The sequence below is a fragment of the Panthera tigris genome, chromosome B3 (genome assembly GCF_018350195.1).
Source record: "Panthera tigris isolate Pti1 chromosome B3, P.tigris_Pti1_mat1.1, whole genome shotgun sequence".
Taxonomy (NCBI): domain Eukaryota; kingdom Metazoa; phylum Chordata; class Mammalia; order Carnivora; family Felidae; genus Panthera; species Panthera tigris.
In genome coordinates, this window is record NC_056665.1 from 83,352,949 (window position 1) to 83,425,037 (window position 72,089).

The following is a 72,089-nucleotide window of genomic DNA, read 5'->3' on the forward strand; positions in this document are numbered from 1 at the left end:
TATGTATTATAAAGTGTTTCAGAGTTTCACTTCTAGAGGAAATGATGTCATTTCAATCGTCTGTTCACTGGCCCATCTATTCAATTTTCTTTTTTTTTTCTTGTTTCTTTCTTTTCTTTTACTTGAATACAGAAAGAAAAAAATTTATTTTTATTTTCAATTTTTATTAAAAATATTTTTCTTTAATTTTTTCTACTATATTTTTACTTTTTTGTAAATTTTTTAAATTCTATTTTGCTTCCTTCATTTCATTTTATTCTATTTCATTGTATTCATTTTTTCAAATTTTCAAACATTTTCCTTTTTTTTTTCTTTTTTTTCCCCATTTTTCTCTAATCTATCAAGCCCCTTTCAACACCCAGACCAAAACACACCTAGGATCTAGCATCATTTATATGATCTTTGTGTGTGCGTGTTGTTTTTAAGTTTTTAATTTTTTAATTTTAATTTAAAAAAAATTTTTTTACCTCATTAACTCCTTTTCTTCCTTCAAAATCATGAAACAAAGGAATTCACCCCAAAGAGCAGGGAGAAACGACAGCCAGGGACTTAACCAACACAGATACAAGCAAGATGTCTGAACCAGGATTTAGAATCATGATAAGAAGAATACTAGCTGCAGTCGGAAATAGATTAGAATTCCTTTCTGCAGAGATAAAAGAAGTAAAAACTAGTCAGGATGAAATAAAAAATGCTGTAACTGAGCTGCAATCTGGAATGATTGCCACAGCAGCAAGACGGATGAGGCAGAGCAGCAAATCAGTGATATAGAGGACAAACTTATGGAGAATAAGGAAGCAGGAAAAAAGAGGGAGACTAAGGCAAAAGAGCACAATTGAAGAATTAGAGAAATCAGTGACTCATTAAAAAGGATAAACATCAGGGGCGCCTGGGTGGCTCAGACAGTTGAGCGTCCGACTTTGGCTCAGGTCATGATCTTGCTGTCTGTGAGTTTGAGACCCGCATTGGGCTCTGTGCTGACAGCTCAGAGTCTGGAGCCTGCTTCAGATTCTGTGCCTCCCTCTCTCTCTGCCCCTCCCCTGCTCATGCTCTATCTCTCTCTCTCTGTGTCAAAAATAAAAATAAACATTAAAAATAATAAAAAAATAATAAAAAAGGAACAACATCAGAATCATAGTGGTCCCAGAAGATGAAGAGAGAGAAATAGGGGTAGAAGAGGTATGGTGAGAAAATCATAGCGGAAAACGTTCCTAACCTGGGGAAAGACACAGACATCAAAATCCAGGAAGCACAGAGGACTCCCATTAGATTCAACAAAAGCCAACCATCAACAAGGCATATCATAGTCAAATTCACAAAATACTCAGGCAGGGAGAGAATCATGAAAGCAGCAAGGGAAAAAAAAAATCCTTAACTTACAAGGGAAAACAGATCAGGTTTGCAGCAGACCTATCCACAGAAACTTGGCAGGCCAGAAAGGAGTGGCAGGATATATTCAGTGTGCTGTATGATAAAAATATGCAGTCAAGAATTCTTTATCCAGCAAGGCTGTCATTCAAAATAGAAAGAGAGATAAAAAGTTTCCCAAACAGAAATTAAAGGAATTGTGACCACTAAACCAGCCCTGTAAGAAATTTTAAGGGGGACTCTCTGAGGGGAGAAAAGAATGAATGAATGAATGAATGAATGAATACCAAAAGCAACAAAGACTAGAAAGGACCAGAGAATACCACCAGAAACTCCAACTCTACAAGAAATATAATGGCAATAAATTCATATCTTTCAGTACTCACTCTAAAGTCAATGGACTAAATGCTCCAATCAAAAGACATACAGGAACAGAATGGATAAGAAAACAAGATCCATCTATATGCTGTTTACAAGAGACCCACTTTAGACCTAAAGACACCTTCAGATTGAAAGTAAGGGGATGGAGAACCATCTATCATGCTAATGGTTGACAAAAGAAAGCCAGAGTAGCCATACTTATATCAGACGATCTAGACTTTAAAATAAAGACTGTAACAAAAGATGAAGAAAGACATTATATCATAAATAAGAGGTCTATCCACAAAGAAGACCTAACAATTGTAAACATTTATGCTCTAAATGTGTGAGCACCCAAATACATAAATCAATTAATCCCAAACATAAAGAAATTCATTCATAATAATACCATAATAATAGGGGACTTTAACAACCCACTTACAACAATGGACAGATCATCTAATCAGAAAATCAACAAGGAAACAATTGCTTTGAATGACACACTGGATCAGATGAACATAACAGATATATTCAGTACATTTCATCCAAAAGCAGTGGGATCTATATTCTTCTCCAGTGCACATGAATGGTCTCCAGAATAGATCACATCTTGGGACACAAATCAGCTCTCAGCAAGTACAAAAAGATCGAGATCATACCATGCATATTTTCAGAACACAATGTCATGAAACTCGAAATCAACCACAACAAAAAATTTGGAAAGGTAACAAATACTTGGAAACTAAAGAAAATCCTACTAAAGAATGAATGGGCTAACCAAGAAGTTAAAGAGGAAATTAAAAAGTACAAGGAAGCCAATCAAAATGGTAACACCACAGCCCAAAACTTCTGGGATGCAGCAAAGGTGGTAATAAGAGGAAAGTATATAGCAATCCAGGCCTTCCTAAAGAAGAAAGGTCTCAGATACACAACCTAACTTTACACCATAAAGAGCTGGAAAAAGAACACAAATAAAACCCAAAGCCAGCAGAAGACAGGAAATAATAAAGATTAGAGCAAAAATCCATCCTATCGAAACCAAAAAAATAGTAGAACAGAACAATGAACCAGAAACTGGTTGTTTGAAGAATAAACAAAATTAATAAACCCCTAGTCAGTTTGATTAAAAAGAAAAAGGAAAGGACCCAAATAACAAAATCAAGAATGAAAGAGGAGAGATCACAACCAACACAGCAGAAATAAAAACAATAATAAGAGAATAAAATGAGCAATAATATGCCAATAAAATGGGCAATATGGAAGAAATGGACAAATTCCTAGAAATATATAAACTACCAAACTGAAACAGGAAGAAATAGAAAATTTGAACAGACCCATAACCAGTAAAGAAATCAAATTAGTAACCAAAAATCTCCAGGGCCAGAGGGCTTTCCAGGGGAATTCTACCAAACATAAGAGTTAACATCTATTCACTTGAAGCTGTTCCAAAAAATAGAAATGGAAGGAAAACTTCCAAACTCTTTCTATGAAGCCAGCATTACCTTGATTCCAAAACCAGACAAAGCCCCACTAAAAAGGAGAACTATAGACCAATTTCCCTGATGACCATGGGTGCAAAAATCTTCAACAAGATATTAGCCAACTGGATTCAACAATACATTAAAAAAAATTATTCACCACAACCAAGTGGGATTTATACCTGGGATGCAGGGCTGGTTCAATATCCGCAAAACAATCAATGTGATTCATCACATCAGTAAAAGAAAGGACAAGAACCATATGATCCTCTCAATAGATGCAGAGAAAGCATTTGACAAAACACAGCATCCTTTCTTGATAAAAACCCTCAAGAAAATAGAAACAGAAGGATCATACCTCGAGATCATAAAAGCCATGTATGAAAGACCCAACACCAATATCATCCTCAATGGGGAATAACTGAGAGCTTTCCCCCTAAGGTCAGAAACAAGACAGGGACGACTACTCTTGCCACTGTTATTCAACATGGTATTCGAAGTCTTAGCCTCAGCAATCAGACAACACAAAGAAATAAAAGGCATCCAAATCAGCCAGGAGGAAGTCAAACTTTCACTCTTTGCAGATGACATGACACTCTCTATGGAAAACCCAAAAGATTCCACCAAAAAACTGCTAGAACTTATCCATGAATTCAGCAAAAGTGCAGGATATAAAATCAATGCACAGAAATCAGTTGCATTCCTATACACCAACAATGAAGCAACAGAAAGAGAAATCAAGGAATCGATCCCATTTGCAGTTGCATCAAAAGCCATAAAACACCTAGGAATAAATCTAACCAAAGAGGTGAAATATCTATATGCTGAAAACTATAGAAAGTTTATGAAAGAAATTGAAGAAAACAAAAAAAATGGAAATATTCCATGCTTCTGGATAGGAAGAACAAATTTTGTTAAAATGTCGATACTACCCAAAGCAATCTACATATTCAATGCAATACCTATCAAAACAACACCGGCATTCTTCACAGAGCTAGAACGAACAATCTTAAAATTTGTATGGCACCAGAAAAGACCCCAAATAGCCAAAGAAATCATGAAAAAGAAAACCAAAGCAGGAGGCATCACAATCCCGGACTTCAAGCTGTATTACAAAGTTGTAATCATCAAGACGATATGGTAATGGCACAAGAACAGACATAGAGAACCTGGAAATGGGCACACAAATGTATCGCCAACTAATTTTTGACAAAGCAGGAAAGAATATCCAATGGAATAAAGACAGTCTCTTCAGCAAATGTTGCTGGGAAAACTGGACAGCAAACGTGCAGAAAAATGAACCTGGACCACTTTCTTACACCATACACAAAAAGGAACTCAAAATGGATGAAAGACCTAAATGTAGGACAGGAAGCCATCTACATCCTCGAAGAGAAAGCAGGCAAAAACCTCTTTGACCTTGGCCACAGCAACTTCTTACTCAACACATATCCAGAGGCAAGAGAAACAAAAGCAAAAATGAACTACTGGGACCTCATCAAAATAAAAAGCTTCTGCACAGTGAAGGAAACAATCAGCAAAACTAAAAGGCAACCGACAGAATGGGAGAAGATATTTGCAAACGACATATCAGATGAAGGGCTAGTATCCAAAATCTATGAAGAACTTATTAAGGTCACACCCAAAAAACAAATAATCCAGTGAAGGAATGAATAGACACAAATAGACACTTGTCCGAAGAAGACATCCAGATGGGCAACGGACACATGAAAAAATGCTCATTCATCATCATTCATCATCAGGGAAATACAAATCAAGACCACAATGAGATACCACCTCACACCTGTCAGAATGGCTAACTTTAACAACTCAGGCAACAACAGATGTTGGCGAAGATGTCGAGAAAGAGGATCTCTTTTGCACTGCTGTTGGGAATGCAAACTGGTGTAGCCACTCTGAAAAACAGGATGGAAGTTCCTCAAAAAATTAAAAATAGAACTACCCTATGACCCAGCAATTGCACTACTATGTATTTATCCAAGAGATACAGGTATGCTGTTTCAAAGGGGCACATGCACCCCCATGTTTATAGCAGCACCATCGACAATATCCAAAGTATGGGAAGAGCCCAAATGTCCATCGATGGATGAATGGATAAAGAATATGTGGTATATATATATATACATATATATATATATGTGTGTGTGTGTGTGTGTGTATATATACATATATATATATATATATATATATATATATATATATATATATATACAATGGAGTATTACTCAGCAATCAAAAAGAATGAAATCTTGCCATTTGCAACTATGTGGATGGAACTAGAGGGTATTATGGTAAGTGAAATTAGTCAGAGAAAGGCAAATATCATATGACTTCACTCATATGTGGACTTTAAGGTACAAAACAGATAAACACAAGGGAAGGGAAGCAAAAATAATATATAAACAGGGAGGGGGACAAAACATAAGAGACTCTTAAATATGGAGAACAAACAGAGGGTACTGGAGGGGATGAAGGAGGGGGGATGGGCTAAATGGGTAAAGGGCATTAAGGCATCTACTCCTGAAATCATTGTTGTGCTATATGCTAACTAACTTGGATGTAAATTTTAAAAAAGTAAAGTAAAATAACTAATAAAAGGATAAATTAAACAATAGAAAAATTTTTTAACTTTACACCTAAAGGAACTAGAAAAAGAAGAATAAAATCAAAAATGAAAGAGAAGTTATGATACCACAGAAACACAAAGGATCACAAGAGATTACTATGAACAATTATATGCCAACAAACTGGACTTTCTAGAAAAAAATGATAAATTTCTAGAAATTCAAAACCACACCGAGATATCACCTTACCCCTGTCAGAATGGCTGTAATCAAAAAGACAAGAAATATCAAGGATTGGTAAGGATCTGGAGAAAAAGGGAACTTTTGTATACTATGGGTAGAAATGGTATAGCCATTATGGAAAACAGCATGAAGATTCCTCAAAAATTTAAAATAGAGCTACCAGATGATCCAGCAATTCCACTACTGAGTATTTATGCAAAGAAAATAAAAACACTAATTTAAAAAGATACATGCATCCCTATGTTTCTTGCAGCATCATTTACCATAGCCAAGATATAGAAACAATCTAAGTGTCCATCAATGGATGAATGTATAAAGTAGACACACATATATACATACACACAAAGTAGAATACTACGCAGCCCTAAAAAATAATGAAATCCTGCCATTTGCCACAACATGGATGGAACTCCAGGGTATCATGCTAAATGAAATAAGTCAGACAGAGAAAGACAAATACCACATGATTTCACTTATATGTGGAATTTAAAAGACAAAACAAAACCCAGACTCATAGGTATAGAGAACAGATAGTGGTTGCCAAAGGGTAGGAGGGTTGGGGGGGGCAGGGAGGGGTCCTAAAATGGACAAAGGGGAGCAAAAGGTACAAACTTCCAGTTATAAAATAAATGTCATGAGGATGCAATGTACAACATGGGGAATACAATCAATCATACTGTATGAACTTTATAAGGTGACAGATGGTAACTAGACTTATCGTGGTGACGATTTTACAATGTGTAGAATGTTGAATCACTATGTTGTACACAAGTCTATATAGTTTTGTATGTCAACTATACCTTAATAATGTAAATGAAAAATAAAAGGGCCTGGATCTAAAAGAAGGAACAACACAAAAAACAGACTAATCTATTCACTCTAGTGGTAGCCAGTCTCCCCAATGAGGCACCACTTCCTTGTAAAGCCCTCTCACACCAATCATGGGAAGTAATGCTAGTAATGCTAATCTTTCATCTTTTACCTCTGAATGCTCACTCTTAAGATGCATCCTCTCAGAACACAGTGTCTATGCTTTGAGAAGCCCCAGTTGTCCATGGAGAGGCCATGTGAAGTTGCTTCAATGGGACAACCCCATCTGAATCCTCAGCCAGCAGCCAGCATCAACTGCCAATCATGTGAGCAAAACCCTTTAAGTCTTTAGATGACTACAGGCATACCCAACGTCTGACAGCAACTGCATGAGAAACTAGGTGAAAACTGCCCACCTATACCCAGTTAACCCGAAGACTTATGAAAGATAATAATTATGTTCTAAACCACTAAGGTTTAGGTGGCTGTTATACAGCAATAGATACTTGGGGCAATTCCTTTACACAGAATGGGACCCACAGGGAAATCCTAAAAATCTCTAGTAAGGCACCATTTTCCATTCTATTTTTATTTAAGTCTTTATTTATTTAAGATCTCTCCACCCAATGTAGGGCTCTAACTCTTAACCTGGAGATCAAGAGTCTCATGCTCTACAAACTGAGTCAGCCCCTTCAGGCATCATTTTTTAAATAAGGACTTCCATGAGGTTTAAAAAAAAAAAAATAGCACAACCGGAAAGAGAGGTATGAATTTTTGTGGAGTAAATGCTGGCAAACTGGGAGGTTTACAAGAGGAAGTAACCAAAAGAATCAAACATCAAGGACGCTAAGGGGAAACAGAAACTGTTCAAACTTAAACTTAATGAACGCCCAAGGGTATTCATTATGCACGTCACCCCAGCAATAAATACTTCAGAAGTAAATCAAATGGAGGACGGTGCAGAAGAGAGAAGAAATGCAAAGAGTAATCAAGGGGAAGAAAGAGGCATATGCTCTGCTTGGTACAAAACCATCTGGAACACACCAGAGGAGGGTGAGGCAGCATGGGATGAACAGAATATCATGCTTTGGAGACTATAAGAGATTGCCCAAGCCATTCAGAGGAATAACAAGCAAAGTTAAGAGGGATAATGAGAAATATTTCAAATGTGCATGGAGAGACAGGTCAGAGCAGGAGACGAGAGGTCTGGGAGTGACACGGAAGGGGTTTTGTGAACAACAGCAGCAACATGAGCTAATGGAGCGATTATCACACGATAATCGGCTTCAGTGCTAAATGTTAATAGTCACTGCCCAGCTTGGGCCTCAGAGTAATTCAGCCAGTTACAAGATCTTAGCAGAAATTGTCAAGATCTCTCACTGGGTCCCAAAGTTCACAAAGGTCGCTGCTGGCGACCTGGTTAAAAAGAAGCTTTGGATTTTATTCTTTCCTTCAATGATCACAAAGACTGAGGAGCAAGTGCTTGAGTCAGACTCACTTGCTCCGGGAGGAGACATTTGATGGAAATCAAGATTGGCTGAGAATGGGGGTTCTAATGACCTCAGGGAGCAAGGACCTCACTATGGAGCAGGGACATTGCTTTGGAGGCTATTACAAGCTGTGTGTCCCTGCACTGTCATAATGCAGTCTAGTATTACCTCTTCATTTAAGTTTTCTGCCAAGCCTCTAACATAACAAGGTAAATCAGATGGAGGTTATTCATCATATGTTAAAACAGAATACCCTTAAGAGCGCTTCTACGATAATACCAGAAATTGGGCTAGAAGTTTTACATACATTAGGTAATTCCAAGAACCATATGAGATTGGTATAACTACTTTGGTTTTATGGGTGGAGAAACTCAGGCTTAGAGTATTTAACTTACTAGCCCAAGACAACAGAGTTAGTAATGGCAAGAATAATAATAATAGTTCAACTTGTTTTGAGTCAGGCTCCACCCAAATGCTTTCACATGTACTAACTCATTTTACACTCACAACAACACTATGAAGGAAGCACTATTACTAACCCACTTGGTAATTTTAAATTTTAAATTTATTTTTTTAATGTTTTTAATGTTTATTTATTTATTTTGACACAGAGGTTGAAAGAACACGAGCAGGGGGAAGGCAGAGAGACAGAGAGAGAGAGACAGAGAGAGACAGAGAGACGGTCCCAGGCTGTCAACGCAGAGTCTGAAGTGGGGCTCGATCTCACAGACCATGAGATCATATTTTGCATGGAAATCAAGAGTGGGACACTCAACCGAATGAGCCACCCATGTGCCCCTACTAACCCATTTTAGATACCCAGTAAATAGTGCAACTGGGATTCATTCTCACCCCAACCACCTCACCATACAGTCTCCCAAGCTGGAAGTCCATGTCTAGATGTTTCCAAAAGCCTGTATTCTCTCTCTCTCTCTCTCTCTCTCTCTCTCTCTCTCTCTTTTTTTTTTTTTTTTTTTTTTTTTTTTTTTGCATCTCACCTCCCCCATGACTTCTTTGGTAAGTTTCCAATATATCAGAATCCAAAATTAAATCTCCAGAACTTGTTAAGTTCCAAAAAATCATCCTGAATACCATCCAGGGCCCTACAATTAGCTGAATAGATTATGGTGCAGGAAGATGAAGCCTTCTGCCCAGGCAGATCCTAAACTGATGCTCAATGTCCTTGCTATTGGTCCCCTAAAGGGAAAAGGGATGCTGACTAAGGCCAATTGTTAGAATTTAGAGTTACCTATGAAAGCCAGAACTGAGAACAGCTCATTGAATTATGGGTGAGGGGAACAGGGAACAGCTCACTGACAAAGTCTATATCCTGATACAAGATACACCTTCAAGATTAGAAAGGCAAGTAATATTTTATTGCAAAACAAGAAAGCACAGACAAAGTGGAGAGAGGGAGGGCCAAGGAACAAACACAGGCACAAATGATCAGCTGCTAAAGAGAACAGAGAGAGACTCGGGTTCCAAACAGAAACTCATCTGCTTGGTTCTCACTGAGGAAAAAAGCAGAAGGGGAAAGAATCCAGGTCAGAGTGAGATGTGCCTCTCCTGCTCAAAGAGCTTTTCCTCCCCTTCAAAAGTGCATGCTGCCTGTGGTGCCTGGGTGGCTCCTTCAGTTAAGTGCCCAACAATTGGTTTCAGCTGAGGTTATGATCTCAAAGTTTTGTCAGTTCAAGCCCCACATTGGGCTCTGTGCTGACAGCATGGAGCCTGCTTAGGATTCTCTTCCTTGCTCTCTCTGTCCCTCTCCCCTTTGTGCTGTCTTTGTCTCTTTCAAAATAAATAAATAAACTTTTTAAAAATGTGCATGCTGCCTGGAAGCTAACAGTCTTCAAATTTTTTTTAAGAATTTCTTTTTTTCTAGGGGCTCCTGGGTGGCTCAGTTGGTTAAGTGTCTGACTTTGCTCAGGTCATGATCTCAGGGTTCATGGGGTTGAGTCCCACATTAGGCTCTGTGCTGACAGCTCAGAGCCTGAAGCCTGCTTCCCACTCTTTCTCTGCCCCTCCACTGCTCATGCTCTGTCTCTTAAAAATAAATAAACGTTAAAAAAATTTTTTTAAATAATTCCTTTTTTTCTTAAGTTAATTTTTGGGCAGTAAGAGTCACACAATTAAGGGTTGTTCCTGAGGTTTTTCTTTTTCCAACAACAAGAGAAACAACTTAGCTCCTGAGTTAGTGGAAGCAAACACCCTAATACCAAAGGTAAATTTCAAGGACCAGAGCCCAGCGGCCCTAAATTTTATGTAACTTTCTCACCTCGTGGTCCCTACCCTAATAGCCAGGTCCAGGTCCAGGGCAACAGGAGAGCACAAAGCTGAGAATCCTAAACAAGTAACATTTAGCTCCTCCCCACACACTTTGCTCCACACGTGGAGCCCATTTCCCAGGCAGGCCTCACTTCCTACCTGCTCAGGAGTGTGTTTTCAACACACACAATGCAGAAGGCTCAGCACAAAAACAATTTTCCAGTTCTCCAAACACTATTTAAGAGTCAGAACAAATCTTGGTAAAATCTACAAAGAGGAATATCTCTGGGAATCAACCAGAAGAAGGGATCAAAAACTGAAGAGGTATCAAAACTAAAGTAGGGTTCACAGTCACCCGGGTGTGCAGAGGGCACAGCAAAGAGGCCCCCTGAGGGAGGGCACAAGGGAACAATACCAATTCACATACCTACCTACACACACTACACATGTAGGTATCTGCACACATAAACACACACACCAATCTCAGACTGCCCCATCCCTCCCCAGAAGTACACTCTGTGAGGACCTTTAGGCTGAGGGGTGACCATACCGTAAATTGACTGTAAGCGAGCACTTAAGCAGGAATCCTACCCTCACCGGCTAATGTGCTGGACTAGCTATCAAGGCCTCCTGTGGCATGTGGGGTGGGACCCAGGATGCATAGGCTTTTGTCTTTGTTATCCACAGCAGTGCAACAGATTACCCCAAGATTTACCTGCCACAAACAACAAGCACTTATTACTACATATAATTTTTGAGGGTCAGGAATCCAGGGACAACTGGGTGGTTCTGGCTCACAACCTGTCCTGAGGTTACAGTCAAGATGCTGGCTGAGGCTTGACTAGGGCTGACAAATCTGCTTCCAGGAGGGCTCATTCAATAGCTGTTGGCTAGAGGCCTAGGTTCTTTGCCACTTAGACCTCTATATCAGTGTGTTTGAGTGTCCTCACAACATGGCAGCTGAGTAAGTGATCAAGAAAGAGCACAGCAGGGGGCGCCTGGGTGGCTTGGGTCATGATCTGACAGTTCGTGAGATCTAGGCCCAGATCAGGCTCTGCACTGATACTGTGGAACCTGCTTGGGATTCTCTCTCTCCCTCTCTTCTCTACCCTGCTCTCTCTTGCTCGCTCTCTCTCTCTCAAAAGAAATAAAATAAACTATAAAAAAAAGAAAAGAGCAGAGCAGAAAAGTCATAATATCCTCTATGACCTAGTCTCAGAAGTCACACACATCATTTCCACGGTATCTTGTTGGTTCACACAGGTCTGCCCTATTCCATGTGGGAGGGAAATACACAAAAGCATGAATTTCAGGAGGCCAGTATCATCAGGGGCCCTTCTAGAACTCTGGCTCCTGGAGCTTTACAACTGCACTTCTGTCTGGTTCCTAGCACCCCACCAGCCTTTGCTGCTGGTTCCTTGGCTGGCATCTTAGTTCTTCTGCTTGGTAGACCCCAAACTAAACAGTGATCACTTGTGACTTTAGATGCTTTTATATTGTTTGAAACATTTACAGTAAGAATATATATAACTTAAAATGTTTTCAAAATGAGATACTGACTTGATCAAGTTGCCCAAATAATTTTCCGGATCTTTCCATTGTTTATTGTTATTATGCAACTTAAGACTATAATTTTCTGAATTTCTTACCAACTAAAAAAAGATTTGTGATACATATTCCATTTTTCATACTCCTTAAATGTCTCCATTTTAATTGAGTGTGATTAATTAATCACTTGGTGATTACAACTACAGTTATCTTTGCATGAATGTACTTTAAGAATATGGTTACTATTTCTAAGTCTCACCAACTTATAAAGGGGTCATATTTTTTAAAATTTATTTATTTATTTTTGAGAGAGAGACAGAGAGTTAGAGGGGAAGGGGCAGAGAGAGAGGGAGAGAGAGAATACCAAGCACGCTCCACACTGTCAGCATGGAGCCGAATGTGTGGCTCACACTCACAAACCAAGAGATCATGACCTGAGCCAAAACCAAGAGTCAGATGCTTAACCTACTGAGCCACCCGGGCACCCCTAAAGAGGTCATATTAAATACTTAAGAGTATTCTGTTGGCTACAAGCATTAGAAGACCCAATGAAAGTGGCTTAGGCAATAAGGTGATTTTATTTTCTCACAGCTCATGAAGTTCTACATCTGTTCTAGATCTGTGTGATTCAGTAGCTCTGTGATGCTGTCAAGGATTCAAGTTCTTTCCATATTCTGCTCTGTCACCCTTAGTAGGGTGACAACTCCCTCTCACAGTTGCAAAATGGGCTATGTCTACATCACATCCTCACAGCTACATCCAAAGCAGGGAAAGAATCTCTGCACCTTGTGCTTTGCGTATTTAACAACAAGGAAAGCTTTCCCACCGGTGATCCAGAAACTTTCCTTTGTTCCTTGTTGGCCAAAACTGTATCCCATGCCCATTTTGTTTCATCAGCAAGAGGGGTGGAATTACTTTGACGGACTCAGACTAACCGAAATCCACCCCTCGCCCTGGGGCTGAGGAGGGACCGAGCCTCCCCTGAAGGTGGTCACACAATACCTGAGCCAATCATGGAAGGTGTTGGCTATAAGATAGACCATCAAAAGCTCTGAGTCGATGGTTTGAGTCCCCATCTGTATATTGCCAGACATCAGCCTCCTCCTTCCCAACCCCTAGTGTCACTCACATATTTCTGAGAGATCCCCGGATGCTGCTCAGGAATGCTCAAAAAGAAGCAATGACAAGATCACCTTCCCACAAAAGAACTGTTCTTGGGCTTTCCTGCTCTCCACAGGGCTCACAACCAACCTCCACAGCGAAATGAAATAGCTGAGGAAGTTTCCTGTTCACCTTAGTCTAAAGTGTGCTTATTGAATCTTCTTTTCCTATCCCAGAATTGCCTTCTTCCCATGGTTGACTGAGAGAAAATCCACTTCCTTCTAGGGAAATCTCACCTGTACCCATCTACATGGCATGGAGTGAAGTCTGGGTCCTGTGGCCCTCATAACACAATCACATCAGGAAATAATCGTTTAATATTAGTAAAGTCAGGGTTATTCAGCCTGGCATAACATCACGTGCAGGACGTCAAAAGCACAGCCAGTATTGACGAGGGAGCACAAGGCAGGCTGAAGGCAAAGTACGTGCACGCTCACACACACACACCGCCCCAGGTGGGACATGTATGATATTCCTTGGACACTCCCAGCTACCCCAAAAAATGGGAAAGGACAAAAAAATGCTTAATCTGGTCAGAGACTTCACCAGTTTACAAGAAAAAGGCAATCCCATCAATAGCCTAAAGTCCAGGAACCCCCTACTGTCTTAATGTTAATGCTTTGAAAGCAGTAAAAACAATAGCTTGACAATAGCTAGTCCTCCAGTAATCTGTGAGTCTTTAGCATATGATAAACCCTTTAGGAACTCCCTCTTGACTTTATCTCCCCAACTCTATAAACCAGTCACCTCCCACACTTACAGTGCAACTCTTCCTGCCTGAGGGTCCTGTCCCCTTGCTTTAATATAATCACCTTTTTGCACAAAAGACATCGTCAAGAATTCTTTCTTGGCCATTGGCTCCAAAGCCCCCCACCATCACCCCCAAACCCATCAGTATGACTTATGCCAAGCCAAACTCAGGTCATTTTCTAAGTCTGTTCACAAGCACAACATGACGTTCAGGCCTACACATCTTTCTGTCATTTTGTGACTCTAGTTTCAATGTGAGCAACTGTTTAAGTAAGAGCATACATATAAGAACAAGCATTAATAGAAGGTACATGATGGCAAACTTTTTCCAGTAAAAGGTTAGATGGTAAATATTTCAGTTTTTTTTTATTTTTACATTTATTTACTTTTGAGAGACAGAGCACGAGTAGGGGAGGGGTAGAGAGAGAAGGAGGCTCCGAGAATCCAGGCTCCGAGCTGTCAGCACAGAGTCCGACGTGGGGTTCAAACTCACAAACCATGAGATCATGACCTGAGCCGAAGTCAGAGGCTGAACTGACTGGGCCTCCCAGGCGCCCCTAAATATTTTAGTTTTGAGACCATACAGTCTCTGTCACAACTACCTATTCTTATAGTAGGAAGGCAGCTGTAGACAATATTCAAATTAAAGAGCATGACTCTGTTCCAATAAAACTTTATTTATAAGACAGGCAGCAGGCCAGATTTACACCATATGCCATAGTTGGCCAACCCCTGATATAAGGCATTGGGCAGTTTTGGCTTTTTTTTTTAAGATTTTATTTTTAAGTAATCTCTACTCCCAATGTGGGGCTCAAATTCATGACCCCGAGATCAAGAGTCACACACTCTACTAACTGAACCAGCCAGGTACACCAAGACATAGGGCAGTTTAAATCCAAGTAGAGACAATTTTTCCCAACAAAAAAGTAAAGAGGTCTAGACATCTTTACTTTGCTAAAATATACACATAATTTACATTAATAATATTTCAATATTTACTGTCAGGAAAATCTTGAGTTCACAGTTTACCCCCCAAAATGGGTAGATACTTAAGATTTTTTTACAGAACAAAAGTCCCAAATCCAGATTTAAGCTTTTGCCTCTTAGGAGACAGACACCGTTTTACATTTTAAGTGACAATCTTCCCAGCTTCTGAAAATAAATCATCAAGTTTGGGAAAAAGTTAGGTTTCATGTTTCAGCCAAGACACCACATTGCATCAGTACTGCTCACCGTTGGAGAGCAAACTACACTCTAGAGTAATGGGCCCATTCAAAGTCCTATGCCAACCTCCACCCAACATCCGCTTCTACCATATACATTGTAGAATACAGAAGCGTGACAAGGCCCAAGAATGATGCAGGAAGAGATAAAGTTGCATCCCTTCCAATCTGCAGCCATTTGCTGTCCATAATCATCTTCTTCCACTTAGGATACTACAAACACGTATTTTATCAGAGAATTGAGTTCCAAACTGAAGAGATTTCTAAACTGCTTATTTTACTACATGAGTTTACTCCAAAGGCACAGATGCTCTTCTCACTACCTCCCTGGAGAAAACAATAACTCATCCTCTGCCACCAGTGCAGTGCTAGCAGGAGGATTAAGTCCAGGAAATTTTAATCTCCTTTAAAATAATGCCCATTGATTGTACATAGTAAGCACTTACTGTCCTGATCCACTCTTGTGTGTACTTACTGAAATTTATTTACTCTCTCCCATCATCAATCATGGAATCCCTGCTCAGAAAGGCACTTAGGCAGTATCAGCAAGCTCGCTGTTCAAAAGCTTGGAAAAGCCTTGACTTTATTTGGGGCCAGGACTTCGGCAGGTATGTTCTCCCAGATGTGGAGCAGGTGCCAAACATCCCAAAACATGTAGACAAGATAAAAACTAGCAATCAGTAGCAACTGATTGAAGCTAAATGCCAAGAAGATGGGTGAGTGGGTGAATGGTTTTCCTTTTAATCATTGAACTATGTAAATATATATATATATATATATATATATATATATATATATATATTGAATTTAACAACTGCCTCATATTGTTGTAAGAATAAGGCAAGTAACAGCTTTCAGCCTCAATCTAGGTACAGACATACACCTTCTGAAACGTGCTGTGATTGCCACTATTTTATCATAAGGGCATGTCAAGCAGCCACAGGGGAGATAAGGTAAGTTGTGACAAACAGAGACCTGGCTCACTTGATACCAAACTATCAGTGTGTGAATCTAGCCTTCTTCAGCTTTCAAGAACATTGACATCAGATTCTTTCCTATCTGTCTTGACCTGCAGCCTCTCTCATGTGATTCTTTTTTTGTTCCAACTTCTTCAATACAGGCATCCTAAACAGTTTTTTCAATCCTCCATGGTCAGGTGTTGAACAAAGTGATTTCTCACACTTTCCCCTCTCCCGTTTCTTACTCCCTGTTTCCTGTTTCCTGATATGGGTGGTAAGGAACCCACTAGTTGGGTGGCATGGCAACCCAAGATAGAAACACATCTTCCCGCCCCTCTTTTTCCTGAACATGTCTGATTTAAGCACATTCAACAATGGCCCAGGCAAAGACTTGACCCTACCCGACTCCCTCTAATCATGACCCCAGGGCAGTGTTCTCAAATGTTAGTGTACACCAAAATCATCTGAAGGCTGTGTTAAAACTCAGATTGATGGGCCCCACCCCCAGAGTTTCTAATTTTGCATTTCTAACCAGTTCCCAGGTGATGCTGACACCACTGGTCTGGGCACCACATTTTGAGAACCTAGGGAATTTCGCTGGGGCATTAGACCATCCTATGGACTAATAGAATCACCTAGGAACTTTGTGAAGCAAATCCTGTGAAGACAACCCAGCACGTCTGCCTCTACCTCAGGCAGAGAAGCGGGATTCACCAGCTACCAGACCCAGGGTTTGGAAGCAGGGTAAGGTGAGTCAGATAAGGCCAGGCCTGGGAATGTAAGTAGATCCGAAAGCTCAAAAACTATGGGAGGTAATGAGGCTTGTGATCACAGCCCAAAGCTGGAACCAGATGACCTGTGTTTGAATTCCTGCCCAGCCCTCATAGTTTGACCATGGACAAGGCCCCTCATGTCATTAAAATACAGTTCCTTCCTCTAGTTGGTCATCCTAGCTAGAACCTCAGGGAGTTGAAGTAATCCATGCAAACCATGCAAAGTAGTGTCTGGAGGATTCCAAATAGGTTGGCTGTAAATGCCCAGTAAATTCCTAGCATGGGAATAAGGCCAAGACTTGTGCCTGATCAGACTAAAAGGTGGATCTACAAAGATCTGGCTACAAAAGGTTCATCCACACCAAGAAAAAGAAGATGAAGTACAAATAACATACAGAAGTAAAAGTAAGTCTGTGGTACAGATTTTCTGCCCAGATGTTGGGAAAATAAGTAAAGTTATGCACCATAAGATGGCCAACAGTACTAACATAAGCTCTAGTTCCTAGCTTAGAGACTCCTCTTCCGGGTTCTTCTTCCTGCTCTGCTTGTTGTGGGTGCCAAATTACTACTAATGCAGAATGTGGAAGTGACAGGTGATAAATAATCCCCCATGTTTGTGCTCAGGACTCAGATCTCTGGAGAAGGATCTCCTCTGAACCCACCAGTGTAAAATAAAACTTTGATCCACCAAGATCTCCAAGTGCCGCTTGGTTTTTCTGCCAGAGATCCAGCCTGGTTCCATGGCACAGCTAAGAACAAAGTAACTCTAAGTGGTGTGGACATTTACTAGGTGGTTGGCATTTAGGAGATCAAGCTTCCAAACAGTAGGGGGAGACTGGAGCTCAGGGCAAGGCATCCAGTTATTGGAAATCAAGGTAAAAGAATCCAGACAGTGCTTGGGTGGCTCAGTCTGTCAAGCATCTGACTCTTGATCTCAGCTCAGGTCTTGGTCTCAGGGTCATGAGTTCAAGCCCTGAGGTGGGCTCCACCATGGGCATGAAGCCTACTTTAAAAAAAAATTTTTTTTGGAAAAAAAAAAAAAAGAATCCAGTTGTGCTGCCAACATCAGAGGGTGAGCAGATGATTATGCAAAGTTAGGGAGCTGTTAAGGGAGGCGTGGGCCCAGGTTCTGGAGCAAAGCTAAGCATACAGCTAAAGATGAAGCATACAGATACAAGCAAAGGAATACAGCTATTGATAGGGAAAAATCTGTTATAAGATGGCCAACAGGACTGATAGGGGAATTCTAGTCCCTGCCTGAAGACTCCCCTTCTGGGTTCTTCTTCCCACCCTGCTTGCCCCTGGCACCAAATTACCACAAATGAGGAATGTGGAAGTAACAGACTATAAATTGTCTCCTCTGTTGATGCTCTGGGCTCAGACCTCTGGAGAATGATCTCCTCTGAGCCCACAGGTGTAAAATAAACCTCCTGCCTTCCAAGATCTCCGAGTGCTACTTGGTTCTTCTGCCAGATGATCCAGACCAGTTTCCGTAACACTGTAAGGGTTAAAGAGAGGAAGGATAGAGAGCAAACAGAGTAGGGGATCTCTAGCCTTCTACCCACTTTGGGCTCCAAACAACACCTATGCATAGCAAGCAATCTGAAATAGTCTACAAGGCCCAAATCCCCTCCCCTTAGGAGCAGAGTTGAGATCTGCCCTCTGGTACCTCTTTTCTTGTCTGACCAACCAGCCTTTGGATTCTACCTGCCCTACATCTCTAGTACCTGCCTTAGCTGATAACCCTGAAACTGACCTCTCACCTGTCTAGACCTGAAGCCTGCTCCTTCTTCGCTGGAATGACAGTCCCTTGCCATTTGACCTGGCCTGTCACCTTGCCATGCACACTGAAAAGATCAAACTATGCTGAAGCTTGTATCCCACACACCTTGCTATGACAGGCATTCATTGATAATTAGTCCAACTCTACACCACGTTTTTTCAAAATAAGCAATGCCCTAGTAATACTCAGAAACATGATTTTCCTCATAGTTTTCATGTTGCCCAAACAAGGATGTCTTTGCTTTGTTGGCCAATTCCAATTGTTTAGCAATGGCTGCCTGGGGTGTGTGCATATTTTTAATTATTTAGTTAATTTTCTTTTTATTGTTTTTTAAAATAATTTCTTAATCAGATAAACATGCATGTTTACAGTTAATTGTCAAATAATCCTACAAGGTTTATTTTCTTATCTCCCTCAGCCCCATATCCCCCTTTCATGAAGTAATTACTTTCACATCTTTTCACCAATTAAATCAAATTGGTCCCTAAGTCTTTAAATAACAGTTTTGCAATCCACTGCTTGGTTGGTTGTTTTGTGAAGGCTTACATGTTATGTATTCAGCCCAAACTCTAAAATTTTAAGATTTTATTCTTTTCCTTTTCTCCCTCTCACTGTACTCATGCACTTTCTCATATTTCATCTTCCCAATGTAATTATAATTTTGTAATTTTAGATAGACCAATATTTGGAGTTTATAGAATTATTACTATATTAATACTATTCACATGTAATAGCTATAATTCTTTTTCCTCTTCTGTGCAGCTTTTTATTTTCCCTGTAATTAATAATTAGCTTATTGCCTTCATTTACTTCATTTTCTATATACTTATCACTAATTTAATACCTATCTTTGACAGTTGTCTAAATCCCTTCTCAAGACTTTCAACACACAGGAGAGTCTATTAATTTCATTTTCCTGAAGAAGTGTGTCTGGAGCTTTCTGATCTGTTCCATACCTCTATGCCTGGTACACTCACTGTCTTCCTGGTGTCTCCCTTCACTGTCCTTCTGGGAATTCCTTTTGCTCCCAGCTTCCTGTGTCTCCTATGTAGCTCTTTTTTAGCTTACACCTTTATTTTCATGGAACATATCTACCAGTCACTTCCTTTAAAAAGGTCTGTGGGAAGGAAATAGTTTTGAGAATTAGTATGTCTGGAGGTTCCCCCCGACACACACACACACACACACACACACACACACACACACACACACATCTGACTGATACTTTGAATAGGTATCAAATCCTAGGTTGGCAATAATTTGAAAGCATATTGCTATGTTTTCTACATCCTAATTTTGCTTTTGAGAAGTCTAAAGTCACTGATCCCAATACCTTACATGACCTACTTTTTATCTTTCTAAAAGCTTGTAGGATTTTCTTTGTCCTCAATATTCTGAAATCTCATAATAAGGAGACCTCAGTGTGAGTCCATTTTTATCCATTTTGAGGGTTCTTAATGAATGCTTTCAGTCTGGAAGATTATACTCTTCCCGAGCAATTTTTCTTGAATCATTTGGTTGATGAATTTCTCCTCTCTTTCTTCTCTGTTTCCTTCTTCAGGAACTTTTGTTATTCAGATGTTGGACTTCTCAAACTGTCCTTAAAAATTATTTTTATTAATATCTCATCCTCTATTTTTCATCTCCTTCTATTTTTGCTTTATTTCAGGGAGATTTACTCAACCTTTTCTTCAATCTTTCTAGTGAGTTTTTTATTTTTGCTATATTTTTAAATTCTAAGAGTCTATTTTTTTTATCCACTAAATATTCCTTTTTAAATAGTATTCTTTCTTATTTCATGGGTAAATAGTATTCTTTTCCTATTTCATGTGGGCCATATCTTCTCTCATCTCCCCACATTAATAATAGGCCTTAATTTTTTTAATTTTCTTCTCCTGTTCAGTCTCTGTTTCTTCCAAGTTGCTTTGTTTCTGTTTGAACCTCTCTCTCATATGTTAGGGGCCTTCCTCAGATGTTTTGTCATCTTTGGTTTTCTGCTCATATCTAAGTGGGGACTGAAAAGCTGATAGTAATACAGGCTTACCCCCAAATATGATATGTTTATCCTTTTTCCTCCTGGGGTCACTTTTCACATTTTACTGGCCACAGGGGAGGAAATGTCCTCCATGTCTCCAGAAGTGCTCTCAATTCAGCCACTCCAACACTGAGCCCTGGAGGTCCTAGGGGTTAGCTGGCCATGTTGGACCTATTCCCATCATCTCAGAGGGGCGCTGGATAGTTGTAGGGCATAGCTTGGTTGATCATGGTGGCATATTTGGTGAAGGGGCTGACAGCGGGCAGAATTATAGCAAGGCCCCCAATGGTGAAGGGTGAGACCCACACCGGCTCCTTGGTCCAGGCATCCTTGAGGTACACGACAAGTCTCCTGGCCATCCTGGGTCATGGCAATGGCAGTGGCAAGGATATAATGTTGATCCTAAAGAAAGATCAGCATTATTTCTGTATCTCATTAATCACTTTCAATCATAATTACCAAGAAGGAGTCTGTTAGTGTCACACTGAACAGTGGGTTGGTTACCATTAAAGGCAGGAAAGAAGAAATAAATAAATGAGCAAAGTCCACAGCAGGTTAGATACAGAAAAACAATCATCAAAAGAGTTCTCCTCCAAGGTTTATGGAATTACTGAATTTCTTTCCACTGGAAAAAAAATTTTTTTTTAATTTTAGAGAGACAGAGAGAAAGCACATAAGCAGAGGAGGGGGAGAGAAAGAATCTTAAGCCCCAGTGTAGAGTCAAAGGCAGGACTCCATCTCACCACTATGAGATCATGACTTGAGCCAAAATAAAGAGTCAGACAATCAACAGTCTGAGCCATCCAAGCAACTCTCTGTGGTAGGGTCCCTTCTCTAAGGGAAAACAAAAAACAAAAACTCAAGGCAATCTGGCTTGAGTGACAACACCCCTCATGACCTTGTAACATGAGACCACTTAATCAGACTGCATATTTGTGTGTTACCATATATGAGAGACAAAGAAATAGAAAATGTATAAAAAACTATGTCACGTGGTGTTCAGGGCTCAGTTCTTCGAGTACGAACCCAACTGAACAGTGCTGGAACAAATAAAGTTGCTTCCTGGAAAGAAAAGCCTCGGTGTCATGACTCTCTGTGAGAGAATCCTGCTACACCTCCACTGAAATTTTTAAAGAATGAAGCAGATAAGCTGCCTTTCCAAATGACTTAAGGACGTAATTAACCAACACTCTTACCTGGGGTTTGAATCAGATATTCTTCACAAGACTGACTCACTGTACTATGTAGAGATGCTTGCAATTGCCCCAACCACACACCTTTCTGGGAGGAAAGAAAGTTCACATCCCTGGAAAAGAGCAGTCCTGTGTGCCCCTATTCTCCAACACACGTGAATGGACCATAAATGGACCTAACTCAAACTGGGCCACTCTGAATTTCTCTTGCAGGACCCTGGAAATAGGACACTGAGAAACAGTTAAATGGTGAGGATTCCCTGAACTGAAAGGTTAAAGAGGGTCAATGCCAGAGTTTATACCATGGCCAAAGTGGGGGGAAAAAATCCATAAGACAGAAAGACAATGTCAATATGTAGAAAGCAGCAGAAGAAAACGGATTTAGACATAGTCCCACCAGACTGAAGAAATGGTTTTGGAAACTGATTTTCCATATGATTTGGTATTTGTCCTTTACCTCCCCTGTGTCCTTTCAGTAAATTCACTTTGTACTTGAGCTAGTGTGTATGAGCTTCTGTTCTTTGTCATTGAGGGATTAAATGTTTATCAAGTGTTATAGGTCTGGATCCATGAAGAAAAAGATGGCACATCAAACATGGTAACACAGGAAAGTCTAATAAATGGATTATTTACAAAGAGGGGCAGAATGTAAGGAAACCAGCCTTAGGTTTAGCAACAGCAGGGAGCTGTTACTTCCCTGTAGCTGAAAGGGCAAGAGGAGGAAGCATCCACCTTAGTCTGTAGAGAGGAAGAACTTTCTGACAGGAGCTGTGTCATAGGTAGATGGACACAGCCAATCCACAGCAACCTAGCAGGAAGGGAATCAAGAGAATAAATACCCTGACCTTATTCCTTTCCTGCCTTTCAGTATACCATAGATGCCTCCTACTGTCAAACCCACTGGAAGACAGAGGTCAAGGGAGCCACCAACGTAATCAGTGGGTGTAGAAGGATGGAGAGTAGACCTGGAGAAAAAATGGAAAATATCTAGCACACAAAGTAACTTCTGTCTACATTTTCTGGGACAAGCTAGCTCTCCTCTCTTGACCCCTGGGTAACTTGTTAGCCTCACTGCTAACCAAGGGTAAAGGAGCACAACAGAAATTTAGACATGTCCAAGTCAAATTCAGCTTCCTCACAGATGAGTACATTCAATTACAAAGTAGCACCAATCTTTCAGTCATAGACAAGACATGTTAGTCATGGATTTCCTTCAGAATTTAGAAATAGAAGTTCTAGGTTGTCCATTTATGAGCACACATGAATACAAATATATGGGTAGCCCATTTCATTTTCCTGCAGAATTTCCAAGGCAAAGATCTATGCCTTCTACTTCCCTTTTGGCTCCCCAGAGCATCTTATCATCTTATGCAGTAATTCTCAATCTATAGGGATAAAGCATAAAGTAATCAATGAATAAACACACACACACACACACACACACACACACACACACACACACAACCTCTTTAGATGTCAGAGACAACAGAGATTAGAAGCTTTCTGTTGGACAAGCTTGAAAAAGTAAAACTCTAAAATTCTAACTTAAGGATATTATATTTCCTTCAAATTTAGTATTACTCCTAATGAGAACACATCCAAATAATCTTAAGTTATGATAGAAACTTGGCACAAGAAGGTCAGAAGTTCTAGAACCACCCATGTGGCTCCAAAGTGCCTTCATCTCCACAGCAGACCCTGGCAGAACCCTCTCAGGACAGGCATTAGAGGTGCCAGTGAGCCTCGATTGCATATCACCCCTGCTGTCTGGTTTTTGATGAGCAGATAAGATTGGTGATGAGCCTTTCATCTTTAGGTCATAGAAGCCCTGCATCAGAGTCATAGTTATAAACTGCTCTTTCTGGAGATGGTGGGAAATGAGTGGGTGTACTCAGCCCACCTCTTCCTAGAAGAAAGCTGCCTAACAAAACCACCTCAATACATCTGGCACTAATTAATCTGTGCAGATTCCTGTGGTGAGCAGACAGGAGATAAGAAAAGAAGCTCTGAACTCAGATTCTGGGAGAGAGTTCAGCCCAATTACGGAAAAACACAAAACAGCCTGGAAATGTTACTTTGAAATTACTAACTCTAGTCACGAGATCTCCAAGTGTAAAAAAGGCCCTGCTTATGATATTGGCGGGCTGGGACCACATGAAGATTAATATCCTCCCTTCGTGAGTAAGAACCTTTCCGTGTCGGTATGATATTCCTATATAAGGTTATAATACTGAAGGTTTTCATCTCCTCAGTAGGATCCAATTCTCCCAAAACCCAAAGACTTTCAATTAGTTGCATTTTCTACTAATGAGTACTGATGTGAATGGACACATCACAATATTAGGTTATAAACTCATGGCAGAATTGGTCTGCATGCCTTCTTAATGTTTGGTGCTAAATTACCATGCAGGTAACCACAAGCACGGGCCCAAAGAAACGGAGAACACAGATAAAGCTGAGAGGCAGGTAAAGGATAGAGCATGGCTAATGTCACTCTGTCTCACAGGGGAAGCCACTGGGCCATCAAGGGGATTGGTCTAAACAAAAACAACGGTTGCCCTTAGCTCCAGGTCAGCAAGACCCAATGGGCTAAAGCACACAACAGTCTGTGTCCTCCTGTGGATGAGTCCTGTGGAAGACAGGGGAAGGGTCAAACTGAGGAGATCAAGGGACTGCAAGGAGACTAGGAGTAGACACCATTTATTTACCCCACCTTCTATTAAGATAAATAAAAGCAGACTTCCTTGGTTGGCACATTATTTTTGCAAATGCCAGAAATGACATTGTATACACTCAGTGGCATTTCTCTCTCTCTTTCCTGGGGAGAGGAATACAAATCAGGTCATAGTAAAGTTTTAATCTGTGAGATGAGATTGTGTCATCCACTGTGTCCTACATTTGGGACTAAAAATGACCCCAGATCTGGCAGAAAATATCTACCAGCATCTTCTTTGAACTGACCTCTTGCTGAGTAGATTGCAAAAGGGTGTTTGTACTGTGATTTCATTTTAGGTAAAATTATAAATACAAATATATACATAGATGAATAGAAAGATGACTGGAACAGTGTTGTAAAAGTATGCAAAATAGTTATATCTGGATGGTAGGCGTTCAGGGAACCTCATAATTTTCAACATTGTTGATTTTCTACAATGAATATGTGTTATCATTGTAAACAAAAAAAGCAGTTAGGATAATTTTCCCTGAACTAATCATAAACCAGCATATTCAGAAATTTTATTATACAAGCAAGAGAGAGAACAAACATTTTTTTCAGGATATTTTTTAATGTTTATTTTATTTTGAGAGACAGAGACAGAGCATGAGCAGGGGAGGGGCAGAGAGAGAGGGAGATAGAATCTGAAGCAGGCTCCAGGCTCTGAGCTGTCAGCACAGAGCCCGACGCGGAGCTCAAACCCATGAGCTATGAGATCATGACGTGAGCCAAAGTCAGACCCTTAACCAACTGAACCACCAAGCACCCTGAGAACAAACATTTATTAAATGCCTCCCTTGCACTCAGGACTACATGTGGCACAAACCCCGTGAATTATTATTTTTATTTTACAAATAAGAAACAAAAGCTCAGAGAGTTTGACTAACTTGATCAAGACTTCTGCCAAGTCTTAATGTTTCAGCAAAGCAGAAATCCTAGAGCTGGCTACTTTTCCCCTTAGTGTGAGAAAGAACCCCAGGAAAAGAGAGTTTTTGGTGGAAACCAGCAGCCAGGGAACCAGATCTCAAAGTTCCCCGTGACCGTCCCTCACACAAATGGCAGAGCAAGGCTTTGTGGATCCCTCCATACAGAGCATGTTGCCCTCCTAGCGAGGTGCAGCCAAAACAAATGAGAGCAAGATGTTTTGTGATCACCGAATAGCAGGAGTAGCTGTGAGGGGTCACCTGCTACCATGACATATGTTCTGGGGAACATCCACAATGAAGGCAGCAGTCCATTATTTGAGGTCCAATTGACCTCATGTCAAAGCACAGTGCTAGGGATCAGGAAATCTAAGCTTTAGCTATTCTGATCATCACTTAAAATAGCCAAGGTTCTCTGAGCTCGTTTCCTCAGTAGTAAGCAAAAGGGGTTGCTTAGAAAATCTCTAAAGTCCTTTCCAGTTCTAGGAATCTATAATCCATGATCTAATTCCAACCTTCCCTTGGATTGATTAAACAATTGCCCTAGCACGTTCAACTGGTCCACCAGACATTGCTCCGGGGCCTAAAATTACGTGTGCTAACGCAGAGATGTAAAATGTCTTTTGTAATCTGCGTAGGATTTTGCTGCCTACTTAGCTTTGTTTCATAACCCGCAATTATCTTTGAAAAACAGACAAGTCTATTTACTCCCTATCATCTATGTTCCAAATGGGGCCAATCTCTCCCTCCCCTTCTTAATAGAAAAATCCCAAAATCTCAGGTGGGACTCAGGATAACTCAGGAGATTCGGCAGAACAAGCTTGGAATCTTTCCCATTGGGTCCCAAATGCTTTATTTCCTAAGAGCTGCTTTTGTGAGGCCAGCAAGAAAGGCTGAGTTAATAGTTAGAATTTATAAATAGTTTTTGCAAATTAAACAGAATTCTATATCCGAAAGGCAACCAGTAGAGTGATTCTGTCTCCTATATTATTTCCTCACAAGCAAAAATTTAAAATGCCAGTGAAAAGCCCCTTGGTGCAGCAGGTAGGCACTTTCTTATCAAAACAGACCAGAAGAGTGAGTTGAACCACCCAGGAAATCATATATCCACCCCTTAATAATATTAACTAGGAAAATCTCAGAGACAATGATAGCATGAACAATTATAAACATGGGCTGCAGATGGCTGAACACAATAGTCAAACTCAATTGCTATTTGGAAAGAATAAGCCAGAAATGAATTTAAATAAGTGGTTCAGAGGTCAGCATCTAGTATTTTATCTGGGGCAATCCATAGCCTGCTTTCCAGGGTAGGTGGGCCAACGCACCAAGTTTTGGATAAGGGATCTACCTTCTCTGATTTGGAAATTCTGCATAAACAGCACCAAGCCACTATTCAGCTTCCTTGGTGCATTCTTTTGGTTTACTGTGGAGGCACCATGGCACAAAGATGCACTGACCTCTTCCTCGCTCCTCCTCCTTTGCCGGGTAACTTGTGGCTGAGGGGTAGGTCTGAAAGCTCACTCTTCATGGTCTCTGAATAGTCATTTGCAGTATTCACTCCAGGAACTCAATTTTCTGAAGCCTATTTCATAGACTTTAATAAGTTCTCTATTTAAAAATAACCTTTGAAACTCTCTATTCAAATATATCTCATGCATTCTTATCGACTCATTCCTTTGACCAAACCATGTGTTATCTGCTTGCTCTCTAAAATATTGTACATTTTAACTGGGTCAAGGAGATGTGTGCATTGTTTTTTTGGAGAATTTTTTTTTCATTGCTAGAGACATGTTATATCTAAGGATACATCATAATCCAAGCTAATAAAAGAGTCTATTTCCATTCTCTGCCTTGGCATGTTCCACCTTTTAAAGAGGCTAATGAGTGACTCATATTTCTGGCTGACTTCTTCTTGAATATCAGGTCTTCTCTGAGTAAGCCACCCATCTTCTACACACATACTGCATGATTGCCCGCCCACCCATCACAGCCCAAGTGCTGTTTGTCCTGCTTCCTCTGATAGGAAAAACTATTCAAATTCTGTCTTCCCACTCACTTCTTAAGCTCAGCGAATGGGTGGGGTTGAAGAATTTGATGGCACCAGCTCTGAGATTCATACTGATATCTCTACTTCTGAACATGTCGTGACTAAGGACCCGAAGACCCCAATGACACTTATGATTTACTTTTTGCATCCATGGAGACTTTCAAACCTGATTCTAAACACCAAGATAATGCAAGGAACTTAACATACCCAGGTAGACAGGAAGGAAAGTCATTTAGAGAGTCAGTTTCACCACTAATGCTCATCTTCCCCTTCACCCAACCCATCTCCAATTCTCTCATCCTTATGGTGCTACCTGTTCCAAGAAGCTTCTCTTGGCCCCAACACTACCCACCTTGATTATCTATCACTCCTCTCTAGACGTTTAACAACTCTATCATTTCATTTAATTTCACTATGTTATAATTGTCTGTTAATAGGTCTATTTCCTCAATGAAAACAGTGAACTAAGTATTTTTTTTAATTTTTCTAAGTTTATTTATTTATTTTGAGAGAGACAGAGAGAACGAGCTGGGAGGGGCAGCGAGAGGAGGACAAAGGATCTGAAGCAGGCTCTGTGCTCACAGCAGCGAGCCCCATGCAGGGCTCAAACTCACAAATCTTGAGATCATGACCTGAGCTGAAGTCAGACGCTTAACTGACTGAGCCACCTAGGCACCCCAGGAACTAAGTATTTTTGACTTTTGATTGCCTATGCTTGACCCAGTCTAGCACATGAAAGGCAGGAGAGAATTAATGGTCGTTAATGTTGTTCAACTGCTGTCTGAGTCATTTAAGAAAATAAGAATTTTAGACTCAAAGGTAAAAAGTTATGCAATTAATAAAGAAAATATCTGAGAGCCCTCTGTAGAAACATAAAAAAAAAAAATATTACAAATGGCTGCTTGGGGAGCCTGGGTGACTTAGTCGGTTAAGCGTTCGACTCTTGATTTCAACTCAGGTCACGATCTCATGGTTTATGAGTTCAAGCCCGCATCAGGCTCTATGCACATAGCACAAAGCCTGCTTGGGATTCTCAGTCTCCCTGTCTCTCTGTCTCTCTGCCTCTCTCTCTCTCTCATTCAGAAATAAATAAACTTTTTTAAAAAAGCATTTAAGACAACGGCTGCTTGTTGTCCCATGCGTCGGTGCATGTGTTTCACTCTGCCTTCTGTTAGGATTGGATATTTACATAACCCAGTCGGTTCTACCGCCTCCACCACCTCCACAAGCTCCTGCACTGCTCCTTCAGCATCCTCCATCATATCCAATACAATATTCACTTCCATCGCCATTTCCACCAATGTCCTCACCTCCTCTACAAACTCCACTAAACGCTTCCTTCGCCTTCTTGGTTACTACCTCCACCGCCTCTGTTATCCCCCACCATCTTCTCCACCAGCTCTCCTGCCACCACCCCACCTGCACCACCTTCGTTACCATCTCCATCTCCTCCAACACCTCAACCATAACCTTTACCACCTCTCATATCGTCGCTGCCTCCACCACCATCTCTACGGCCTCCAACCCCACTGTTTTTACCACTATCTATTCCATCCCCTCCATCTCCAACTTGACTACTTGTCCCACTTCCATAACCCCTTGTACCACTTCTTCCTCTTCCCCCACCACATCCTTCCCCTCCATCTCTTTCTCCACCACCCTATCCTCCACTTCCTCCACCATCACCTCTGTCTTCACCTTCACCACCTCCACCACAGCCTCCATCATCACTAGTGTTGCTCCTATTCAAGGATCATCCTCCTCAAATATATTTGGAGAATATAAAGGAGATGAGTTTCATAATCCTCTTTGCTTCTTCACTCTCTCTTGCTTTCTTACCTGCTTCAACCGCTTGTGTTTTCTTTTTCACACTTCTGTATCCTGCAGACATCTTTAGAACTATTATAAACCCACCAGAGATCCTGCTCTGGACACATGTTTAAAAATGAAATTGGTTTGCAAAGCTTTGTTGGAAGTTGTGGAAGCTTGGGGCAGAGATCAGAAAAGGCAGAGCATAATAAAAGCGTGCCCACCCTGTCCTTCAGCAGCAAACACCTCTGTTCTGTGATTCTCAGACCTGTTTCTTCTCCTGTCACTCTCAGACCATCACTAGAATGGGTCCCATCTGGTGGCCATAGAGTAGAAAGGTAGGATGATTCTTCCCTCTCTTATAGGCCTTGAAAGCAAAATTCCATGCAAGAAGGTACAGCACAAGCTTTTTCACCCACTGAAAACTACTTCAGCCAAGGCAAAACAGCCTAGAAACAAAGTACAACATAAACTGGGCATGCTGCCTGCTCCAAAGATAAAACTGGAGTCTGGACTGCAAATCTAAAAGGTCCATCCATTCCCAAATGGTTGCACTCTTTATTTCATAGATGCATGAATATCACAGCAGAAAAAAATATTTAGCCTTATGTTGCATGTGTTCAGGATGATTGAAAACAACACAGTAAAAACTCAAGGCATAATGAGATATAAACATACAAAGAGAATTTACCATAAAAATTTAACTCAGCAAGGCCTCTATCTCCTGTGGGAGATTTTGATGGAAAGGCATGGGGATTTTCGGATGTTAATGTGGCCACCACAGGGAGGGAGGTAAGTTTGAAGGATGAACAAATCCTAGATCTATGTACCCCCCTGGAACAGACTATACACAGATAAAACAAGAACTTCCATAAAAGTCACTGGAATGACTAGTTCCAATGCCACCAATTTGGTTCCTTTTTTGTTCTGTAATTTGGAATGGTAAGTTTAAAAAAAAAATGAGGGGCACGTGGGTGACTTAGTTGGTTAAGCACCCAGTTTTAAAAAAAATGAGGGACACGTGGGTGACTTACTTGGTTAAGCACCCAACTTTGGATCAGGCCATGATCTTGCAGTTTGTGGGTTTGAGCCCCGTGTCAGGCTCTATGCCGACAGCTCAGAGCCTGGAGCCTACTTCAGATTCTGTGACTCCCTCTCTCCCTGTCTTATGCTCTGTCTCTATCTGTCTCTCTCAAAAATAAATAAAGATTTTTTAAAAATGAAGAAATAAAGACCTGTATCTTTTTTTTTTCAAACAAATACAAAAGCCTTAGGTATCGAATCTCCATACCCAAACATAGGAACATTGAGAATGATGAGTCATATTCAGCTTTACATTTTATTCTCTCACAAGGTAGAATAAGGAATGAATATAGAAAAGAGGAACTTTCTCAGATTGTAATGGTCATCAACATGTTCTAAGAAGTGGCCTGTGAATGTTAACCACCTAGCCATGGATGTGACTGACATATACACAGGGAAAATCTGGTTTCTGGGGAAATCCTAGGTATTCCTTCCCAAAGTTCACCTGGTGACAATGAGAAGAGAAACTTTTGTTTGTATTTCTCTTATCTCTTTCAGTTTAGTAATGTTGTTTTTAATCAAACTAATGTTTCCATTATCACTAAATTTAAAGACTTAGTGTCAAGCATTTGCCATGCACTTTGCCCAGAGCCACATCCCTTGTGCTGTTCAGGTCCCAGCTCAAGTAAAACCCTTTCAGAAAGGTCTGGGGAGAGCACCCCGTCCAAAATTGCACACACCTACATTCATCTGTCACTGCCTGTCCCCTCATCCCACTTTATTTTCTGTTCTTTCTCTTATTTATTTTCTTCTTTTTGTATTTACTTATCTATCACTGTTTTGTTTTTCCTTCTTATCACCACCCAACAAAGTTGTATTTGTTGACCTACTCACTATCTCCTCTCCCAAGAACATAAGCTCCATAAGAGCTTTGGTGTCTATTTTTGTTCACTCACAACTGTATCTCCAGCACTTAGGGTGGTGCCTGGTACAAATATACTTGCTCAATAATTAATTAATTAATTAATTGGTACATATTTTACAGAGGAAAAACCTACAGTCTAATTAAAGGAATAATTCTATCTCTAAATAATACCAAATGTTAATACAAGTATAAAATTGTCACTGAAAACTAAAGTATATTTTTGTACATTTCCTCAGCTTCAAGGTTTGAGGCCAAAGGAGGTCAAAATCACCAGCTCCCATGTCTGCTTTTTAAAATCTTTCATTCTACTCTGTTTCCATTGATGAAAAGGAATTCCATTCTTCATGGTCTCACAGGCTGCTCTCCAGCTTGGCTCTTTCCTCCTTGAAGGAGAATAGGAAGAAAGAGAAGAGAGACTGGAAAAGAGAAAAGGGCTTGAGGGATCATTAAGAGTGAAGTATCAGGAAAAAAAGTGGTCTGGTATGAGGGTCCCCACCTTTAATTTCTGCCTTCTTTCTTTTTTTTTTTTTTTTCATTAAAAATTTATCTTCCAAGATAATCAAGATGAGGCAGGGAGATATTTAAGGGAAAACCTACACTTGAAAAAAGATCCCACCTTCTAATCTTATTATAAGACTTGGAAAGATGGAAATGATCTCATCTGTAGTTTAGGTATAGAAATAGTCCTTATAAGGATAGAAAATTGTGGGTGAAGATTAGTTAACTGGGAAATTATTTGTGTTAGAATATATGTAAGAAGTAAGAATATACGGTCACCTCTGTACACTTGCTTAGATGATGGGCAGAGAAGGCAGTGGCCAAAAACATTCTGACCCTGAACATCTGACTCTAAGTGGAAGGTTTGGGTATACAGGAGCTTTGTGTTGGATGTTAAAGTTACCTGTCAAGGTAGGAAACCCAGGCAACAGGGAAGGTGGCCCCACAGGGCACATAATAGCTAGTATTTTTCAAGTATTTATTATGTTCAAAATGATTTTACAGAGCTAATTCATTTAATTCTCAACAACACACCCTTGAGGTATTATTATCAACCCCATTTTATAGACAAGAAAACTAAGGACCAGAGAGGTTAAGCCCCTCGCCCAAAATCACACAGTCAGCAGGAGGTGATGCTGGTATTCGAACTGAGACAGTCTGGCCCCAGAACCCACCTGCTGAGTCCCTGCCTTCAGTGAACATGGGCTGCCCTGCTGGCATAGGCTTTAACTGCTGGGGTCTGTATCCACAGACTAGTGTACATCTTAGCTATACATAAGGTGTCATCAAGATAAAAGTATCATCAAGAAGGCAGCCCAAAAAGGATCAAAGACAAACAACTTCCATCATCTACTTGGAAGAGTGCCCTTACTGTCCTGTCCTTCTCCTGCTAACACCACACTTTTGGTCTTACTTATAGCCTTCCTCTGCCTTTCCCTCCCTTGAGTTCTCACAGTTTAAGGTGGGGCGAACAAGTAGGGAGACTGGGTAGAGGTATAAGATATTTCTTCTTACCTTGGAATCATCCTTGAGGTGAAAAACAAGTCCAAGAATATTCTTTGGAATTTTAAAATTCTTTTCAAAACTAACTCATAAGGTATGACAAAGAAACACACAGTACCTGAAACACTTATGAAACATTTCATGTTTTCCCTCTTGCATACAGGGGGGAAAAAAAATTCCTACCCTTAGTGTCACATTCAGGTAAGAGAATCCTTGGAAAATAATACCAGAACTCCCTGTGTTATAGGTTTATAAAGCACAGTTCTTTCAATTCGTGTTCAAGGAGCCATTTCCCCTACAGCGTGCCCATAGTAAGAGCAAGTATTAGGTTGGGAAGGATTTTACTCTTGACTGCATACTAAACCCAGAATTTTCTTCCAACCCTTCACTTTTTTAAACAAACAATTAATTTAAAGCCAAAATTACATCACTAAGGTGGTAGACACTGTAATGTGGCATTCATATTCTCCTTTAGGAATGAAGGATTTATTACTCAGTATGGGAATTGCCTTGCTGAAAAGAGCCACCTTACCCAAGCTGATGTACTCTTTCAGGCACAGACTCACTTGATAACTGTTTGAAACCTGCAAGTCTCAACTCAAGACAAATCAAAAAGGTTATCCCAGCTTCAAAACCTCCCATATCACACCTGCTCTGCTGAAGCTTCATTTCATTGCCTCTGCTCACACCTTCTTCCTTCTCTTCCTTCCCCTTCCCTTCTCCAATGATTGACCCCAAGAGCACTCTCAAATAAACCTCTTACATGCTAATCTCCATTCAGAGTTGGCTTTCCAGGAAACCCAGCCCACTATACTGATTATGCCAACAATTATAATTACCCCAGATTTCCTAGGTTAAAAAGTTTCAATTCAATAAATAACCCATGTTTACCCTGGCCACACCAGCCAATAGGCAAATACAGACCACACCAATGGTCCTTCACAAAGCAAAATACCTGGAATTCCAGCCTTACCCTATTTTGGGGGTTGTCTTAAAGGTTCTTTAGAATAAACCACACGTACCTATGAATTATGATCTTCCTCTTGACTCCTCGATGTTCTACATGGTTTCTGATGTGAATATTGTGGTCCTCAGAAAGCTTCCTTAAGAACACACTCCCAGGTAAGGATGCAGCTCCACTTTCTCTGTATTTCCAATCCTCATGCCAAAATTAAGAGAAATCACCTGTTAAGGAGCTGCTTTATATGCTCTATTTTTTCATATTTTCCAAAATTTTTCTAACTATGTGAGTTATGTCTAAATAGGAGAAAGTGTTTCCTTTTTTCCCAACCATTATTATTTAATTCATTATAGAGTCTTCCACCCCCTACACCAGAAAACAAATTCACCAGAGACTGGACAAAAAGTTACACTGGAGCATCTGGGTGGCTCAGTCAGTTAAGCGTCTGACTTCACCTCAGGTCATGATCTCCCAGTTCATGAGTTCAAGCCCTGGGTCAGGCTCTGTGCCAACGGCTTGGAGGCTGGAAACTGCTTCAGATTCTGTGTCTCCCTCTCCCTCTGTCCCTCCCCCACTCGTACTCTGTCTCTCTCTCTCTCTCTCTCTCTCTCTCAAATAAATAAACATTTAAAAAAATTATTTAAAAAAATTCACATTGACACAGGTTTCATATAGAAAAAAAAGTTCTTCAATTTGCATATGTAAAATCTGTGGGCAAATTTTTATAGTAATTTTTAGTTCCTACCATTTAGATTAGTTAGTTAATTAACTAGCTTTCCTTTTATTATTAATTTCTAGTTCTATTGCATCACAGTCAAAAAATATAACCTGTATGAATTGAGCCTTCAAAATTTATTAAACTTTTTTTTTAATTTACATCACACAGGCCTGAAAAGAATGTATTATATATGTTTGTTCTATATCTTTTCTTTTTCTTTTTTTTAATTTTTTAATTAATTAATTTATTTATTTTGAGAGTCAGAGAATGTGTGGGAGATGGGTAGAGATATAGGGAGAGAGAATCCCAAGCAGGCTCCACACAGCACAGAGGCTGACATGGGGCTCAAACCCAAAAAGGAAGAGATCATAACCTGACCCAAAGCTGGATGCTTAACCAACTGAGCCACCCAGGCACCCCTATATCTTCTCTTATTTATCTGTTTGCTCCATCAGTTTCCAAGAGGTGATTTATTGTTTGTTTTTTAAGTTCCAACCATCATTGTTGATCTATCTATGTCTTGACTTAGTTAAGTCAGTTGTTGCTTTTTATATTTTGCAATCTTATTGTTAGCAGCATATGTGTTCATGATTATTGTGTTATATTTCCTTTACCAACACAATGTCCCTTTTTATCCTATATTATGTTTTTCACCTTAAATCCCATTTGCCCTGATATTAAAAATGCTACTCCTAATTCCTTTGCTTCATATATGCCTGGGATATCTTTTTCCAATCCTCTATTTTAAATCTTTCTGATTCCTTTTGTACTTAGACTTTTATATCTTAGTTTTAAAAAATCTGACTTTCTGTATTTTGATTGGTCACATTAACTTATTTATTGTAATTATTGTTACACTGACACTTACTTTCCTGTTTTATTTGGTGCTGTTTGCCATGTTTTCCTTTTATTTCTTATTTTTCTTCTTCCTTGGTTTCCTTTAAATAATTTACATATTATTCTGCTTGTTTAAAAGTCATAATCCCATAGTTATTATTTTGGTAGTTTCCCTAGCTGAATAAAATTCATACCTATGCTGGTTTTTCCTAATAACAGCTAACATTTATAAATATCTATATCCTCCCCCTAAGCAAGAACTTAAGTATCTTCTCACCTTATGACCTCTCTGTATACCACTCCCCAAATGCCTAAGGAGTTTATTGTTCCCATGTGGCTTATAAAATTAGTCTTATTACTTAAAATCCACTATTTTTACATATTTTAAGTTTTGATTCCACAAAATACCGCCTTAAATAAAGAAAATCAAGTACATTTAGTCATCTGCCTAGTCATTCCTCTCCTGCCTGGAAATATGTCCCTGATAAAGTCCCTGTATATAGTCAAATCAAGTTTTTAGTTTCCTGAAATCCTGCTTTAATCCAGCCACCCCTCCAGCCCTTGAGTTCTCAAGGAAGATGTATACAAAGGAAAGCAAAATAATAACTTCTCAACACTGTGAGTTCCTTTCTCATAAGTTATTCAGACCTAATTACACTACACTGGGCCCAAAGTCATTTCTTTGCCCTTCTCTGACTATTCCCTATGCCCAGACTATGTCCTGAATCTAACAACAGAGGAGAAAAGAAGGAGACAAATAAGGGACCCATGCCAGCCCGAGTCATAGATGCCAGAGAAAGGCAGACAGCAGTAAGAGTCTGCCTCACACCAAGCAGGCATGGGCTGGGGACAGCTGTGCTAGGCCGTGGGCCTCAGAACAGAGAGGGTCAGCTCACTACTCCAAGCACCCGGAAAAACAAAGTAAAGCCAAGCCCACCCCCAATATACTTGGGCATACAACCCAAACAGCACCCTGGATCTAACTTCTTATCTCAAAGCTAAAATATTTAAAGTTACGAAGGTGGGATGAACTGGGATGCCTCTGATGGACAGCTCCAAAACTGTGTATTGGACACCAGTTGTCAATGGAAAACACAGGTGAATGAGACATCATCACCCTCCCCAGAGTACTCATAGACAATTAGAGAAGACAGATGTATGCAAGACTGTGAGATGTGCATCATAATGAAAAATTTCTCAAAACTCAGAAATTTCCAAGAGCAGTCACTGGGACCTACCATCCTAGGAGTAGAGGAACCTTAGGGAATCGAGAGAGAAAAATACTTCCTCTTCCAGACCAATCCCTTAGCATACAAATCATTAGAATAGCTTCCCTTCCCCCAAATTGTCTCTTGCATTTTTTACTAATGCTCAAAATTTCTTTCAGAGGAGACAAAGGCTGTCTTTCTGCAATTAGAGAAAACAGGCTTAAAATAGAAGTGCTGTGGGATGGTTAGCATAAGTGGAAATTAGGTCGAACCCATGTGTGAATGACTAATGTCAGATCATTGCCAGTCTTGATAGCAGACAGAGGTTACTAATTCATAAACTCTGAGACCCTGGAGGGCCCATGAATCCTACTGGAAGAAAACTGGAACACCAAAAGAATATGTAGGCATGTACCAATCCCAATGTTGTTCAGAGTTTGCTCTGTTGGTTTTTATTTATGGAAAAACAAATAGAAACTGAAGAGATATTGCCTATCACCTCTCCTCAAGTCACCTCAGAAGGGACCCTGTCTTGAAATTCTAGTCCCTTCATCTCCTGGTATCTGGCCCTCTGAGTTCATATTCTGAAACCTACTAATCATAAATACCTCCAACCTAGCTATTCCCAGACCTCTGCTCAGATCTCTCCATGTTCTAGTACCTTCCTCAGTAAGCTAACTTGACCATGTTATCAACTGATTCCCAGGATGGCCCATAAATTTCCTCCAAGGTGTCTCCAGACCCTTTGAGGACAATGATCATCTCTCACATCCCCCCCCCCATATCAGTGATTATCTGATAATTCCTCCATCATATTAACTTTATCCACAACTGCTCTTTATGATTCCTCTCATTTATCCCTTTCTCCAAACAATTAGATCTCCATGTGAGTAGACAGTTGGGATAGAGGGTTTTCTAGGGGGAGGGGTGAATCTGATGCCTTTTATGTGCCTTCAGAGCTCCAGCCTGGTTTAATAATCCCCGAGCACCACTTTGCGTGCGGCAAGGTATAAATATATGCTAATAGGAGGTCTGGCTCCTTGTCACAACACATTGCAGGCTGCATTCGTGCAAGATAGAATAAAAAGATTAGATGCAATCTTGAAGTCAATCAGAAAGCAAGAGGAAACCAAAAAAACGGAGCTCAGATTGTCAACAAGGAGAGGCAGAAAAATGACTTGAATCGAATTGCAGTTTATCTCGTTAAGCGTTAAAGGAAACCAATTTCTTTCAGAAATTGGAAGGCAATTTAAACATTTCTACAGTTTTACTAAAGTTTGAAATTTTCCAGTGAAAGAATAAGGGTGTTTTTTTTTTTTTAATTTCTGCATATCTGACATTTTCCCTGTACTCTCAGGGACTAGAAGGCCCTAGATAAGAGGATATTTAAGGAAAAGAGAGCACAGTTATCAACAAGTAAGGAAAAGAATCTATTAAAGAAATACTCATTTGATTTCTTTAGCACTTTCACGTTTCATGTCAAAAGACCTAAGGAAGCTAGAATCGGGTACAAAGCAGCCAGGCTACAAAATATGACTTGGGTCTGGATAAATCACCAGGCTGGATTAATTGACAAACACAAAAGTCACATTCATTCCATGAAGGTCAAATAAAATATACCAATCTCAAGGCCAAGCTACATTCCGTTGAAGTGGATGACATCACAAGCTAAAGACACTGTTCATAATGAACTCAAGTCTCTTTCCCCATTCCCAGAAGCATGAACATATTGATAGTGGCATCTGTTTTGTAAACGGTGTAGTTTTTACCACTCCTTCCCATGCTGAAATGTATAATTCTCCCAACCATTGTATTCCACAGAAATCTCTAACTAAACCTCCATCTTTAGAGTTAAAGACCAAGCCTTCCCCAGGCCTGTGCTCCATCTGGAAGTGATTTGCTAACCAACAAAAGCAGCCTTTTTTTCCCCCCTGTTATCATAAGCAATGAGTTCTCAATAAAACCAGGAACACCAGGGTTTAAGGATACGTATACTGTTGAGGACCATTACCTCAGGAAGAGGATGAACCAAACTGAATGAAAGGGGTGCCCACATTTTACTTGGTACATTATATGTATCGTTCAAATCTGTTATAGTGGAAAGTCGAGCCTTGCTTGTGTAAGTTTAAAAAATGCACTTGAAGATGTTCAGAGATGAATATACTAAGACTTATTTCAGATTAACACCCCTGAAAAACTGCCAACTCTGGCCTCTCGGGTGAGCTTAATGGGCAGTTCTTGTGTTAATGCTTGGTGGGAGCTGGACAAAGGTCAAGTGTAACATGCTGTCACTGTGACTTTTGTCTTCAGACATTCCTTTTTTCACACACTCATTCAGTCTACATTTGCTGAACTCTTATTACCTCATGGACTGAAAACGACACATGACGTGAAGCTAAAGGTATTTCCTTTAAAGAAGAAATAAGATAATAAATGGCATCTGGGGTGGCCAGTTGTTCTCTACTACGAAAAACAAAATCTCACATGGATTTATCAGGGAGGATACTCAGGAACCAAAGGAGTGCCTTCCCTGGTTTCTCACTTCTCCTGACAACTTTTCCCTTTCAATAACTTGTTATGTGCCAGGAGCAAACAATATGAAATCCATTCCTAATGAGCAATAATTATAGCTTTAAGAAGCTGTACAATCAGTGTTCAGTGATTTCATTATTAGATAGCACCATAAATTATGCTAATGCTGATAACAGTTCTGGATGAGAGAGGTCCAGATCCGGGAGATTGCACTGAAATTATTTACATCCTCTATTTCTGAAACAATAGACCCGGCAATTTGAAAATCAGATGATCCGATTTATTCTGGCAGGACACACATGTAACAAGTTGCATCAACCATAAAATTAAATAGGCTTCCTTTTCTTTTTTTTTTTTCATTTTTCTCTTTTAAGTTTATCTCTTCAGTCTTACCTTGCATATTACCAATATCCTTTGAGGAGAGACTTCTAATTATTGTAACTCTTGTTTCTAAAATTGTTCAGTGATGGTGGATGATGATGTCATGTGACAGGATGGCTTTAGCACACCCACGTCTCGCACAAGCTGAGCCTGAGAATGCAATGCCTGCCAAGTCACAACTGCCTACCTAGGTGCAGAAAAAGGAACAGGCCTTTTGGCAATAGGGAATTATTGCCTCGAATAATCAAACCCCCAAACTTTCAAAGGTTGGCTATGAAAGGAGAAACTCCAGGGGCCCTTGGTTGGCTCGGTCAGTTAAGTGTCCAACTCTTGACTTCAGCTCAGGTCATGATCTCACAGTTGTGAGATCTAGCCCTGTGTTGGGCTCCACACTGAGCATGGAGCCTGCTTGGGATTCTCTCTCTCCCTCTCTCTGCCCCTCCCCTGCTTGTGCACTCCCATACACGTGCTCACTTACTCTGTCTCTCTCTCTCCAAATAAATAAATATATAAATAAATAAATAAATAAATAAATATTAAAAAAAAAAGAAAGAAAGGAGAAACTCCAAATGGATGTGGAGATTTGGCCCAGGTCTCTCACCTCTATCCTCCCTGTATTTAACCCTTACCCTTGGAATTTTCTCACTTCTGTTAATAGTAACACAAGCTACCATTTTTCTGAGTACAAATTACATGCCTGACCCTGTGCACTATCTCATTCTATCCTCATTAAAACCCTATGCAGTGCCTCTATAATTCTCATTCTGCAGATGAACAATAAAAGGTTCAGAAGGCAACACATACACACACACACACACACACACACACACACACACCTTGCCTAAGAATACAGTTAGTAAATGGAGAAGCCAAAATTCAAACCCAAAGGAACCTGGGATTGCTGCCCTTGGCAGTGAATGCAAGGAATTCATTATAAATCTGACTCCAAATTCTGGGTCTTTCCTGAAGCCTCACAAATGGTAGCCAAGGGGGAAACTACCACATGATGCCCAGAAAGAATTCCTCAAAGTTCTCATCACATGTCACCAAAGATGCGGAGCAACTGGAGCACGTTAGACTATTTGGGGGACACCAATTGATGCAGTCACCTTGGAAAATGATTTGGCAGGACCAACTAAAGGCAAGCCTACACATGTACCTATGGCCAAGCAATCTCACTCCTGAGCATATGCCCAACAGAAATGACACACGCAACAATGTTCACAGCAGCATCATTCGAAATAGTCCCCAAGTTAGAAGCAACCTGAGTGTCCACTAACAAGAGAATGGGCAAATTAATCGTGGCATAGTCAAAGAATGGAATACTACATGAGAATGAAAAAGAGTAAACTACTGAAACCTGCAAAAACATGTATAATTCCATCTCACAGACATAACGTTGAGTGTAAGGAGGTGGAAACTAAGAATAAATACTATGCGATCCTACATATATCAAGTTAAAAACATGTGAAACTACTCTATAGGGAGAAGAAGCAGAATAAGGATCACCCTTAGGCGACCAATGGGGAGGGGGTTTGAGAGACCCCTCTGGAATGATGGAAATTCCTATATCTTTATATGGGTGGCAGATACAAAGTATGTTCCTATGTAAAAATGTTTTGAGCTGTTCACTTAACATTTGCTCTTCATATAAGTTATATCTCAATTTTTAAAAATAAATAAAAATTCTCATTGAACCTTTCTGACCCCCAGAATCCCAGATATCATGGCAGTTGGTCCCCCAAAGTCTTCCTCTTACTTCACCCCTTCAAACTTCACCCCTGCCCCTCAACCCCTCCTCTTAATTTCTAAATTTATTCTTTTCCGTCCCACTGGTAGCTTCATGTCCTTTCCTATATAAATCAATTTAGTTCCCTCTGGTCTCTTCCATTTCTCCTCTCTACTCATTACTATAATCAGCAGAACGAAAATCCCAGCAGTCAAACTGATCAAACAAACAATTCTCTTTAGAAGAGTGCACTTTTAAAGATGAATCTTCATTATTTGTTTCTGTCTCCTCTGGGAGATGGTGAAGTTCCCTGAGGGTAGGGGGTATATATCCCCAGATGTTCAATAAGTGTGGAGTTGTATTAAATGAACACTCCTATTTAACACCTAAAAGTATGAAACCTGGGCTATTCACAAAGTTCTCATTATCCACTCCAGAGCCAGTGTGGATTAAAGTAATAAACGAGGATATGTGGAATTGGGATCATAAAACTATGTTTCAGAGGCATTTGCCTGAAAATTACAAGAAAAATACAAGATGGCTGACTTTAATTATCTTGGGTCACTTTTATTATTTGTGGTCTTTTTGTATCTCTTCCCATCTTACTGCCTCTTACTGAACAGATATATCCAGGCAATTTCCTAGTCAAGAGGGAATAGAATAACAATAACTCCCTTAGAAATTGTGGAGGAGAAAACAAAGGTTTAAACATACTATTAAATCATCTAACCTCTGAAATGTAAGAACCAAGTCAGGAAACACACTGACACTCATTTCTTGCTTTTCAACACAGCAGAGCCTAGAAGGATGATTAGTTTATATTTTATTATGCAGGTGGAAGAGTCATTCTCCTAATTGCTTGGAAAGGTATTCAATGGTAGGTATCTCATAAGAATAAACTTATCCTTCAAATTTGGGGTACACCAGCCACCAAAGTTCAAAATCAGGAGAGGAATGGAAAACCTAAAGACAAAAAGATGAGTCTCACCTAATACTTAACCAAGGAAGAATGGCTTGCTCGCAAGTCCATTTTGAAAGGCTATGTCAGGCCAGGCCAGATTTAGAGGAGAGAGAATCTTTTGTCCACATCCTTCACCCAAATATAACTAAATGGAATAAAAGTCTGCGGTCATGTAGAAGGCCTCAATTGTTAGACCGTCGAAAGCCTGTTTGAAGTATAAGCTATTTTTCTGAGTATTGATATACTGCAGGTATTTATAGAGTATCATGCCACACAAAACATTTCCATGTTTAGAAATGGAATATGCCATTCCTTCCCAGTCCCCCAGGACCGCCACCTTAGCTGGATGACTATTGTATAAATACAGAAGTTAGCTGCTAGGAAATGTACCTTCACTTCTTAGAAAAGTATTCCTGTGTTTATCTTCTGGTGAACGTGGGCTCGCTAGACATAAACCATTTCTCACCAGCAACAAGGAGAGGTTTATTTTTGTCATTCATAAAATAAACCAGGGACCAGCCAAAGGAAATGACTCTTGGAGGCGGCCCCGTCAGAGAAGTGCCGTAGAAGTTACAAATGGCTCTGTGGCCCAGGCCATAAACAGTCTTTAGAAAGGCTGGTGCCGAGCTGTTGATATTAAAAATCACCTCATTAATTATGTTTGTAAACAATGCAGCTGTCTCTGCTTGCAAGCTGGCTTCCTCAGCATAATAATATTTGTAACAATAATAACCATCATTTCGAGCGTAGCAATAAATAGTCAATCCAAGGACCTCAAGTGAAATCGCATCTGGGAACTGCCACCTGGTCATTCAAATACTTCCTTAGAAGGTAGGAAAACTGTTGTCTGTTTTCCATGCAGAAGGCATTTTTTCAGGATCAACTACTGCACTAGAATTTTTCCCATCTCACCCTTTGAAAGGAGGAGGTAAATAGCTAGTGTGGGAAGAGTAACAAAACCTAGAGGGAGACAAGGAGCCAAAAGAAGTAAAAAAAAGTTGGCTGGAAAAGGACAGTAGGGGGCACAGCCACCAGAGGGGATGATGGGAAAGAGGCACAGTCCTTCCTCTGGTGAAGAATCAGTGAGCTCAGGATCGTGCTTCAGGGTATCAGTTGACCAGACATACCTCCTCAGTGCTCTTCAGTTATCCTTTTATTTGACAGATATTTATTGAACACCTACTAGGTGTCAGGTGTGTACCAGGCACTGGAGAAAATTCACAAGCAAATATTCACTTAAGATGCCTGTTGGTGATAAAATTGGAACGTACCTAGCAGACTAAGTAATTATATAATCCAGGTGGCCTGGTATTTATTTTTTTTAACGTCACATCTTTGGAGCACATATTTCTAGTTATCTCAGTAGTCAACAAGCCCTTAAAATGGTTAAGAACAAGAGGGAACTATGGTTTCTGAGCAACATAGATAAGCTAAAATTACTAGACCTCTTTCCACACGAGAGGACAACACCTTCATACCTCATTTATGCCTTCCCCACATGTAAATTTTGATTCTGAACTTCACTAGAGAGAGATAAATGTGGTATCCAATTCCAAAGCATTACCCATTTTCTCTGTCTCTGTCCCTCTCTTTCATCTCTCACTCTGTGTATATATTAATTTTATAGATCTTTTTATTGTCTGAACTACACTGGTTGCGTGAGAAGCAGAACAATAGGCCAAGAAGTTCCATTTCACACATGCCATCCTTATAATTCAAATAGGACAATAAAAAGAGAGAGAGAGAGAGATCTATAAACTGGTGATAAATCAGTGTCCTAAACCAAATTAACCATCGAAATAGATTATCATAAAAATAACGCCATGAAAAATATTCTTCACCTTCCTGGTTCAGCTGCCTGTAATGGAGAGAGGGTGTGTGTGTGTGTGTGTGTGTGTGTGTGTGTGTGCCTCTGTGTGTGTGTGTGCCTGTGTGAGTCTGCGTGTATGTGGGCATGCCACACCCACATTCAGAGACGCGCACATACACACACGTGTGTGCAGAGGCCATACAGTTTGCACATGCTGCTTGCTCCTCCAGGAACAGGAGAGGGCTAAGACACCCCAGGATTGATCATTAGCATTTCCCAGTTTCTAAAGCTCAGCTTTTATTCAACGTAGTAAATGATAATACCGTGTGCCAAGTATTGTGCTAAATACTGAGGATACAAAATGAGCTAAAAGAGACAATGTTTGTCTTCATAAAACTTCCAATCAGAGCAGTATAGATAGACATTAACCAAAGGGGTACACAGATAAAATTTTTGAAACTATAAATCCTGATCAGTGCCATTAAGAAAAGGCACAGGCTGCTCTGAAGCACATAACAGGGGAACCCAACCTAATGTGAGGTCAGGAACAAACAGATCTCCAAGTTGCAGGACCAGTAGGGACCAAAGAGGTACAAATGTCCCACCAGCAAGGGGTGTTCTGCATCAGTAGGAGGAGCGATATACACTTTCTTTCACTGGAGAAGGCTGGGAAGGAAAAGGTGAGTAAGCACGATTAGGCCTGCTGGCAAAGAAAGGGGGTGAGGGAGTTCCATCCAGAAGGAACCACATCTACGAAGACTCTGAGGATAGAGGAGAGATAGCAGATCCCAGAAGGTCACAAAAGGCAGAGAGCAAGGGCAAGGTGGTACCACATGAGACAGGGGAGGTGGCCAGAAGCCAAATCGTGCAGATTATTAACATGGGGGTGGGGAGGAACGGGGAGGATGTGGAAGAGGTTTTGGGTGTTCTTTTACAAAAGCTCATGTTGTTTCCAGGTAGAGAAGAGGTTGACCGGAGGGAAGCAAGATGCTGGGAAGACAGTTATCAGTCCCTTTACCAGTCCTCCACACTAGTCCAGGTGAGAGATTGGACCTGCGTCTAACACTAATTAGCTGTGTGACCTTAGATAATTTGCTTCACCCCTTTAAGCCTCAAATTCCCCACCTGTAAAATGGCAATAATAATGGTTTTAGTGGGGATTAAATGAGATCACGCCTGGGGCGCACACGGCCCACTGTAAGCCTTCAATAAATGTTAGCTATTGGTGGTGCTGGAGATGGAGAGAAATAGATTAGAGAGATATAAATAGTCCCCCAGCAAGCAGCCTCCCTGCCTAATTCATCACAAGGAGGAGTGACACATTTTCTTTCCTGAGGTTGGGTAGGAATGAATGGGGGAAAAGCAATTGGTACCACTAGGAGAAGTTTCCCCAATTTGAAACAATTCTTGTTCCTTATTAGACGCTCTGCCAGTAATATTTAAGCCATGAAGGATATCCAAGACCATTTAGAAAAGTAATTAAAGTACTAGAAAAATATGTATATATTTTGTATATAAAGTATTTGTATATAAAGCATGTATTTGTATATAAAGTATTTTTAGTAAATAAGAGTCCTAAAAAAGGTTGAAGTATATGTTAAACAAGCTTTGGGACAACAATAAAAAGACTATAGAAAAATAAGTAACTTACCCAAGGTCATAGGGCTGTTAATGGCTAAAAGTCAGGAGTTGAACCCAGGTTGAACTCTAAGTCTGTGCCCTTTCCAGGAGGGGGCACAGGCTCCTGAGAAGTCCAAACCCAGTTCTTTTCTTACAGAAGCTTTCAGTCTAGTCGGGAAAACAAACAGCAAACCGTAAGAAACAAGGCACAATTGAAAGTCCAGTTCTGTAGTTTACATTGAAAATTATGGTGACACTATAAATTGTTTGGGTGTTTTGGTAGGCAGTGTCAAACTAATAGAGCTCTAAAATAGTTCTTGCCTTTGGATCTAATAATGTCACTTTGAGGGCTCTATCAAAAAACATACAGGAAGTTAAATAAAAGAAAGCAGGCTTATTTACCGATTGCCAAAGGCAATTGTTAGTTCCTTTTGAGACAAGTTGGATGATAGGCTATTTACATATCCAAAATTTCTAATGCAGTAAGGAAAAAAAAATTATCTTTTGTATTAACCACAGCCTTGAGGACTGAGAGACTTCCTTAATTAAATCAAACAGAAGCTTTAGGTAGAACCTACTTGTGGGAAGCTTAAGGTAATTGATCCTGAAATGAAGCACTCATTCAAAATCCGGACACGGGACTTTTGGTACACCTCCTGTAAAAAAAAAAAAAAAAAAAAAAAAAAAACCTCACTCACTAAAACCAGGACTGGTTTCCTCTAGCTGATCCTTGAGGGCGTCCCCTTTAAACTTGCCAGCCTCCTCCAGTAAAAGATAAAATCATGCAGGGGTATGGATTAGCTATCATGTCATTATAGCAGGCACAGCCGTCTGTTACAGGTAAATTGCTAGGCAATGTAATAACAATGCAGTTTATTTACTGTGCAGGGTGCTTATCTACAGAAATGTTCCGACAAACAAAGAAAGGCACAGCTAAACGCCTTTCCCTTAGAATTACAGACTGAATCTATGCCAGCACCTTCAGAGAATAAAAATGCTAAATAATCCCTGTATAAATAGAGTCCCTAAAAACCCAAAGCATCTCCTAACAGAAGAAGCAGAAAAAGGCAATTGGCAGATGGGGTGTCCACAAGGTCTTCCTCAGGCTCCCATCTTTATCAACCAAATCACATCCCAAGGGGAGGAGGTGAGGAGGATGTGAAGAGTAGCCAGGCTGAGGCTAGACTAGAGCACTCATTGTTAAATGATAGTGATGATAATAGCAATGATGACAATAATGAGGCTGAATACCATTTGTTGCGTGCTTATCATCTGCCATTGCAAAGAAGTCAACATTAGCCCTTAATTACCAAAACAACCCTATAAGGTCAGTCCTACTATTCCCCCACTTCACAGTTGAAGAGATTCATGGTTAGGAATTTGTCCACTAAGCTGTTAACTTGAGATTTGAAACCAGGGTTACCTCCCTCCAATACCAGAGCTCTTAACCTCTCTGTCCTCAAGAACCAGAGGGTCTCGCTTGAGGTTGGACTAGCATACAGGACTCCTGCCCTCCCCTGATGTGGAGGGCCTTTTAACCTCAAGCACATATCCCACCCACCAAAGCATCCACGGGGCTCACACTTTGAAGGGCTTACACAATGAATAATACCAAGGGCACCATTTTATTGGCAACCTAGTGGCTGCCTTTTAAACATACAGCCTTCCCTGACTAAAATAAGTGAACTAATGAGTGAGGGATTGAAGAAACCTAGTTAAGGCACCTAGGATGGAGTCTAGAGAGACATGACTGGAATGCAATTGCTCTAAAAGAAAGCTATAACCTAATCAATAGTATTAACATATCTGAAGAAAGAATGTGTCCACAGAAGGAAGGTGGTATGCCCAGAGTTCAGAAAAATGGAGAATATTGAATTTGGAAGTGTTTACCCAATCGTGCCCAAGGGAGAGGAGTGTATCTGATAGTCAATAGAAAGATGTACCAGGATTGCTTAGTTCGTTTCAATAGTCTTTGAGCGCCTACTATGTGCCATGGTATATAATGGACACTGGGATTAAACACACACACACAAATACACATAGTTCCTAACACAGAGGAACCTGCAAAGATAGTGGGTGAGACCAACATACAAACAGCTCTTGATGCTAAGTGCTACAGCAGATGTATATGCAGCATACCACAGAGCACAGAGGAGATAAACTTAGTCAAAGGAGTAGGAAGTGACCTGTGAGCTGTGTTTCAATAAATAAGCAGGCATCATCTAAGCCATAAAGGAAACAAAGAAATTCCATTCAGAAGAACCAGAAGTTGTCCACATCACAGTAAGTTAGGAATAGAAATGTAGAAGTAAGTTAGGGATAGGGACAGTAAGTAGGGTGCCTGGTGGCTCAGTCAGTTAAGTATCTGATTCTTGATCTCAGCTCAGGTCTTGAGGTGAGTCCAGCACGTTGGGCTCTGCACTGGGCATGAAGCCTACTTAAAATAAAAATTAATTAATTTTTAACAATTAAAAAGGAAGTATTAGTCCAGAGATTGAGGATGGTGTATGTTCAGTAGCCTAAGATTTATCCCAAGGGGAAATAGAAAAACCATTGAAGGATATTACCTGGAGAATAACAAAGTCAACTTGCATTTAGAAAAATCATTCTGCCAGGAATATAAATAATCGGTGTAAATAGAGAAAAGCTAAGAAGGACAAGAAACCAGTTAAGAAGCTATTACCAAAGACCCTGGTGAGGACACTTCCTAGGTCGATGATAGCTGGGATAAAGAGGAGAGAAAGAACTAAATATTTAGGAAGTGATGCTACTGACTGGTTGGATAGGAAGGATGAAGAAGAGGTGAGAAATCTAGGATGACTCCAAGTTTCTGACTTAGGTGACTAAGTTGATGATATCATGAACTGAGATAGGAAATATGGGAATATAGGAGGAACAGCAAATTTGGATTCAGAAGATGAAAATAAGTTTGGTTTTGAACTTGTGGAGTTTGTAGTGCTTACTGGACATCCAAGTGAAGCTGCCCAAGCAGGCTATTAGACATAAAATCAAGAGTCATCAGGTCTGAAAGTAAATATTTGAATATCATAAGCAAATAGGTGATACTTAAAACCTATTTATGTTGTGAGAGTGAAAGAGATTAACCAAGAATGGATAGAAGGATGGATGGATGGATGGATGGATGGATTGATGGATAGATGGATGGATCAGAAAATAAGCTAGTTAAAGCAAGATTATACTATATTAACTAGTTTTAATTTGGGGGAAGTTTCAAAACTTAGCTTTACCTGACCTTAATGGATAAAAAAAGAAGCTGAAGAGTGTAAAGGAAAATAAACTTCAGATAAATATTTCTTTGCCATAAATTGTATTATTTCTTAAAAGAGCCCTCTAGGTTAAGAAGGAAATTTTGTTAAAAAGCATAAAGCAGTTAGAGATGTTTTAAAATATCAACTCCCTGCTAAAAAAGATGAGGATATTAGTACTCTCAGTCTTCGACAATATCCCCTAGTAAGGATTACCATTCCTCTTTTACTGTGCCTACACCATTCCTGAGTCCTTTATTTTGACTTACCTCTTACATGGCTGAATCTTGTCATTGAACAACTATTTTTTCCAGGAAGTTTTCACACATTCTGTATTTCTTGAGGATGTGCAATAATGTCCACCTATTGTCTTTACATTTGACTAACACCTTGGCTGGGTATAATATCCTTGAGTCACTGTTTTCCTCAGAACTTTGTAGATACTACTTTGTTGGCTTCTGGCATTGAGTGAAAGTCCAAGGCCAGCCAGATTTTCCCTATTAATAAGTGACTTGCAAAGCCTGTGTCATTAACCACATGGTAGGGAATGAAAGACTCAAAGAGTATCTCTCAATATACTCGATTCCTCTATTTTTTAGGTGGACAAAACTCCTCTGGCATTAATAAAAGGCAATGTTAAAAGTTACAAGCCCTCCTCTGCCCCATTAATCTTCTCATCTGTCAAGACTGTCCAAATGTCCTCCACCACCCTCTAAGACTTTCTCCTCCCTCCTTCTAGGCAGAATTACTATTATACTATATAGCAGTTATTACACTTATAGTTGTAGGTATGCCTGTTTGCCCGCTAAATTTGAACCACGTTTTTCTTGATTGTAATCCCAGCACTTATCACACTGCTAAAAGACAGTAAGGGCTCAGACGTTTACTGAATAATCTATCTATTCTCCCTTGCCAACACAACTCTTGCCAACACATACTCTTGGCACAACTCTTGCCAACACATACTCACTCAAAGGACTCTTTACAGCAGTTATACTCAAACATGAGCAAGCATCAGAGTCATCTGGAAGACTGGCTAAAACATAGATTGCTGGGGACCCTCCCCAGAGTTTCAGATTTAGGAGGTCCAGGGTGGGGCTCAGGAATTTGCATTTCTAACAAATTCCCAGGTGACACTGATGCCATGCTGTTGGTTCAGGAACTACACTTTAAGAACCACTGATTTAGAGCACCATTTAGAAACAGGAATAGATGGAATGTATCCTTGCAAATTAACGATGAATAAGCTTATGTGTACCTCCCAAACCATCAAAATCTGGTGGGCTAAATGCCTCCTTATATCATAAACCTACCATAAACCCAAGTATTAGACTATGTGGTCCACAAGAAGAGACATTTTATGATGTTTCATTGAGTTTTTCTTGCTTAATTCATTTTATCACTTATGATGATAAGTAGCTTTAATCAGTATTACTTACCATGATTCTCTATTATACTATAATTATTAACTATACTAACATTAATTCAATTCAATAGTGAAAGAATAAATCCAGAGAAACTTCATGTATTTCATACCACATTCTTCCTCAAAATAAAAGAGTAATAATACCTTTAAACAATCCATTCCTCTCTCATCCTTACTCTGTTGTCTCAGGATTTCTGTTCTCTCTCTGCCTTCTTATCTCCCAGGCACATGAGATAGTTGTGATTCTTACTTGTGTCGAGACTTTACAAGTCACCACTAGGTACGTATTCCCTTCTACACCATTCTTGCCATTTCGCCATTTATTCCCTGAAGAGAATGGTCTGTGGTCCCGAGGCTTTTACAGCAACTTCTAAATGGTGATTCTTTTACTCCCTTCCTTCCTTAAAGTGTTTAACTTTTCTAAGCACTAAATTTCCCCTGGTTTTCTGCACAGGAACACACAGTACGGTACATTATAATGTTGCACTGCAGTGCCACCTAGAGCCTGCTGCCGGTAAAGACCCAGAGTTAACCAATTCTGAGCACTCCGCCCCAGTTGAGTTGAAGGAAAATATAGTTCTGGATTCAAAGGAACTCTGCCTGTACCAGAAATTGTTCAGTATAAGGGCCAACTGGAACTTCTTCCTGGAACTATGGATTATTAAACCATCATTTGAAATGGTGTCATCAGCTTAAATTTTTGCTTTACATTAGGAATTTTAACCCTGAAGTTTTGTGTATAAAACATCTTCAAGGCCAGAAACCCTCAGTGGTGATGGTAGGGAAAAGAGAAAACAGCAGCTCCTGGGCCTTTCAGTCCTACTTCTCATGGTTCTGGCTGTAGTTGAGCTTTGTTGAGATCTGCAGGATGAAAATCAGCTTGGCCTGTCCAGGGAGCCAGGCTGAAATGGAGCTCTGCACATTAAGCAAGCAGCCGCCACATTAGAAGCCGAGGGTCCATTAGCTCTCATTTAATGTTTCTTCTCAAGCAGATAAGTACAGGCATCAAACACCCCAGCCCTTTTATGACACATAAATCACAGGTCAGTGCCTTCCATGGAGACTCCTGTTTGCCAAGCAAGTAGTTAAACCAGAGGCTGGGAAGCAACATTTCAGTTCACTTAGAGACCCAGGGGGATGAACCGATTGCACAGGGCAGGGCCAGGAATTTTTCCCCACAATTTAATGATTAAACCCTTTCTCCTGCTTGAGAACTAGCACATCATTCCAGACCTTCCACAGGCAGCAGCTTGCACTAAGAGCCACCTTGGTCCCAGCTCTGCCATTAACTTCTTCTCAAGGAGTTGGTTCCCACAAGTCCACCGGGGGCAGAGCAAACTATGAGACTCCCTTTCTAGGCCCACCACTAATTGGACTGAGGTAGACCTTTTTCCAGACTCAATGCACAGAATCTCTCTCTTGATAATTTATGCCAAGAGGCACATAGACTGAAGGAGCTGGGAACTAAGCCTTGTTAGTGGTGGGGCCCTAAGCAAAAGTCTGTGAACTTGGAGTGCTGAGGTCCTCGGAACTGCCCTGGCTTCTGCCCTTCCTACACCTACCCACAGCAGCTCTTCTGTGGATTTCATGAGTTCTGTACCTAAAAACCAACTTGGGTGGATTCAGCCCCTTATTACTAAAATTGCTGTCTAAGAAACCCTGAGTCTTAGGAACAATGATTGGACCCAGGTAGGTACTCTGCTCCCGCATGTACTCTATTGTGAGAGACCTTCACAGCTAGCACCCAGCCTGTCAGTGCTCCTCTGATCCAGCAGGAGTGAGCCACCCCCATGGGTAAGGGTCAGGGACAAGGAGAGATGGGGACCAGAGTATGGTCTACAGACTATGGCCAGTCCACAATCTGTTACTGGCCTGCAACAAGAAATGCACAGAAACTGAGAGTATTTAGAAACTTTTATAACAATTTTTCAGAACAATTTTATATCTATCAAATCTAATTTTAAAAAATCAGAGCTTAGGGGCGCCTGGGTGGCTCAGTCGGTTGAGCATCCGGCTTCGGCTCAGGTCATGATCTCGCAGTCTGTGAGTTCGAGCCCCACGTCGGGCTCTGTGCTGACAGCTCAGAGCCTGGAGCCTGCTTCAGATTCTGTGTCCCCCTCTCTCTCTGCCCCTCCCCCACTCATGCTCTGTCTCTCTCTGTCTCAGAAATAAGTAAATATTAAAAAAAATTTTTTTTTAAAAATCAGAGCTTGTATTGTGTACGTCTTTGCTCTTTTTCCATTCCATTTTCAAGTATTTTATTCCACTTTACTCCCTGCTCTGGTTCAGGCCCCTGGGCCATTTAGCTGGCAGAATCTTGCTTAAAGAAGACAGGAATACACTGTACCTTCTCTCCAAGGAAAAGCGAGGACTCGCCGGCAGAGGCAAAGCCTATTATTTCCATCTGTTTATAAGGAGGACCTTTCCTTGGATCAGACAGGTCAGAGGCAGAACCCCCAAACATCCTGGTATAGAAAACACATAAGACCCATAGCATCCCAATGGAGTTTAGACAAAGTTTCCAAGAGGAGGGCCAGAAGCATTCTCAAGAGCAAACTCGGGAGCTGCATTCAGACACCACCAAGTGGCCCAATGGGCTTGGGGGACTTTAGTGCCTCCAGGCAGGGCATCTCTCTGCCATCTCCCCAAGGACTTCCTATACACACACACACACACACACACACACACACACACACACACACACCTCCTTGGGCAGCAGCACCTTCTCTCACAGCCAGTAGCAAGAGTACAGATAGGGAGGGTGCACGGCTCTCACGTTGCCTCATTTCCTTGGGTAGACTCAGCCTGGGTCTCAGGAAGAGAGGAGGCCATTGGGGACAGGGCTGGGTCAGTTAGCTGCGCCAAAACCCTCTAACTCTAAATTCCCTCTGTGTGGGTCCAAAAAAATGAAACATGGACATCGAAAAAAAATTTTTAAATAGTGTCCCTTTAACAAGTAAAACTAGAGAAATATAAGGAGAAGAGGAGTAAGAAACATATGGAGAATGAGATAGAAAATGAGGGAAAGGCAGGAGGGACTAACGGGCTAACGAATTCCATGAGGGCCGGGCGCTGGCCGTGCCCCTGCCTAGCACAGGGCAGGCACACGCTGACTCTGAACAAACGTCTGTTGAATGAAGAAAAGAAGGGAAAGTTGACACAGGAGCAAGGAGGGAGGAGGCACCAGCTGGCACGCCACTGCCCAGGCTCCTCTGGTCCAGCAGCCCGCAGAGGCAGCAGGCAGGGGTGAGGGCTGCTGGGCAGGGTGATGGCTGCGCTCTCACGGCTCTGAAGGGAGAGTCCTTGCCGCTCTCCTTCTTTATTTTTTCTCCTTTAAAAAAAAAAATGTTTTAATGCAGGGAAGAGTCACTGATTTCATTTGAAACAATTCCCAAACAGGATATGGAGTCTCAAACAGCTCCTCGGCATTTGGCAACTGCCATGCGCAGGTGTTTCTTGTGAGTGCCGGGCGGCACGTAGGGCGCCGAGACCCGGGAACCCTGGGAGGTGGTGCAAAGGCCAGAGGGCGGTCCAGGGCGCAAGGGGTTTGGGCGCTGAGCCCTGGGGCATCCCCTGCATTCCAGAAATCAGACTCTTCCCAGTCGCCTCCCTAACACGTTTGCTAACCTCACCTCCAGCCCTGAGTCTTTAGTATTATAGGAGTTTTCAATTCCTATTTCTGTAATTTGTAAGACAAAAACAAACTACTGTCCCAACGTGCAGGGAACGAAATGGAAGAAAGGGAAAAATGAGGATTGTTTGATAACAACATACAAACAGTCTGGACTTTTACCTACCAGGGCTAAAACAAACATGTGAATGCTAATAGAGCTGAACAGAACATTCACCAACAAAAATCAGTGCACACACATATTTCTAAACCAAGTTTCTAAGTAAAATGGGAAAAGGGAGTACTGAAGTATGAAGGAATATCTCCAACCTGCCAAACTTTATAAGTAGCCCTGGACAAACAGTTAAACAAAGAGTTACCATATAATCCAGCAATTCCACTCCTGAGTATGGTACATACCCAAGAGAAACAAAAACCTATGTCCACATGAAAATTTTAATATGGATGCTTACGACAGCATTATTCACAATAACCAAAACATGGAAACAACCCAAATATCTGTCAAGTGGTGAATGAATAAATAAAATGTGGTATATCCACACGCTGGCCTAGTATTTGGCAATGAAAAGGAATGAAGGTATGGATATGTGCTACATCATGGATGAACCTTGAAAACATTATGCTAAGTGAGAGCCACTCACAAAGGATCACGTATTGTATGATTCCATTTATATTAAATGTCCAGAATAGAAATCTATAGAGACAGAAAGTAGATTAGGGTTGCCTAGAGCAGGGTGGGGCATGAGGATGGTGGGAATGGGGTGTGACAGTTTAAGGGTGCAGGATTTCTTCGGGAAGGTAATAAAAATATTCTAAAATTGACTGTAGTGATGGCTTAGCTCTATAAATATACTAAAGAACTGTTGAATCATATACTTTAAACGGGTGAATTGTATAGAATGTGTCCACATAAAGAAAGCTATGAACAAAAACAAAAGAGGTCATTTCTCGAGGAGAAATAAGAAAGGTGGAGCATGTCCAGTGGATTTCACTGACCCCCTCTGACAAGGAAAGGGTTTGGAGAGCGTGCTAAGTCTTTAAGTACCAGGAGTGATTTCTTTGCCTCCATGGTTCCTGCTCCATAGCTTCACACAGAGGGTCCTAGGAAGAAGCCCCTCCCCTTCTCCCTGTGTTTCATAATGGAAAGGACTGGTAAGTGCCTACAGAGTTACCCTAATAGAAATATTTATATTTTGGGATTATAATCATAAACACTTAGGAGTATCTGAGCCTTAGGAACAATCTCTTTTACTGGATTTCTGTGTGTTCCCTGGACCACTTTCAGGAGCCAAAAGGAAGGAAGGATGGGACTACAAGAGGATCTCTGGGCATGCTGTACATTTCAGCAAACTTCTCACTTCATATGGTTAAATGTTTGGGGGTTTAAAAGATAAACTCTTGGCCATCCAGGAGGAAGAAAGCATCCAGAACTCAGCCCTGAAGTTTCTGGACAACTGACATCTCATGGTGCTCTTCCCAGACATTATAGGCACCATGAGGCCCACCTTCCCCTCCGGTGAGTTCCAGACAGTCATAGGCATTTGGAACATATGGCAGTTGCCTCCCTCCACCTGTGGACATTACCGCCAGACCCTTCTCAAGGCCCTGCCAGATCTGATGTCCCCTACAATACAATTCTGTCCAATGCACAGCCAAGTGACCCAGGACAACAAATGGCATATGCCAAACATGTAGCCCAGAACACGGATCACCAGGAAAGTCTGAACTGGGCCCCTGGATGAGCCTTTGTCCAGTGCATGATTGGGAATGACTTTGTTTATATAGATAGGCCAGGAAAGAGGCCAGCTTGTCCATTATTACACCAGCCATATTTTCTTGCCCACAAGAAAATAAGATACAGCAGAATCCCCCAACTTCCAACCAAAAAGCTGAAACTGTTACATGATGCTGGCTGCTCTGAACTGCACGAAATACTTCATAGAAAAATGTCTACTGGGTACTCGACTAAGCCCTAGAATGATAAATATGACCAAAGTAGCATCAAAAGCCCCAGAGAATCAATACTGGGAGGTCTGTAGTTTCTATTTAAATTTTTTATTTGAATTCTCTCTCACCCAGAGCCCCATTACTATCAAGCCCTTTCTCTTAGCCAGACATACTAAAAGCTAGAACTGGCAATTCAGTGCCTTGCAAAGGTTTTAACAAACAACAGGCACTTGGTAAATGCTTCACGAACTTGATGAGTTAGGAGGCGCCTGCATGGCTCAGTAGGTTAAGTGTCTGACTCTTGATTTCAGCTCAGGTCATGATCTCACAATTCATGGGATCAAGCCCTGTATCAGGCTGCACTTTGACAGCGTGGAGCCTGCTTGGAAGTCTCATCCTCTCTCTCTCTGCCCCTCCCCTGCTTGAGAGCATGCGCTCTCTCTCTCTCTCTCTCTCAAAATAAATAAATAAACTTAACAAAAAAAAAGAAATTGAGAAGTTAGCTAATGAGTGGATTAGTTAATGATTTCAGAAGTAAAATAGTTTTGAAATCAAGAAAAGTACAATGTAGTCATCCCTATTTTTGTCATTTCTCCATCCCCTTATTCAGGACCTTCTTAAAGTGAACATAGGCCCAGCATCACAGTGCTTGGAAGGAACCATAGACACTACTCGTGTCTACTGCAATGTCCCAGAAGCCACCAAAGAAGACAAATAGGAGGCTGGGGGGGGGGGGGGCAGAAGGCATCTGAGATCTCCAGGCCCACTTCAGTTAGTACATTAGGAGAAGGCACAAACTCTCAGTAACATTGGCCATCTCTGCCAGTTAGGTTTGGATAGATTTTCTTTTTTTTTTTTTTTAAGAAGAAATTTTTGGAGGGCTCAATCAGTTGAGTGTTCAACTTCAGCTCAGATCATGATCTCGCAGTCTGTGAGTTCAAGTCCCACGTCAGGCTCTGCGCTGACAGCTCAGAGCCTGGAGCCTGCTTCAGATTCTGTGTCTCCCTCTCTCTCTGCCCCTCCCCCACTCATGCTCTGTCTCTCTCTCTCTCTCTCTCTTTGTCAAAAATAAACATTCAAAAAAAGAAGAAGAAATTTTTTTTAAGTTTATTTATTTTGAGAGAGAGAAAGAGGGGGAGAGAACACAAGCAGGGGAGGGGCAGAGAGAGAGGAAGAGAGAAACCCAAGCAGGCTCCGTGCCATCAGCACAGAGCCCAACACAAGGCTCAAACTCACCAATAGCAAGATCATGACCTGAGCCAAAGTGGGATGCTTAACCAACTGAGCTACCCAGGCACCCCTTGGATAAATTTTCAATCTACTCAGCAGCTTTATTTTCACAAGAGGCTCAGGAGGGACGGAACCACAGTAGAAAGACCCTGGGGACTCACTTGTCAGCATTATCGCTTCTTCCTCTTAGAACCATCCCTGGGACCTAAAGGCCTGGTAGGAAGAGGAAGACAAGAAATTGACAGCAGCTGCTTGGTGCTCCTGGGAATAAGAGGCAGAATGTCTAAAGAGTATTGACTCTTACAATGAGCTGCTGTTGACAGGGATGTCCTCATGGATCTTTGGAGTGAACCGGGGCTAAGGAAGCACAAAAGAACTGGTAAACAAGACGGATTTGCCTTCTGCCCTCATGGAGCTTAGGATTCTATTTTACTAGAAGTTGTACAATATGTGCTGGGTAGAAAAGAAATGGAGCCCTGGGCTGAAGAACAAGTGGTCTTGCTCTGGATACTGTCTCAGTCTCCTGGTTTATACTTCAGCTCGGAACCTTCATTTTTAGGCCAAGCTCCTTCTGTCATCATCTTACAGATGTGCTTACATTCTTAGTTCCTATGTTTGTATTCCAACTAATACAGATGACTTCCCAGACTTTAATCCTCAAACACAACAATATGTAAACTGTATTTCTGCCGCATTCTCCACCGCCACGTAGGTAGCTTGAGGCCTCCCTCCACATTGGTCAGTGCAGTTCCACTTGTACCTGTTTTACCTACTGGGCTGTTTATCTCATTTGGATAAAAAGTTTACAAACTGTGAATCTAGTTTAATTCCTTTTCTTACACGTAAGACAGTGGGAGTTCAGAGAGAAGAGGAGACATGCCCAAGACTACACAGCTAGTGAATCACAGAGACAGGCCTAGACTTTAAGGTCCCGACCCTAGTGTTTTCCACTGGAAATGCTAGCAACCACAGTTTCTCAAACATGTGTTCCTCGTGGAAAATGCCAAGAAATTCTCTGCCCCTGAAGGTGACATCCATGAGAAAAGTTTGTTTTCAGTGTTCTCCAGAGGTGTCCATTTCCTCTTGAAGTAGGGCTTCTTTGATCACAAGTGACAGAAAGCCACTGAAAATGCTTAGGCCAAAATGAGGCGCTTTATTATAAGGGGTTCAGGGAACTCAGGACAGGAATGCATCCGGGCCCCAGGTATAAGTTGGAACCAGCGATTCAAACAGCTTTAGAAATCTCTCTCCAGGGGCACCTGATGGCTCCGTCAGTTAAGCGTCCGGCTTCGGTTCAGGTCACGATCTCACGGTCTGTGAGTTCAAACCCCGCGTCGGGCTCTGTGCTGACAGCTCAGAGCCTGGAGACTGCTCCGAATTCTGTGTCTCCCTCTCTCTCTGCTCTCTCCCACTTGTGCTCTCTCTCTCTCAAAAATAAATAAACATTAAAAAAAAAAAAAAAGAAATCTCTCTCCAGATCCTGCTTTGGCTTTTGTGCAAATTCACTTTATCTTCTACTCTCTACAGACCAGATTTTTCTACTTTGCTATCATGTGGCAGAAGACAGGGTCCTACCTGCTCCCACAGTTTATTCTCCTAAGCTGCTAGCCCCACGCGCATTCACTCTTTTTTGGTTAGTTTTTTTTTTTAAGTTTATTTGTTTATTTTGAGAGAGAAAGAGAGAGAGTAAGTATGCACACAGGTGAGCGAGCAAGAGGTAAAGCAAGAGGGAGACAGAGAATCCCAAGCAGGCTCCACACCATCAGCACAGAGCCGACGCGGGGCTTAATCTCATGGTCATGAGATAGTGACCTGAGCAAAAACCAAGAGTCGGACACTTAACCGACTGAGCCACCCAGGTGTCCCTTTTTTGGTTAGTTTTAATGAAGAATCAGTTACATATAGTAAAATTTATTCTTTGTTAATTGTATAGTTCACGAGTTTTTACAAATGTATACAGTAACGCAACCACAATCACAATTAAAATATAGAACATATCCATCACTCCAAATAGTTCCTTTGTGCTATTTTCAGTTAATCCTCTCCTCTACTTTCATCCCTGGCAATCACTGACTGATCCTTCTATTCCTAACATTTTGACTTTTCTAGAATTTCATATAAAGTCATGCAATATGTAGTATGACGTTTCTCACTCAGCAGAATGTCTTTGAGACATATCCACGCTGTTCTCATGAGTGTTGGTGGTTAGTTCCCTTTTGTTACTGAGCAATATTATATGGTATAAATATTCCACAATTTGTTTATCTACTGTTGATGGACATTTGGGTTGTTTCCGATTTGGAGCTAATAGGAATCAAGCTGCTATGACCATTAATGAACAGGTCTTTGTGTAGACATATGTTTATGGTTTTGTTTCTCTTGGGGAATATTTAAGAATGGGATTGCTGGGTCATACTTTAAATCGTTTGTTTTGTTTTGTTTTGTTTTGTTTTGTTTTTTGAGAGAAACAGCTTGTGCGCATGTGGGGGAGGGGCAGAGAGAAAGGGAGAGAGAGAATCCTAAACAGGCCCCGCACCTCCAGTGCAGAACCTGACACTGGGCTCGATTCCACAAACCATGAGATCATGACCCAAGCCAAAACCAAGAGTCTGACATTTAACTGACTGAGCCACCCAGGCACCCCAATGATGGGTCATACTTTAAGTGTATGTTTAACTTTATAAGAAACTATTAAATTGTTTTCAAAGTGGCTGTGCCATTCTGTGATTCCACTAGCAATATGTGAGTATTCCAGCTGCTTCACATCCTTTCAAACACTTAATATGGCCAGTCTTCTTAATTTTAGCCATTTTAATAGGTATGCAGTAGTATCTCATTTTGGTTTTAATTTTTATTTTTCTAATAAATAATGATGTTTAGCATCTTCCCACGTGTTTACATGCCATTCATATTTCTTCTTCGGTGAAGGATTTGTTTAATTCTTTTGTCAATTTTTGGAGGGTTGTTTCTCATCACTTCTCAGCCTTTTGGCTAAGATCAAGTAGAGGGCTGTTTCTCCTCTCATTGAGTTATAAGAGTTTTTATATACTCTGTATATGAGTCCTTTATCAAATATGTGTTGTGCAAATATTTTCTCCCAGTCTGTGGCTCATCCTTTGATTTTCTTAACAGTACATTTCAAAGAGTAGCTTTTTTATATGTAAGGTCCAACCTACGAATTTTTTCTCTTACAGTTCCTACTTATTGTGTCCTATCAAAGAAATCTTTGCCTAATGCAGGGTCGTAAAGATTCTTCCTTATGTTTTCTTCCAGAAGTTTTATAGCTTCCTGCCAATGGTCCACTTTGATTTTTATCTATGGTGCATCTCTCGCTTGCTCTTATTCACACTCTTTCACTCTCTCCTTAAACCTAACTCTCTGAGGTAGGACTCTGGGAGCTTGGATCAGGTGCTCATTCCTCAACCAGGGAAATTCCCTGACCTCCCCAGCTTGATCACATGCCTGTTCTGGTCCAATCAACAGTGTTCAGAGCTATTGGAAAAATATGGCTGCTGAGAAGAAAAGCTGGTAAAAGCAAGATAAAAGGGGCCAGCCAGATGTCCGAGGCAAATACTCCCCTTGCATGCTTTTGGCTTCTGTAATCTTGCTTGCCTCCTGCATCCACCAACTGCCTACTTTGCACCACTGATAAGTGCCCCCCCTTTTCTTTTTTTTCTCTCGAGCCCCTACCATCCCAGCCATAAAAGAAGGCCTACACTAAGGTTCAGAGCTCAGCCTTCGGAGGTGACTCTGCTGGGCCAGCACCGGTGCCCAATAAATAGCATGTGGTTTGTCTCTTCCTGCACGCCGAGGATTTGCTGTAACATTTTTGGTGCACTGGCTAGGAAGCCGACAGCTGGGCTGGCCCCTTGAGCCACCATTGTCAGAGGCCAGCAGAGAGGCCACTCTTCACAGGCTCCTGTGACAGAAAGAAAGGTATACCACTGGTGACGTCATTGGACTGTGACCCTTGTTGGGCCTGGCAACAGTCGGCCCCCACTACACTCTAATGGACTCCAGGGGGAATCAGAAAATTCTGCCAGGACAGGACATCAGATCATGTAAGTGTCCCTGGGGACCCAGGACTGAGTTCAGGCCAACCCTAGAGGCAGATGGGGAGCTTGATCACCTCCCTGGTGACACAGTCACCACATAGGACAGGGAAGCTCCAGGTGGAAATCTGCAATCTGTCTGAATGTGTGGGGGCATGCCCGTGTTCCACAGTTTTGGCCTCGGAGCCTGAGCAGGTCCTACCCTGCAATTCCATGGTAGTGCATTCCACGACCTCATGTGGCTCAAGGCAGAATCAGGTCCACAGAGGTCTTATCTGAGTGAGGGGTTTATACTGACCTGCCAATGCTAAGAGGCATCTAAATCCCCCAGAGGGGAGCGGCAAGGCAGAAAAATCGACCTCTTCCCTCATGTTTGTCCTGCGACACCGTACATTTGGAGGGATCTATCTAGGATACCAGGATGGGGGGAAATTCCTCAAAACCAACTGTTTTGGAATGTATGATTAAGAATTTTAAAAAGAGATTTTCAGGTGACAATGGGGTCAAATTGACCCCCAGAAGTCATACACCGTCTGTGAATTAGAATGGCCTATGTTTGGTATAGGCTGGCCCCCTGAGGACACCCTAGATATCCCCACAGCCCAAGCTGTTGATAAAGTAGTTTGTGGAGACCCTGGCCACCCAGATAAATTCTCATATATCGATCAGTGGCTGAAAACAGCCCAAGTCAAGCCTCCTTGGTTCCAGTTCCGCGTTAATAGTAAAGGACAATGTAGGGTCTTGGTGGCACAGGCCAAGAAGACCTCACAGCAGAAAAAACCACCCCCCATCCTCCAAGAAAATTCATAAGAAGCCTGAATTTCCATCACCATATGCGCCCAGCACCCCATCAATCAAGGGAGGGGAACCTCGCCTGCCCGATAGTCCACTCCCATTGGTCTTGCCTCTGCCAGCAGCCATTCTGCCCCAACCAGGGACACCTGGTTCAGGTAGGAAGATGTTTTAAGTCTGCAGCTCAAGGTCCAAGGCCCCCAATGGCAATGCAGATGCCACTGCAGGAGACTAGAGGTCCCCAGAGAATAGCCCCCAACGGGACCCTACAAGAGGAGTGGTTGGTTTTCTGCCACCAACCATTCTCTACTACAGACCTCCTCACCTGGAAACACCACACACACTCCCTACTCTGAGAAGCTGTAGGCTATGCTACATCTAGAATCCATAATCCAGACTCACTGTCCTGCTTTGGTTGACTGGAAGCAGCTTCTGCTCACCCTTTTCAACACAGAAGAGCACCAACGAGTTGTCACCAAAGCCAGAAAATGGCTCCAGACTCAGGCACCAGATGGGCATCTAGACATTGAGGCTTGGTTACGGGAGGCTATGCCCAAAGAGGAGCCCCTCGGGGACCCCAACACAGAGGCAACAAGGGCCAGATTAGAAAGATGCCAACTCACCTTCCTCCAGGGGGTAAAAGCAGGGGGTCAAAAAGCCCACCAACATGACAAACGTATCTGAGGTCCTACAAAAGCCAGAAGAGAGTCTGGCTGATTTTTATGAAAGATTATGTGAAGCCTTCAGAGTTTATACTCCATTTGATCCAGAAGCCCCCAGAGATCTGTGCATGGTCAATGCTGCCTTTGTGGGACAGGCCTAAAGTGATATTAGACAGAAGCTCCAAAAATTGAAAGGATTCACTGGAAAAAACATCACCGAATTATTGGAAATCACCAACAAGGTTTTTGTAAATCAGGATCAAGCTGCCAGAAAGGAGGCAGATCAAAGAATAAAACAAAAGGCAGCTGTCCTGGCCATGGCCTTGGGGTGACCACCCTCTCCAGAAGGACCCCCACAGAAACCACAAGGGATGCAAGAACAAAAAAGAAGGGCACCACTGGCACAGGATCAATGTGCCTACTGCAAAGAATTTGGACACTGGAAAAATGAATGCCCCAACTACCAAAAAGGAAAACCAAAAACCTCCACTCCACCCAGCCGCTACCAACCAGAACCACCTGAGGCCTACCTGATAAGACTGGCAGGAGTGGACACTGATTAGGAAAGACCGGGCCCTATCCATGAACCCATAGTCAAAATGAAGGTGGGGGGCTAAACAATAGACTTCATGGTCGACACTGGGGCCAAACACTCTGTGGTGACACATAAGGTGGCACCTCTGTCGATCAAGAACTCACCATCGTAGGAGCCACTGGGGCACAAACCCACAGGCCATTTTGTGGTCCCTAACAATGCCAGCTGGGGGTGTCACCAAATAGCTCACAAATTCCTGTATCTACCCAATTGCTCTGTCTCTCTGTTAGGTAGAGACCTCCTAGCCAAGTTGGGCACAGAAATAGCCTTCACCTCAGAGGACAGATGCAATCGTGCCTAAACAAAATGGCCTGACCCATGATTTTGTCCATGACAATTACACAGGAACAGGAATGGAGATTATATACTTCCCCTCCCGGTAAGCCAACTGTGGCCCCCAAGCTAGAAGCTGAATTCCCTTCAGTTTGGGCAGAAGGAAACTCACGTGGTCTGGCAAAAAACCACCCCGCAATATTAATTGACCTAAAGCCTGGAGGCCAACCTGTCAAAATACACCAACATGCGCCTCCCACATGAGGCACACCTGGGAATCCAGACACACTTGGACAAGCTACTCAAGCTACTTCTAAAATGATGCCAGTCCCCATGGACTTCCCTGCTGCCCGTGAAAAAGCCTGGGACAAATGATTACCACCCTGTGCAGGACCTAAGAATCATTAATAAAGCAGTCATCATGCTGCATTCAGCATTGCCTAACCCATACACACAATGAGGACTCATACCCTCTGAAGCAGAATGGTTCACATGCCTAGATTTAAAGGATGCCTTCTTCTGTCTCTAGCTAGCGTCTAATAGCCAACCTCTATTTTGAATGGGAAAACCCTACCACAGGGGCAAAGGAACAATTCACTTGGACTAGACTGCTGCAAGGATTCAAAAATTCACCAACCTTATTCAGTGGGGCACTGGCATGTGATTTAGCCAGGTTTCTGGGATGGGATCTAGGATGTGCCCTCCTCTAATATGCAGATAATTTCCTGCTAGCCAGTCCCACATGGACCCAGTGCTGGGAGAGAACCAGGGCCCTACTCAGGCTACTAGCAGAGGCCAGAGACCAGGTGTCAAAGAAAAAGGCACAGATTTATCAACAGGAAGTTAAATATTTGGGCTTCAGAATTACCCAAGGCAAACAGATGCTGGAAGCTGAAAGGAAACAGGCTGTCTGTGCCATTCCTGTTCCCACTACCCACCGGCAGGTCAGAGAGTTCCTGGGAGCAGCAGGATTGTCGAATATGGATCCCAGGGTTCTTGGAATTGGCCAGACCACTATACAAGGCACCAAAGGGGGGAAGAGAGGGCACCCCTTTTCTGGGGCCCTAATCAAGAAAAGGCATAGGAAACTATAAAAACAAAACTCACGGAGGCACGAGCCTTGGGACTCCCAGATGTACCATGAGATTTCAACCTGTTCATACATGAAAAGAATGGGGTGGCCCTGGGGGTTCTCACCCAGGAATTTGGACCTTGGCAAAGACCAGTGGCATACATTTCAGAACAGATTGACTCCGCTGCGACAGGATGGCCAACCTGTCTGAGGGCCCCGGCAGCCACCACACTTTTAATCAAGGAAGCATATAAACTCACATTGGGGAAAAACCTAAACATTAAGGGTCCCCATTCTGTTATTAACATTGATGGATGCCAGAGAGCAACACTGGCTAACACATGCTCGGATGATACAATATCAGGGACTGCTATGTGAGGACCCATGAATAAGATTGGAAGTCACAAAAATTCGAAACCCTGCCACTTTCTTGCCCACAGCGGCAGGGTCCCCAGAGTATGATTGTCTAGAGGTACTTGATGAAGTCTATTCTAGCTGACCTGACCTATCAAACAGGCTTTTACAAAATCCTGACCTTGTCCTGTACACCAATGGCAACAATTTCATGAACGAAGGCAAAAGATATGCCGGATATGCAGTAGTCTCTGATTTTGAGGTCGTAGAAGCACAGGCCCTTCCAAAAGGAAGGTCAGCCCAAAGAGCAGAACTGTGGGCCCTAATAAGAGCACTAGAACTCAGTAAAGACAAACGAGCCAACATATAGACTGACTTCACTATGCCTTTGCCACTCTACATGTACATGGGGCTCTATACAAGGAGACAGGACTTTTGACTACAGGATGAAGAGAAATAAAAAATCAGGAAGAAATCCTAAAACTATTAAGGGCAGTCTTGGAACTGAGGAAGGTAGCAGTCATCTGTTGCAAGGGATATCAAAGAGGAAAGGACTCAGTGTCAGAAGGTAATCAACAAGCTGACACTGCAGCTAAACAGCAGTGGGAAAAGAAACAACAACCTCAAAAATTATGCTGGCCCTGGAGCTGCCAACTTCCCCAAGGTACACAATCCAAGAAACAAAATGGGCACAACAGAAAAAAGGAGGCCAGACAAAAGAAGGATGGTGGGTACTTCCAGACGGCAGAGTCTATATACCGGAGCAGCTAGCCCACCAGGTGGTTCTCCAAAAGCATGAGCTTACCCACCTAGGGAAAACTGCCCTTGAAACCTTATTAAGCTCTTACTACGTAATTGCTCGACTCCCATTCCTCTGTCGCTGGGTCTGTCAACACTGCCTTCTCTGCGCATAAAATAATGCCAAACAAGGCCCCACTGGGCCCATGGGAATCCAATGCTGTGGTCAGGTACCCTTCAAAGATTTAGAGGTAGACTTTACCAAAATAAGGCCCAGGAGAGGATACAAATGTCTTTTGATATTCATCTGTACAGTTTCAGGTTGCGTTGAGGCCTATGCACCAAAAAGGCAAGAGAAGTAACCAAGGCCTTGCTAAAGGATATCATTCCTAGACATGGAATGCCTTTAACCATAGGCTCAGACAACAGCCTGGCTTTTGTGGCTGAGGTGGTGCAACAAGTAGCCAAAGCCCTAGGTATCCACTGGAACTTACATGCAACCTACAGGCCCCAGAGTTCAGGGAAAGTGGGACGTATGAACCGGACCCTTAAATCCACCATGGCAAAACTATGTCAGGAAACTAACTTGCCCTGGCCAGATATACAACCCCTAGCTCTTCGCTGAATATGCTGTACACCCCAGACAAAAATAGGATTCTCCCCATTCAAGATCCTATACGGAAGGCCCCCTCCACTAGTCAAAGGGGGACCTGACAGAGCTAGGGAATTTAGAAATATAAAAACAAGTGCAAGGATTAGGAAAAACTGTACTGGGGATACATAGATGGGTGACAAACAGGATACCTATTTCCCTAGGAATAATTGTACACCCCCACAAACCTGAGGATCAGGTTTGGATAAAAAATTGGAAAAAGGAACCACTTAAACCTACCTGGAAGGGACCTTATTTAGTTGTGCTAACCACGCCCACAGCTCTCAAAGTTGCAGGACTAACCGCCTGGATCCACCATTCTGAAGTAAAGGCAGCCCACCTGTCACCTGACAACCACTTGAAATAGAAAGTAACTATTAACCAGAATAATCCTCTACAGATCACCCTCAAGAAGACAGCAGACAATAAGCAGCCTGCAGCCAACACCTGAGAACTCTCTGTAACCAGAAGCTTGAGGAAAATCACCAAGCAACTTAAATGAAATATAATAAATCGTTCTCTCTTAAATTTCATTGTCATCCCCTACCTATTTCTCTTTCCATACTTGTTGCCATCCTCTTTGCTGTAGGGCTGACCCAAGTTACTCCCACAGACTGGCATCTCAGTCACACACTTGTTAGCCTTCCTCTACATACTAGTGTCAGGATGCCTTATTCTCCTTAGATGTATATGATCTGAGTTATGATTGATGTCCTTCTCTGCATGTTGTTCTCTGCCTTTATAACTGTCTCCTACCCAGGATGGGATCACCCTATCTCCTGTCCCTGTTGCACATATTACTATTCCTAACCTGTTCAAGAGGGGTCTTCTCACTCCTGCCATGCAAATGTGTGACTTATCACTCACCCTTATCCCCCAAGGCACAAAGAGCCACTCTATGCTACCAACCGTTGAATCCCATCTACTGTCTCCATGAGGGACAAACTTATGTTACAGGAGCACGGGGTTGCACTACCTGCTACAACACTCAGCCTCCTAGAGAGGCCATTCCTCCCCCTATGCCCTTCCCGACTCTTGCTCCAACTCCTCCCCCTGTGCCAATTCCCACTCCTCCGGTCTGCAGAGGTAAAACGACACTACCACCATGTCCCTGTGCCACTGTGTACCCCCGCATGCCGAATAGATGTTATGATATTAGGAGGGTCACACCCTGTACCAGAAACAGGAAAACTTATTGGATGGGAAAAATAAAACACTATTGGGGGCTGCCTGATCCAACCTGCCCTGATGTTCCCCATGCCTGTTGGGTCACTTCTGACCTAACCCTTCAACTTCCATCAGAACATAAATTAGACAGGCCATTTGTCTTGGATCCCTGTCTAAACCAAATGTTAAATGCAAACATTGCTTCCTCAATGATACCAATCCCAGCCTGGCCAGAGCCTGATGGCTCTGCTTGTCCACAGGACCCCTGCCCCCTCACCCCTGCCATTACACAGCTACTCTTCTAACACAGGTAACTGTAAATGTTACCCTGTTAACTATAGACCCAGTACATTGTGAGACCTGTACTAACTGGAGTTGAACTGTCCCAAACAGCTCCCAGGTGCCTGACAAACAAAATGGGAAAGGAGCCAGTTGGCAATCTGACCATTGGCAAATGCAACCAGACTCTTGATAGTCAGAAATTCACTCATCTTCCTATAACCCAACTCTGGTGTTGATTGAATGGGTATCTGCACCCTGGCCTTCCTCACTCCTCAGATAAACACTGTACCCAACAATCAGTCACTTACAGTACCCTTGGCAGCATATACCCGATCAAAAAGAGCCATTAAAGGCAAACCCCTGCTGATTGCCTTAAGAATAACAGCACTGGAATAGGAGGGATAGTCTTCTCAACCACTTATTATCATGAATTATCCTAGGACCTAACAGATGACAGAAAACAGGTTACCAAATCTCTGATGATTTTACAAGACCAAGTAGACTCCCTAGCAGCAGTAGTCTTTACAGAACAGAAGAGGGCCAGACCTGCTAACTGCCATAAGGCGAGGACTATGTCTCTTCCTAAATGAAGAATGTTGCTTCTGTGTCAACCAATCAGGGATAGCCCGAGATAGGTCCAGCAGTTAAGGGAGCGAATCAACAAACAAAGACAGGAATTAGCAGATGTATAGAACTCTTATAGCAACATATGGAATTAAGCATCCTGGCTCCTCCCTTTAGCTCGTCCACTACTAATGCTTTTTATACCCTCCTGTTTTGTCCTTGTATTCTTAATATGCTAACTAGGTTTGTTTCCTCTCATCTAGAAGCTATAAAACTCCAGATGAGGGGCACCTGGGTGGCTCAGTCGGTTAAGCTTCTGACTTCAGCTCAGGTCATGATCTCATGGTTAGTGAGTTTGAGTCCTGCATGGGACTCTGCACTAACAGCTCAGAGCCTGGAGCCTGCTTCGGCTTCTGTGTTTCTCTCTCTCTCTCTCTCTCTCTCTCTCTCTCTCTCTCTGCCCCTCCCCAACCCTCAAAAATAAATAAACATTAAAAAATAAAAAAACAAAAAAACTCCAGATGATACTCCAGTTGGACCATTCTAGCTGTCTCTACTCTCCTTTGGATGATGAAGAATCCTAGCTGCCTCACCCCTCCCTTTGATGCCCTTGTCCAGCAGGAAGAAGCCACAATGGTCTTTGCCCCTCCTCCCATGGCAGCAAAGGGTTCCCTGGTCCCCACAAACTGATTTTCTCTAAGTCTGCTACAGCAGCTTGAAAATCAAGAGGGGGGAATGAGAAGAAAAGCTGGTAAAAGCAAGATAAAAGGGGCCAGCCAGATGTCCGAGGCCAAATACTCCCCTTGCATGCTTTTGGCTTCTGTAATCTTGCTTGCCTCCTGCATCCACCAACTGCCCACTTAGCACCACTGATTAAGTGCCCCCTCCCCTTTTCTTTTTTTTCTCTTGAGCCCCTACCATCCCAGCCATAAAAGAAGGCCGACACCAAGGTTCAGGGCTCAGCCTTTGGAGAGGACTACACACCAGTGTGCAATAAACAGTCTTTCTTGATTTTCTGAGTGTGTGTGGCTTGTCTCTTCCTGGGCGCTGAGTATTTGCTGTAACACTGTCACTGGAACCCATGTGGTTGAGAAAAGGTACAGATTGATAATCAGAGAATGAGGAGTTACTACAGACTAGAAAGATAACCTAACAAGTGTTCATTTACCCTGTATTCTGGCTCTACCTAACATATACTTTAAGCAATTAATGTGGAATATTATTGAATGAACATATTTTACCAATATTCACACATAATTTTCTATATTATCCAACAGAGTTCTAGTCATCCTTCCATGCCTAACCTACTAAAATACCACCCCTGTTGTGAAGCCTTGGGTGACTACCCAGACCAAGTTAGCACTACTATGGCACCTAAAACATATTTGTCTTCTTCAACAAACTGTTAGCTCCTTGTGGGCAAGAACCTTATCTTGTTTGTCTCTGTCAAAAATGAAAGCCTAGTTTAATTCCTGGCCCAAAAAAAATTGTTGGTAAATATTAAGTGTTGGGTTTGTCCTATAACTATTTATCAAATATCAATCAGATAATAAAAGAATGACAACGTTGAAGACTTTCAAGTGGTGGAGTTACTTTGCAGAGTTTCACACAAGAAAGATCCTCACTTGAGATTGATGGCTGACTCACACTCAATGGAGAAAAAAAATAAAGGCTGAGAAACTCATATCAATCTCATTCTGACTTTTTACCCTTGCCGGGGGGAACATAATTCAAATGCTTCCTTGCAGTTAGGATGTACAATGTTGAGCTGAGACCCACTTGGTAAGGAATAGTTAGCATCATGACCAAAGAGCAATGAGATCAGTGGAATCTACTACATTTAATTTCACATCATTCTTAATAACAACACAACTGCTTCTTTGCTGGCATAGATACTCAAAGAATAGCAAATATTAGAAGGAAAGTGTATGGTCATGAATTACGATAAATGAAACATTCTGGAAATTTTGCAAATAAAAGTATGGCCTTCAAATAGAAGTTTCTAGATAGAATTTAGGGCATAAATTGCCAAGAAGCAAAGTAGGAACTAATCAGGCCAGCGTCACAATATGTTTAAATAAAAGCTGTTGTTAAATATGGGGATAAAGGCTATGAGTATCATATATCATTTGATTTAAAAATAAAACAATTTCTGAATGTTTAGAACAGATTTTTTTAATAAAAGAATATATAGGCATGGGGAGGAAATCTCTATCATAAAATCTTTACACAAATCTCAAGCAGTGGTGGAAAGTGCACGTCCCGCTTCCATTTCAAGTGCCAACAGAGGTTCTTTGAAGGGTGCAAATGTGTGAAGCAGAAAGACTCCCGGGTATGTGGAAAGAACAGAGAATCAACCTTTCCTGGGCTCTGAGGAGCCTCTGTGCGCTCCCATTATTATAGAATCTTTATGCCCGCAGCCTTGCTTCCCACTGAGTCTGCTTCATTGTGCTGCATATTTGGGTAATCCTGTGGAGGTGCTCCCTCCGATATATGCGTCATCGTGGATAGGTAAACAAGAGTGGCTTCTGGATCTCTGCAGCAAAAGACAAGTGACTCTGAATATAGACAAAAATAGATCAACAGGCAACTCAAGTATCTAGATAAGAGGCAGAGGACAAGTAGAGAAAAATTTTTTCAAAAAACATGTTTGGTTCCAGTTGAAATCAAGGACTGGATGACACCAGACTTGACTCAATCTGAATTAGGGAGGAAGCTGGCAACAAGAGCCAAATCTTGTTTCTTGCTGGAATACCACCTGAGAGCGGTTCTGCCACTGTCTGGAAGGTCCTGGACTACATTTTGCACTTTATGCACCATCCTAAGCAGCAGTATGAATGAAGGGCTTAATTCTTTTTGCCCCTTTATGCACAGGTGATGTATTGTATTTGATTTCTGTTACTTATGGTCTCTCTTCCAGTTTAGAGGGAGGGATAAGTCCAAGCTCATCGAGTTCATTTAACAAACTCCAAGAAACAGAATATTTAAAATACTTGTTACTGCACTAACTTTGTCATCTTCCTTATAAAGTGCATTTCAAAAACGAATGTATACTCCTATTTAAACAATTGATATTTTAGAAGTTCCCAGCATTGGGACACCTCGGTAGCCCAGTTCGTTAAGTATCAGACTCTTGGTATCATCTCAGGTCATGATCTCACAGTAATGAGATCGAGTCCCACATCAAGCCCCATATCAGACTCCAATGCTCAACAAGGAGCCTGCTTAACATTCTCTCTCTCTCTCTTTCTCTCTCTCTCTCTTTCCTTCTGCCCCTCCCCCCTCACTCATGCTCTCTCTCTCTCAAAATAAACAAATAAACATTAAAAAAAAGGAGTTCCCAGTGTTTACTAAACCTTGGTATGTTAGCATTGTTTATGAATGCTTTTGCTCCCTCTTATTTGTTGGTAAAATTGTTTACTGTTCAAATTTTATATTACAGATAATTTTTTTACAATAGCACCTCTCACATTGAATTTGGAAATTCTGAGACATTTCTCCAAATCAGGCCCACTGAACAACCAACAATTGTGTGATATGGGTGCCTCAGAGATACTTGTATGGGAGGGTTGGCACTTCTGTTTCTAAATAAGAAACAGCTACCTATAGAGCTACCTCAAGTTTTCATTTTTCCAACTATCAAAATTCTTTTATTTCAC

General features: G+C 41.5%; 1 long non-coding RNA gene across 2 annotated transcripts; it reads right to left on the reverse strand.

The window, feature by feature from the left end:
• Positions 1 to 20,664: 20,664 nt before the first annotated feature.
• LOC122239578 lies at positions 20,665 to 46,389 on the reverse strand. Of its 2 annotated transcripts, none has more exons than XR_006218793.1 (4): positions 46,306 to 46,389; positions 45,759 to 45,895; positions 33,993 to 34,129; positions 20,665 to 21,233 (listed from the first exon to the last, which is right to left on the reverse strand). It is a non-coding gene; the product is annotated as an uncharacterized LOC122239578 (long non-coding RNA). The 2 variants fall into 2 exon arrangements; XR_006218792.1 differs by lacking the exon at positions 20,665 to 21,233 and adding an exon at positions 26,993 to 27,248.
• Between the last annotated feature and the right edge of the window lie 25,700 nt (positions 46,390 to 72,089).